Source organism: Raphanus sativus, chromosome 6 (assembly GCF_000801105.2).
Source record: "Raphanus sativus cultivar WK10039 chromosome 6, ASM80110v3, whole genome shotgun sequence".
NCBI classification, from domain to species: Eukaryota; Viridiplantae; Streptophyta; class Magnoliopsida; order Brassicales; family Brassicaceae; genus Raphanus; species Raphanus sativus.
In genome coordinates this window covers 18,316,421-18,385,333 of record NC_079516.1, presented here as the reverse complement: position 1 = coordinate 18,385,333, position 68,913 = coordinate 18,316,421, and the positions used below count along the sequence as shown (strand labels likewise).

The 68,913-nt window shown below is 32.5% G+C and overlaps 10 protein-coding genes, 2 long non-coding RNA genes and 1 other non-coding gene across 21 annotated transcripts in view; 9 read left to right on the top strand and 4 right to left on the bottom strand.

The window, feature by feature from the left end:
- The window catches only part of LOC108807222 (protein GAMETE CELL DEFECTIVE 1, mitochondrial), a 2,225-nt gene extending 190 nt beyond the window's left edge, over positions 1 to 2,035 (top strand). The window contains exons 1-3 of the mRNA XM_018579479.2: positions 1 to 398; positions 1,321 to 1,510; positions 1,594 to 2,035. The exon at positions 1 to 398 is cut by the window's left edge and continues 190 nt beyond it. Coding sequence (XP_018434981.1) covers positions 1 to 398; positions 1,321 to 1,510; positions 1,594 to 1,803 — 798 coding nt within the window. The 3' untranslated portion in view covers positions 1,804 to 2,035. The remainder of the gene's footprint in view (positions 399 to 1,320; positions 1,511 to 1,593) is intronic.
- A 338-nt stretch (positions 2,036 to 2,373) lies between these two features.
- LOC108806465 (probable hexosyltransferase MUCI70) lies at positions 2,374 to 5,098 on the bottom strand. 2 transcript variants are annotated; one of them, XM_018578592.2, is made up of 9 exons: positions 4,944 to 5,098; positions 4,459 to 4,687; positions 4,338 to 4,373; positions 4,155 to 4,253; positions 3,727 to 4,073; positions 3,444 to 3,655; positions 3,101 to 3,357; positions 2,844 to 3,022; positions 2,374 to 2,747 (listed from the first exon to the last, which is right to left on the bottom strand). In XM_018578592.2, the coding sequence occupies exons 2-9, from the start codon at positions 4,664 to 4,666 to the stop codon at positions 2,673 to 2,675; spliced, it is 1,413 nt and encodes a 470-aa protein (XP_018434094.2). In that variant the 5' UTR covers positions 4,667 to 4,687; positions 4,944 to 5,098; the 3' UTR covers positions 2,374 to 2,672. The 2 variants fall into 2 exon arrangements, with proteins under 2 accessions (XP_018434094.2, XP_018434095.2); XM_018578593.2 differs by lacking the exon at positions 4,944 to 5,098 and adding an exon at positions 4,807 to 4,935.
- Positions 5,099 to 5,170: 72 nt separating this feature from the next.
- LOC130497357 (U2 spliceosomal RNA) lies at positions 5,171 to 5,366 on the top strand. The gene has a single exon (XR_008936350.1). It is a non-coding gene; the product is annotated as a U2 spliceosomal RNA (small nuclear RNA).
- Positions 5,367 to 7,265: 1,899 nt separating this feature from the next.
- On the bottom strand, positions 7,266 to 8,868 carry LOC108807072 (protein PHYTOCHROME KINASE SUBSTRATE 1). The gene is made up of 2 exons (XM_018579313.2): positions 7,686 to 8,868; positions 7,266 to 7,604 (listed from the first exon to the last, which is right to left on the bottom strand). The coding sequence occupies exons 1-2, from the start codon at positions 8,694 to 8,696 to the stop codon at positions 7,386 to 7,388; spliced, it is 1,230 nt and encodes a 409-aa protein (XP_018434815.2). The 5' UTR covers positions 8,697 to 8,868; the 3' UTR covers positions 7,266 to 7,385.
- Positions 8,869 to 14,168: 5,300 nt separating this feature from the next.
- LOC108806758 (pentatricopeptide repeat-containing protein At2g02980, chloroplastic) lies at positions 14,169 to 16,251 on the top strand. Its single transcript, XM_018578946.2, has one exon. It carries the CDS (start codon positions 14,319 to 14,321, stop codon positions 16,140 to 16,142), a length of 1,824 nt encoding a protein of 607 aa, XP_018434448.2. The 5' UTR covers positions 14,169 to 14,318; the 3' UTR covers positions 16,143 to 16,251.
- Positions 16,252 to 17,718: 1,467 nt separating this feature from the next.
- LOC108813287 (serine carboxypeptidase-like 10) lies at positions 17,719 to 31,774 on the bottom strand. Of its 7 annotated transcripts, none has more exons than XM_056988819.1 (14): positions 31,554 to 31,765; positions 31,261 to 31,406; positions 31,108 to 31,184; positions 30,904 to 31,023; positions 23,732 to 23,834; positions 23,626 to 23,663; positions 23,409 to 23,510; positions 23,219 to 23,305; positions 23,051 to 23,134; positions 18,679 to 18,750; positions 18,478 to 18,596; positions 18,170 to 18,283; positions 18,001 to 18,058; positions 17,719 to 17,940 (listed from the first exon to the last, which is right to left on the bottom strand). In XM_056988819.1, exons 1-14 carry the CDS (start codon positions 31,682 to 31,684, stop codon positions 17,827 to 17,829), a joined length of 1,365 nt encoding a protein of 454 aa, XP_056844799.1. In that variant the 5' UTR covers positions 31,685 to 31,765; the 3' UTR covers positions 17,719 to 17,826. The 7 variants fall into 7 exon arrangements, 6 of the variants coding, with proteins under 6 accessions (XP_056844799.1, XP_056844794.1, XP_056844796.1 ...); XM_056988814.1 differs by having other exon boundaries at positions 17,719 to 17,926; positions 18,013 to 18,058; positions 31,554 to 31,760; XM_056988816.1 differs by lacking the exons at positions 18,478 to 18,596; positions 18,679 to 18,750 and having other exon boundaries at positions 17,719 to 17,926; positions 18,013 to 18,058; positions 23,051 to 23,094; positions 31,554 to 31,766.
- A 2,143-nt stretch (positions 31,775 to 33,917) lies between these two features.
- On the top strand, positions 33,918 to 35,158 carry LOC108808913 (uncharacterized). 2 transcript variants are annotated; one of them, XR_008935766.1, is made up of 2 exons: positions 33,918 to 34,496; positions 34,840 to 35,158. It is a non-coding gene; the product is annotated as an uncharacterized LOC108808913 (long non-coding RNA). The 2 variants fall into 2 exon arrangements; XR_001942749.2 differs by having other exon boundaries at positions 34,566 to 35,158.
- An 8,688-nt stretch (positions 35,159 to 43,846) lies between these two features.
- Positions 43,847 to 46,204, top strand: LOC108809028 (uncharacterized). Its single transcript, XR_008935427.1, has 4 exons — positions 43,847 to 44,833; positions 45,129 to 45,245; positions 45,343 to 45,434; positions 45,512 to 46,204. It is a non-coding gene; the product is annotated as an uncharacterized LOC108809028 (long non-coding RNA).
- Positions 46,205 to 49,273: 3,069 nt separating this feature from the next.
- On the top strand, positions 49,274 to 50,466 carry LOC108807984 (ribonuclease 1-like). The gene is made up of 3 exons (XM_056987040.1): positions 49,274 to 49,999; positions 50,076 to 50,383; positions 50,455 to 50,466. The coding sequence occupies exons 1-3, from the start codon at positions 49,822 to 49,824 to the stop codon at positions 50,464 to 50,466; spliced, it is 498 nt and encodes a 165-aa protein (XP_056843020.1). The 5' UTR covers positions 49,274 to 49,821.
- A 302-nt stretch (positions 50,467 to 50,768) lies between these two features.
- Positions 50,769 to 51,522, top strand: LOC108811011 (pentatricopeptide repeat-containing protein At2g02980, chloroplastic-like). Its single transcript, XM_018583074.2, has one exon. It carries the CDS (start codon positions 50,778 to 50,780, stop codon positions 51,393 to 51,395), a length of 618 nt encoding a protein of 205 aa, XP_018438576.1. The 5' UTR covers positions 50,769 to 50,777; the 3' UTR covers positions 51,396 to 51,522.
- Positions 51,523 to 55,338: 3,816 nt separating this feature from the next.
- LOC108809312 (ribonuclease 1) lies at positions 55,339 to 56,588 on the top strand. The gene is made up of 4 exons (XM_018581459.2): positions 55,339 to 55,605; positions 55,707 to 55,862; positions 55,965 to 56,163; positions 56,249 to 56,588. Exons 1-4 carry the CDS (start codon positions 55,495 to 55,497, stop codon positions 56,470 to 56,472), a joined length of 690 nt encoding a protein of 229 aa, XP_018436961.1. The 5' UTR covers positions 55,339 to 55,494; the 3' UTR covers positions 56,473 to 56,588.
- Positions 56,589 to 60,598: 4,010 nt separating this feature from the next.
- Positions 60,599 to 61,903, top strand: LOC108809378 (ribonuclease 1). Its single transcript, XM_018581525.2, has 4 exons — positions 60,599 to 60,934; positions 61,028 to 61,183; positions 61,269 to 61,467; positions 61,553 to 61,903. Exons 1-4 carry the CDS (start codon positions 60,824 to 60,826, stop codon positions 61,774 to 61,776), a joined length of 690 nt encoding a protein of 229 aa, XP_018437027.1. The 5' UTR covers positions 60,599 to 60,823; the 3' UTR covers positions 61,777 to 61,903.
- A 2,836-nt stretch (positions 61,904 to 64,739) lies between these two features.
- Positions 64,740 to 66,667, bottom strand: LOC108805832 (expansin-A15). Its single transcript, XM_018577791.2, has 4 exons — positions 66,533 to 66,667; positions 66,293 to 66,426; positions 65,900 to 66,212; positions 64,740 to 65,525 (listed from the first exon to the last, which is right to left on the bottom strand). The coding sequence occupies exons 1-4, from the start codon at positions 66,538 to 66,540 to the stop codon at positions 65,219 to 65,221; spliced, it is 762 nt and encodes a 253-aa protein (XP_018433293.1). The 5' UTR covers positions 66,541 to 66,667; the 3' UTR covers positions 64,740 to 65,218.
- Between the last annotated feature and the right edge of the window lie 2,246 nt (positions 66,668 to 68,913).

Sequence of the window (68,913 nt, the reverse complement as noted above, 5' to 3'; positions counted from 1 at the left end):
GACGACAAATGGAACGACGCGTGGGAATCGGCTTGGCTCCCGGACGATCTCACCGACAAGACGAGGGCGCCGTGGGAGACGGACGTGAACTTCCCTTCCGCGGAGGGAGAGGTGGAAGATGTGGAGGGGAAGGCGTTCGTGGAGGATATGAAGGAGCACTGGGACGAGAGGAGAGGGAAGAGCGGGAAGGAGAAGGAGAAGGAGAAGGAGAAAGAGAGGAGAGAGGAGGGAGAGTCGCTGTATAGCGTGGAGACGATGAAGAAGGATTACAGGTTGAAGAAGCAGAGAGTTCACGCGTCTCTGTGGGTTAAGGAGATTGAGAAGATGGAGGAAGCTAAGTTGGGTGATGATTCTGGTGGAGCTGATGATATCGATCGCCTTCTTGATAGCTGCTCTGAGTATGGATTCGATATTTTGAGCCCTAATGGTTTCTCTTATTTAGATATGATTTGATTGAGATTCAAAGATACAGAGATTGCTATCTGAGGATTGGAGTCGTGGTGATTTAGGTTTAGCTAAAGCCTTTAACGAGATTTGTGATTTGCTTGTGCACACTGTGAAGCATGTCCATCTAGTAGTATAACAGAGATTGGAATGAGGATTTGAATCCTGGTGGTTTAGGTTTAGCTAATAGCCCTGAACAAGATTGTGACTTGCTTTGTGCACAGTGTGAACTTGTGAAGCGTGTTCATTTAGTATAACTTAGATTTGCTTCAAGGAATCGAGTCCTGGTATTTTAGGTTTAGGTAAAGCTCTGTATGTTTGAATCTCAAAACAAAGCATGGTGTTGTTTCATGAATTAGCTAAATCACAGACTTAGTAAGTGCAGTGAAGAAGATAACGCAATACTATGATCTGTTATCTTGCATCATCTTCACTTACATAGACTGCTGTAAGGATTCGAGTCCTGGGGATTAAGGTTTAGCTCTGGACAAGATTTTGATTTGCTTGTGCACAAAATGGGAAGCATGTTTACCTGTAATACAGAGATTGCTCTGAGGAATAGAGCCCTGGTTAGGTTTAGCTAAAGCTCTGAAACAAGGTTGGGATTGCCTGTTCACATTGTGAAGCATGTTTATCTAGCATACATAGATTTCTTGGTCTTTGAAACACCAAAAAATCTTTGAACAAGATTGTGATTTGCTTGTGCACAATGTGAAGAGCATGGTCATCTCGTGCCATTGAGTTTAACCAAAAGAAACATTCTAGTGATTGTTATGTACATTTCTTGGTGTTTCAAATATCTTCTTCACATGCTTGTTATGTCTTTGAAGATGAGTGTGCTTCTTGGTGATGTTTTGATCTTTGAAAAATACTCAGGATTTTCGACTCGGTAGACCATGATTTCGACAAATTGGAAGTCTCGAGTGGGTCTGAATTGAAAAACAAGCCGGATGGTTGGGAATCAACAACAAAGGAACAAGATGGAAATCTCTGGCAAATGTCACAAAGAGAGGAAGACATTCTTCTCCAAGAATTCGATCGCCGCATCTCCTTCTGCAAATTTCAGGTACCAATTCCATGTTAATGGATATATACTTATCTTTGATGATACAAAGCTCAACACTTGAAAATTTTGATTGATGTGCGCAGATTGCTAGTTTTATAAAGCAACACATATTCAGCAGGAGGAGACCGATTGATGGGTGGAGATATATGATCGAAGTGATTGGTCCAAATGCTAGAAAAGGCAAAGGTAGTGTTTCTAGGCTCCCTGCTTTGTCCGATGTTTCCACTCAACCCTTTAAAGAAGAAAGTGCCAGTCTTAGTACCTTCAAGCGTCGGTCCAACAGAGATTTGTGAGGCTTGAGAGGATGAGTTCATGACAAAAATGGTTCTATAACTGTGAGATTGTTTAAAAGGATCTACAGATTATGTCACGTTAAAGACAATATACTCTCTAGATTCTTAGTTTACAGATATGAATTTAAGTTATGAACTCAAGAGTAAGTTTTATGTGTATGATCTATTTTTTTTTTTTTTTGAACATCTGAAAATGTATGAGCTTATAAGTAATCTGACGATGGTTTGGCCGCGGCGTAGGAACGGACAAGGCTGTTAAAAGAGAAAAAAAGTTTTGAGTAAATAATTGGAGATGCGGGCTATCGATCCCCGTACCTCTCGCATGCTAAGCGAGCGCTCTACCATCTGAGCTACATCCCCTTTTGACTTTTAAGGTAACAGATACCAATCAATAACTGGATGGATCCTTGTGCCGCTCCGCAAGCGCTCTACCATCTAACCTGTTTTATATTTATTTCATTTTAATACAAGAATAACATCTTTAAAAAGACTATAATAAGCTCATTTAGACCCGTACAAAATATTATATTTGATTCGATTTATCTAAGTTCCTAAAATTGTTTACATTAATGCACCTTAAAAGGAATGAAACTGATAAAATAGTCAACAAACAAATCATGTTTTAATCTCAAACACAGCCAAAAGGCAAAAAAAAAAAAGAACTTACAACGGCTAACTTATGGTTTTGTATATTTCTGAGTTGTTTTCAATCTAAGGGGCGATGCAAGCCTGATCTCTAATTTCTAAAGTTCATTCCTTTGGAAAGGAGACAAAATGAGGTTAAAAAAGTAGACAAAAATATTGGTACTTTTAATAGTTTTATGAACACAACACATATGTAGAAAAACTATCTTTTTACTTAAAAGCAATCAAGCAGGAGGCGAAGGAGGTGATGACTCTACGCGATGGTGGAATAGTTTAGTCAATGCTCGACGCTCACAATCCTGAAAATGAAAACCAAAGTTCAACAATCTCTTCAACCTTTACTTTGCTTCATGAAATGAAAACAGATGATCAAATCTCTCTATTTATGTTGTTACCTTGAACATGTTCAGGCGTAATGGTCTATCAGGATTGAGTCTCTGAAGCTTAAGGTACGTGTACGCAAAACTCAACTGATCTCGTGACGTAAACCGATCGACTTCATTGAACCAAAGACACGAGAAGAGGTTTGACATTGGCGTATGAGCCCTTACAATAAAAGAACCTTCAGGTACATCTAAAAACAAAACACACACACAAAAAGGGTTTAAAACGTGATTGGTAAGAAAGAGAAGCGAATTGATTGAATACTCACAGCTCGGAAGAGGAGAGTTAGGATCCGAAGGGTTAAACTTCTTGAGTCCATCTGATCTGTAGAACATAAACTGCTCATCAATAGCTGTATGGTTGTACTTGTTGAGCCGTTTGTTCTGTAACACCTCATCCCAAACACAGTGCCGGTCGTAATGGTTAGAGATGGCAAACTCTGACTTTGTTCTCCACAAGAAGAAGTCAATGATCAGGATAGGATCTGTGGTGAGTCTCATCTTACTGTCTATCCAAATCGAATACCTGAAAAGAAAAACAAAAGGGAATGGTAAATGAAGATTGGATCACTGATTCAATCCTTCTCAGTAGCTTTTGAGCACTAACCTCACCTAGAAGAAGGGAAAAGGCGGTGAGACAGAAACTTGGGAACTTTCCCTGTCTTCCTCATGTCAGTGTAAGGCAAATTGCTAACTACCACAAGTTTCCACAGACCAACAAAGCCTTGCTTGTCCGGAACATGACCTTCGCTAGCTAGTTTTGACAGTGTTTGCTCGTCAACGAACATCACAAAACAAACGTTTCGCTTCGAGAACTCACTGATCTGAAGAAGAAACAAAAATGAGAGCTAGTCTTTTAAGCAAAAGATAAGAGTAAACAAAAGTTGAGAGAAACCTTTTTGGTAGCAGGTCTTCTTAGAAAATCAGAGCTTCCGAAAATGCAAGAAGACACAGAGACAACACAGTTCTTCATGTAAGCTCTGTCCTTCTCGCTCAGATCAAATCCACTACTGCCTTGATGATGAAGTCCATTACTTCCTTTGACGAAACCACAGTGAATTGTCTGGTTTATGGCAGAGTAAGACCTCTCTCTTTCCTTGAGTGTTTGGTGTCCTCCAAATCTAGGTTTATCATATGTCTCTGTCTCTAGAAAGCCTAAAGAAAAGGGCTTGGAGTCTAGATACTCGTGAGGCTCAAGTATGTGATTAACAGATTCAGCAAGTGGAACTTCACAAGGCAAATCTGCAAAAAAACATATTTAGACAAATTTAGCTTTTAGTTTCAAGAAACAAAAAATAGAGAATCAAAAAAAGATGTATATACGTTTGTTTCTCTTCTTGCTTCCTGGTGGTTTTTGGATGTGGGATGAGTTTAATCCTATACCAAGCTCCGTTGACGTGAAGAGATGAGTTTTCAAGTGATCTAACATTTGATCAAAAAGTCCAGTTTTAACACAAATAGCTTTAGCACAAAATCCACAAGACGAGAAAAAAAGAGTTTGCTTACTGTTGCTTCTCTGAGAGTGTGGTAACAACTCAGAACCTAACACCAAATCCCAAATCAAGAAATTAAAAGAGTGTTTAATTAATTAATGAAATATTCTGTTCTCTTAGGTTTAAAGCTTTACCATGAAAGAGAAGTTTATGGCCAGAGAAGAGGCAAGAGAAGAAGAAAAGGGAGACGAAGAAGAAGAACAAGTGTGAGAGCTTCAACTTCCCTATCCTACCAAACTTCTTTCCTCTTCTAAGAAGTATAAACGAATTATCATTCTGACCAGAAGGGTTGTTCTGGTAAGAAGAAGAAGAAGCAACCGTGCTTCTTCTCTCCGGTAACATTATCACCAACACCACCAACACCTGAAGAAGATTCATACCAAATCAAGAATTTAAACATTCTAAATTAACAAACCAAATTCATTCCTAAAAACATGTGATTTCGCCGTTTGTGATTACTCAGACAAGAACAAGAATCTCACAGAACACAATGAGGCATAAATTTTCAGACAAGATCCAAGATTCAGATTTGTAAGAATCTCTATGGCACAAATCCTCGAGAAGCAAAGAACCGGAGCAAAGACCAGATTCGTAAGGGAGAAGAGGAAAAATTATTTACCTTGATTCGAAGATCTCTCTAGCTCACCGCCATGGAGAGGGTATTAATTGTTTTTTCTTTTATTGCAGTTAATCAGTTAATGTCCAATAAATAGATTAATTAACTCATTAAATTAAATTAATAATATCTCCGAAGATGTCTTCTTATTTGTCCCACATCGGTAGAGGATGAGTAGTTGCTTCTCAGAGCGTGTGTATATAAGAGAAGCTTGGCGGACCGAACAATTCATACCTTTCTCGGCCTTTTGGCTAAGATCAAGTGTAGTATCTGTTCTTATCAGTTTAATATCTGATATGTGGGCCATCGGTCCACACGATATTAACTTTATATTTTGAGGGAGAAAGCCCGTTAAGATAGCTTGCTATCTGGGCTTTCACGAGTCGCCCATGCGTTGCACTACTGCACGGGCCTGGCTTATCCCACCAAATCTCCAGTTTAATTTTTTGGTCCCTCAACATTTGTTATTTTAAACGTTGTCCTGATAATCAGATTTACGTTTTTCACATGTAGGAAATTGATCCTTCGAAATGGGCTAATTGGTAATATCATCTCATAGTGTTGAAGTTGGGCCTAAACGATGTTTAGCTTACTGGGCCTCTTTTTGGCTGAGATTATTATCTATTTTTATCAGTTCAATATCTGGGATCAATTTAAGAGTCTTCTATGCCTTGCACTTAAATTTTGAAAGTCAACCTTTCCTCTGATCATTAATTTAATCAAAATCTTAATTATCAAACTTCTTCTTAGACTCAATACAAAAACTGTAATCAAAATATTGACCGAGAGATGCCTTTATATCACCGATGTTTGTTCCGTGTCTAAAATCTAAATAGTCACAAATGTCGTTACTTTTAGCTTGGATTAGTCTAATTACTCTAAAGAAATGCACAAGTAACTCCCAAAACTAAAATAATCCTTTAGAGAAACATCCACAATATCATATTCCAGATTAAACCGATTAGTCAACGTTGCCATATCCAAATCATCGTATGTGTTGTTCATCCTTTAGTTCTTACAAGCATATATATGCACAAACCAACGAATCTACTCATGTAATTACATAGACTAGTACAGTTAGATAACGAGATACAAGTATTGTCAATCACACTAGTTAGCGAATACACAAGACTCTTCTCTCTTCATATAGATAACACACGTGAGTCTTTTACTTCTCATGTGTCTCTTTGGGAACAGCTTTCACCTCAAGAAAGTGAATGTTTTACCACAAACTCTGAAGGAAGTAATTAAGATAAGAACTTCTCTCAGACACTTCGTCAAAAAAAGAAAACTTCTCTCAGACATTCTCTGCCATGTGGGATCCGATTTTCCGTACCCACTTGCCGTATACAAGTCAGTGGGCGCTTTAAAGCATGGCCAACCAATAAATCAAAATGAGTAGTTTCTTTTTTTCTTCCTTTGTTAGCACCAAACGTCTTCTTGCTTTTGTTGTTCTTTTCTTCTCCACATATGGAGGCTGAGTAGTTAGATCATGATGTGATTCTAAAATAATTTACTTCAATATTTTATAGCCTCAATTATTTTCCTTGAGAAGGATGCAATACTTATCTTCATCAACATCTGCATATATATTTGGATCAAGCCCATAATGTATTAGCTTTGATGTTTTGTGTTAGTTTCATCCATGAAGTTTCTTGAAACTGTTGTGAATAAACGCAAATCAAGCACAAAAAGCAAGAATACATAGAGAGAAAATATGATTAAGGCAAATACTCATATATTAATTATTATCAATGAATAATTTACAATTTTCTAGACCAGTATTTTTAACAACCTCAAAACACCTTTTTTCTTTAGGAAAATCTGCTAAAAATAGTTTTTCCTAATCTTAAAAGTTATCAATTTTTTTACTGGTGCATTAAGATTTAAATCACTTCCAAAATCAACACTTTCAAGTTTCAATGGAGTGTGGATAAGATCACTTTGGGTTAATTTCAGTCACTCCCATAATGAGTTGGCTACAAAGACATACATCTTCTTTGCATTTATTCTCTTAGTAAGACCCTTTGGTTCTTAAGTTTCTCTCACATCACTTCATACCTATATTCAACGAAACAGTTAAGGTTCTTGTCTACTAAGCCTTTATCTCAGACACACATGGCCTTCATGACCAAGATCTTAGATATGTTAGGTCAAAATACACTATCATTATTTAAGTTTCCTCATTAATAGCTCCTCGTGACAAACTCTTAATACGTTTGATTTAACCCTTTGAAACTAATTGACAAAACTTTTATCTCTCTATAAAAATAACAAAACGTGGTGGAGCCAGTGTTTGATAATTGTCTAATCATTTTTGCTGCATTTCGGATCTGTGTTTTCTAAACTGATTAGAGTGCTGTTTTTGACTTTCTAACCAAATGACACTTTTTGAGTTTTCTTTTTGTGATCAAGAACACAACAAGACATTACATAAAGTTTTAATTACAGTTGTGCACTCACTGTGAGTTTTCTTCGTGTTTCCAAACTCTTAGGTTTAGTAGTCTCCATTGGGAACCTCGGAACATAACTTGGGGACGTCTTGTTTTTGTTCATGCTACGTCTTCTCTCTGAATCACCAGAAACCATAACAGATTTATAACTCTTACAGCTCAACAAGAAACCACCACCACTTCTGCTGCTGCTGCTATTCGTTTTCCGAATCTGCGGTGCATTTTTAGACGTTTTATGAATCTTGTTATTACTAGGGACCCGAGGAATATGAGAAGAGCGGTTTCTTCTTACAGGGCTTGTTGCACACTCCGACATAACAGAGAAACCTGCTGCACTTTCTGTCACTACGCTCCACTCTATGCTTACTTCGCTCGGAGCATAATCACTTACTTGCCTTGAAAGAAAAGGTTTTGGCTTACCTGTGAGATTGTCTATCTCGAACAGATCCGAGCTTGAGTCACTCCCTTCACTCTTTGTGTCTTCTTCCTTTCTTCTTGATTCCCATGGAGGCAATGTGATCAGTTTCTTCTCGATATTTACAGGAGATCCAAACACTTCAGGAGCCTTCCTTTGTACTAACTCTTCTTGCTTCTGAATCTTGATCAGTTCCGTGTTCAGATTCACTGAAGAACTCATCTGATTCTCGATCTTGATCCTAGCGGAAGCAGAGATATTAGGATCAGAGCTTCTCTTAACCGAGATCTTATCATCCACATCAGAACAGCATTTACACCTTAGATTTGAGAGAAAACTCATCTTATTGTTGTTGTTCACCTTTTGAATCTGACCACTATTGTTGTTCTTCTTCTTCTCTTGCAAGGAACCGTTGCAGCTACTCACCAGTTTGTTCTTAAGCAACATACTCTGACTATTCCAGCTTGATTCAGTACAGACACTCGGCGTTTCATTAGATTTCTTCTCACTCTGTTTCAGATCAACAACGAATCTCTCAACTTCGGGTTTTGTCAGAGACAGAACACTAGAACTCTGGTCTGAATCCATGTCTCCATTGAAGTACTTCTCAGCTCCAAACACACCAATCTCTGGCTCTTCAGGAGCTTTCTTCACCGTTTTCTTCTCATCTCCAACCTCATGATCATCTTTAGGATTGTTGTTTATGGTTAGGGTTTTGCAGGGTTCCATGAGCTGCTTGGTTGTGACAACAGCTTCTTCCTTGCTTCTCAAGTAAGAAGAAGAAGAAGGAGAAGAGACAGGAACATTGAGGCTGGAATAGTTGCTGTCCTTGGTGAAATCAAAAGATATCTTTGGTGTTGATGCAGATGATGATATTAAGGTCACCATATTTTTTTAGGGTTGCTTTGATTTTCTTCTTTTTCTCTTTGCTGGTGTGTGAATTAGATTAGGGTATAAATAAAGAAACATGACAAAGTGTTGAAAGCTGGTTTCTATGAAGCTTAAGTGTTATGATCACTGTGACTGGGTTCCACTTTGAGTCACTGGCCAGTTGTTTGTATGTGAACTGAATATAAAAGATATTTGTTCTTAGATAAATGTTTGTCAATTATATTAATGGCGAAAATACTATAAAGATAAATGTTACCCCGTGACCGCAAAATAAATGATAAATTAGGATAACAAAGGAATTAATTGGAAAATGACTTACAATATGACTTTTTATAAAACAAAAAACATCATTTCTAATGTTTATCCAGAAAATAAAATAAAATATTACATTATTATAAAATACTACACATTTACATTTTACCAAGAGTGACGCTCTATTTAACTATTCTTCCATGTCGACTAATAGTCTCCTGAGTAATTATCTAAAACAGATGCATGGTAACTCAGCAGACAGACATCTTTGACGAAGAAAATAACCCAGCCGACACAACATAATGGACGGCTATACTCCAATGCAGTTAACTATATATAACTATAATTAACGACTAAACCTGCCTGATAACCACGATATATTTTTATGCATCTTTCTAACTTTTTGTACATGTAAGTAAGCCTTTTACAGAATGTGATATGTATCCCCTAACTTAGTCCTACAAAGTTATGCTCTTTGGTCATAGATCAAAATTTTAAATCAATAAACATTCACCATAAAATATGGCATATATATGCAATTAGTCTCGCATAACTATACATAGTTTTATGGATGGATGAATCAGGACATGAACAATTTTTAGAGTGAAAAACAAAGAAAATTTTATGTTTTATTTGCATTCAGAACTGTAAGCGCTGATTTGGATAATGTACACATGAATTGTTAATGTTTTGAAACATATTGCAAGAATATTATATCGGTGATTTAGGATCCAAAATCATGGTCAGGTTTCTCCAAGGAGCTAGAGGAAGTAACATTGATTCAAAGAAGATTTTTGGACTTCAAGATTTTTCATATACCAAGAGAGTAGCCATACAGCATATTAACTGTTTAGCAAAGATATTTTGTAACTTTTATTACAATTTTATTTTTGATGGTTGTTTTATTTTGTTCTGGTTTCTTGGACTACTTGTAATTTGAATAATAAAATAGTCTTTTAATTTAAAAAAGCAACTATGCATATTTTTTCTTTGAACTTTTAACTATACATAAATGAAATTAAATAATATACTGCACAAACTAGTTAACTCATATCATACGTGCGATTAACATATGCCTCTCGTTTATATATTTTAAAATCGAAAATAAACTAACTCTTCTTACAAATATGGTGTATAAAGTATTCACATCGGAGTATATGTATAGTTTTCTGATATTTTTTTTTGTTCAACGTATAGTTTTCTGATAACTTGAAATAAAAGTATTGTTTCACATACTTATGGGCTGACAAGATTTCGGACACACATGTTAGAAGATCGAGCTGAAAAGTGAATCTTCATTAACTTGGATCTAATTTTTAGGTTTTCGTTTAACAAAACTAGAAGATAATAAATTAAAAAGAAACTGCTAGTGGTTGAAATTCACTTAAGTGGAACGAAAATACAAAAACAGAAAGCACGAGGGATGTGTGTATCTTGTTGCATGGGGAGATATTGACAAAGACCATCGAGTTGGGTTTCTTAAATTATAATTGTATTCAGATACACTCAATAATGTATATGTAATGTATATCAGAAAATCCATTTGGATCATATCTTGTAATATTCTAACTACCACTCTACCAGAGAAGTATAAATAAATGGATTTATGGATGACAGTGTTATCTTCTTCAGAACATAACGAGATCAGATTTTAACAAATTGCCAATCATGGAAATTGGTGTATGAAATTTATAAAATATGCTAATTATGTTTGTCATAGTCCAAATATGATTGGTAGCATTTTAAGCTTGACCCTACAGTTTACATGTTTGATTCTCGTCCTCAAACACAAGCTACTTCTCTTCATTCCGACAAAAAAATACTATTAATTATTGCACCTTCTTAAATAATTTTACCGTTGATAAAAAGAAAGGTTTTTTTCTTTTTTTTTTAATAAAAGGCTTCTGAAGTTTTCTTTTCTTTTTGACACACGAATTATATTAGTATATTCAAGGAAAAATACATAGTGAGATGCTTTTGTAACAAAAAAAAAAGAGATGCTTTTGTAACATACAAAGCCAACACGAAAACAATTTTTTTCCTGGCATGGCCAATCCGGAACATAAGACCACTTAGGACATTATGATTTAATGTTTAAGAAATAATTTTAATTGTATATAGGAAATTATAAACTTTTTACATGAGTGATAAGAACTCAAAGTTTTAAATAAGCATAAGACATTAAGAAAAAATGGTTAGACCGGTGTTTTCTGGATAAAAATCCCTAACAAATAGAGACAAACAACAACAAAGGAAACTGAATTACAACGAGATGAGAGCAGACAAAGTCCAGACAGCATAGCACACATCCACATCGACATAATCAATCAAACTCCACCCGAAACTTTTGACATAGAGAAACCAAATCAAAGCTGATAATCAAACTCACCTATAGTGAATAAGCTCTGCAAAATCAAGCATGAAGACCTTAGCTTCCTAACCGGCAAGATAAAACTAAACATCCCGGCGATGATAAAAGAAATTAAGTCCTAATCTTTTTTTTTTCTTTTCTTTTTTGCGCTTAAACTCATCTTAATGGATTTTCTGGTATATCATATGGATATCGAACTCGCACGTATGTAGTTTTTTTTTTTCTGAAACCTTTTTTTTTTAACCTGGTCAAAACTCAGGAGAGTCACAAGCCCGCGAATGGACTCCTTCTCCAGGACATTCAAATGGGTCCTAAAGCATGGACCCATATCCGCGTCAGATAAATATAACAATGTGACTTAATTTCGCATGTATGTAGTTTTAGTATTAGTATCTCATATCTTAACTATAAGTGCGAGATATATGTAATAGTCGTTAGACAATCAAATTAATATTTTTAAATCGAATTTAGAAATTTTAAAACATTCTCTTGACTGAGGCAGGGATTTTAAATGTCGTTAGACAAACTAAAAATTACATTAACCATATAATAAAAATTTACATTCTTTGTATTTATTATATTTTGAATTTTAAAATAACTATAAATTAATAAAACTATTACAAGTCTCACATTTAAAATTTTGTGATCAATAATTTAAAACTTTTCTTATAAAATATATAAATGATCACAAACCATATGAGTAAAAACTTCATTTAATAGATTTTCAAATTATATATATATATTATATATATAATATATATATATATATATATATATATATATTAATATCATTTAAATTAGATTATATAACATTTTAAAAATCAATAACTATTTTAGTTTCAAAATTTTGAAACAATATTATACTTGAATTGAATTGAATTGAATTTTACAATTAATCAAATCAGTGAAGTATATTTTAAATATCTTCTGTTGTTATTTTAAAATTATTTTAAAAACATATTTATTTAAAATACATTTTGTTGTTATTTTAAAAGCATTTTAAATAACATAGTAAAGGTATTTAGTGTGAAATTATTATCTTGATATATATAGAACAAAATAAAACCATATCGTAGTGGTCGAGTTTCCGTATTGATTCAAGTTACAATTCTCTTTTTAATACAAAATTATTAGCTCCACATGTAGCTAGCCAGATATAAACTCACTGTTCTACAGTTCATTTGAATCCTAAAATAGTCTATATGTGAACTATACCTTCCCTTGAAAATTACAATGGACCCTCCCATAGGCTTGGTATATCCAGGTTAATAGAAAAAAAAGAGTTGGTTACATAATAAGTCACTTTTGTATTTTGTTCACACTCTAAGACACATTCTACTTGTAGCATATTTTTTCTTGTCGTGTAGTATGTGATTGGACAACAATACCCATATTGAAAACTTTTGCAGAAACTGGTTTGGTCTAGTCATTGTATCTTAGAATGCATTAATGTGTAGGGTTTATTAATAAAAATGTTTTAGTGTTTACCGTTGGATGGCGCATACTTACAATCCAAAGGCCAAAATTAAAAGTGGGGGTGGGGAAACTGAGCATATATACGACATCAATTTTATGTCTTTTCCAAATGTATTTTGGTTTCTCTCAATATATTTTATTTGTTATTATTTTGTATTATGGTAACTAAATTTGATATATAATATATACAGTTAATTATATTTTTTTTTTTCTTCTATGTTTGAGATCCATATGTATATATTTATTTTGATACTTTAATTTTTTATAAAATTTAAAATTGGATTATGTGGACACAACATTGTGAACAATGTGTTGTGGACGGTGCAATTTAAAAAAATGTGTTGTGGACTATGCAATTTGAAAGAATAAGTTATGGATGGTGTGTATGTGGAAGTGTAAGTTGGTTCGTATAGGTGATAAACATGATCTACTAAAACATCTACTAAAACAACGAACCATTTATAACAATAACATTGAAAAGAAAGATATACTAATGTTGTTCCTTTAATGTGGACAGTTTTTTGTGTGGATATGCATACTTTTGTGGATATGCATATTTATATCTTATAGGATTCTGTGGACACCGTTTTATGGACATACATATTTCTATAGAGCATTTCGTCGAACATCTTGAGTGCATTCTTTTATGTTTCTCCATTTTGATATTTTTGTCCATATATAACATTCAAAACAATGAACAAAACAGTCGAAGGAACAAAAATAAATTTAATCTACAAAAGATGAAGACTTGTACATAAATAGAGAAACACAATTTTTTTTTTAAAAAAAATAAGAATTTCGAGTGAAGCACAGACCTCTCCAACGAAAGAAAAGTAACAATTAAGGTAACTATCATCCATCCACAAAAGAAAAACAACAATTCAGTTCTCAACGTTTTCAGCATTTTGATGTTTGTGACCACGAGATTGGTGATGATGATACAAATAATTATAGTGGTGATAAGGAGAGTAAGGAGGCGACCCATTCATCATCTGACGAGGTATCACCATCGGCAAAGGATATCTCATCCCCATCAGTGAGATGGTAGTCTTAAAAGAGAATAGAGATGTTTATGGTCTGTTTTTGAAATCAACTGAAACTAGAGGTGAAAGAGAGATCTGTGAAATTAAAATTCATAGATTTGGAAAAATAATTTTGAAATTTGTAATGGAGAGAGACGAAGCTTTTTGTTTATTTAGAGTAAAGAAAAATATCGAGAAGAGACGGAGATTTGGGTTTAGTTAGTTTATTCAAGAGGGTAAAAGTGACAAAGCACATAAAAAAAGTGTGTCAAAAGTAAAATGTGTCTCATAGTGTTATTACAAAATCATAATGTGTCCTGGAGCGTAAATTTTTCAAAAAAAAAATCATAACTTGAAAAACATTTGTATGCTACCGTATCGGGCCGGGTCGGGTCAACATATCGCTAATTAAGTTTACAACCGTCTCCTGATCACGAGTGAGGCTTATCGTTATCGTCTCCTTTATATCCCAACGAGAAGCTCACATTCAGAGCTCCAATGGCGATATCTTCACCTCCATTGATATCATCATCATTCCCTCACAGAGAAACGATCCCCAACCCTTTGAATCCACCGAACCCAATTCTTCTAATCTCCAAATGCAGTTCCCTAAGAGAGCTGATGCAGATACACGCTCACGCCATCAAATCTCATCTCCACGACCACAAAGACCCTTCCTTTATCACAAAGCTGATAAATTTCTGCACGGAGGCTCCCACGTCGTCCTCGATGTCTTACGCACGCCACCTGTTCGACGCAATGCCTGAACCAAACATCATGAGTTTCAACTCCATCGCTCGTGGGTACTCTCGTTACACGAATCCTATTGAGTCTTTCACTCTCTTCGTCGATGTCTTGGAACGTGGGATGTTGTTGTTGCCTGATCACTACACGTTCCCGTCTCTTCTCAAAGCCTGCGCAGCTGCCAAAGGGATTGAAGAAGGTAGGCAGCTGCATTGTCTGTCAATGAAGCTAGGGCTTGATGGTGATGTGTTTGTTTGCCCTACGCTTATCAGTATGTACACCGAGTGTGGAGATGTGGACGCTGCTAGACGCGTGTTTGATCGGATCTTTGAGCCGTGTTGTGTTGTTTCTTACAACGCGATGATAACAGGATACGCGAGGAGGAACAGACCGAACGAGGCTTTGTCATTGTTCCGTGAGATGCAAGGTAAGAGCTTGAAGGTTAATGAGATCACCCTTTTGAGTGTTCTGTCTTCTTGTTCGCTTTTGGGGTCGTTGGGTTTAGGGAAATGGATAAATGAGTACGCTGAGAAACACGGGTTCTGTAAGTATGTGAAAGTAAACACGGCTTTGATCGATATGTTTGCTAAGTGCGGTAGCTTGGAGGATGCTGTGTCTCTGTTTGAGAGGATGAGATGTAAGGATACACCAGCTTGGTCAGCGATGATTGTAGCTTACGCGAACCACGGGGAAGCAGAGAAGTCTATGTTGATGTTTGAGAGGATGAGATCTGAGAGTGTTCAGCCTGATGAGATCACGTTTCTTGGCTTATTAAACGCTTGCAGCCACAGGGGTCTAGTGGAAGAAGGGCGTGAGTACTTCTCAATGATGGTTAACGAGTTCAAGATTATTCCGAGTATTAAGCATTATGGTTCTATGGTGGATCTTCTCGGTAGAGCTGGACATTTGGACGATGCGTATAGGTTCATTGATACACTCCCTATTAGTCCAACACCAATGTTATGGAGGATTCTCTTGTCTTCTTGTAGCAGCCATAACGATTTAAACCTAGCTGAGAAGGTTAGCGAAAGGATCTTTGAGCTAGACGACTCACACGGTGGTGATTACGTGATATTATCAAACCTATACGCTAGAAACAAGAAATGGGAAGATGTAGATTCTTTAAGAAAGGTGATGAAGGATAGAAGAGCGGTGAAAGTCCCTGGGTGCAGCTCGATAGAGGTAAAGAACGTGGTTCATGAGTTTTTCTCAGGGGATGGTGTGAGGTCTAATACACACACAACAAAGCTTCACAGAGCGTTAGATGAAATGGTGGAAGAGCTGAAGCTTGCAGGGTATGTTCCTGATACATCAGTGGTGGTTCATGCGGATATGGATGATCAAGAGAAGGAGATTACGGTTAGGTATCACAGCGAAAAGCTTGCGATTGCGTTTGGAGTGTTGAATACTCCCCCAAGAACGACGATTAGGGTTGTGAAGAATCTGAGGGTGTGTAGAGATTGCCACAATGCAGCTAAGTTAATCTCTGTTGTGTTTGGTAGGAGAGTTGTTCTTAGAGATGTTCAGAGGTTTCATTATTTTGAAGATGGTAAATGTTCTTGTGGGGATTTTTGGTGACGCCAATCCACAGAAACAACAATATGATTTTTTTGTATGTAAAAAATATGTAACTGTATAGTTTTTATACAGTGGTTTTGAAGCCGACCTAACATGTTTATTCGATCTAGTGTTTAGTTAACACAAAACAACCAAGGCCACAGACGTATGAGAGATCTTGACCCTCCATGCATCACTCATGTTGATCTCATGCGTCGAATGTGGAAACTTATGTTCATTCATTTCCTGTGCCTCTCTATTTGTCTTCTCTTTAGTTATGTCAAGCGTGTATTTATACAAAGTGACAGTAGTGGAGACAGGCACATTTTTTCAGTGGGTTCATTTTCATTTCGACTTTGTTATAGTATTACATAAGCTAATTTTTTAGTGTTTTACCATATGTGTTTTCGAAATGCAAGCAAGATTATTATATATAATACTAGTATCACACAAAGCATTTGGATATAGGTGACCTGTAACAGTCATGGAACCACCAATTTTTCTGGGTTACTCTTCTTCAACAATTTTATGTTTTTCTTCATCTTGCTTCTGAGTGTGTGGAACATCTGCTTGATGTCTTCTTATGTCTCTCTTCTAAGACAATCCAAAGCCTATGCTTGTAGAAGGCATCATCAAAAGAGTCTTCTTTATGTTTCCTTATCACTCTTCTGGTGAATGCATCCATCTCCTTATCATTAGCATCTCTCCTTATATGTTTATGAACCTTATTCCTCTTTCTCTTTCTCTTTCTCTTTCCAATTGGGACCTGTCCCTCAGAAAACTGTTGATAGATTGATAGCCTCCATTTCATCATACTCTGGAGATCTGCAGAGCGTCGACCATAATTTTGCTGGTGTCAATCAATGCCAGTTGAAGGTGTTGATTTTGCTAAAGTGTCAGAAAGGTGTCGATCGATATCCATAGGGTTTTGATCGACACTTGCTAAGTGTGTTTAATTAGAAGGTGCATAAGCGTGTCGATCAATGTCTACATAGTGTCGGTCATGTAGGTGTTCATTGTATATAAATTAGAGCATAGACTTCACAAATTAAATAGGCAAGTAAATCAGTAATCTATCTTATAAATGTTTCATGAATTGACGAAAAAATGCGCATAACACCCAAAAAGGTTGTGGGCTCACGCCTTCTCGCGATTGGGAAATGCAACTGCATCAACTACAGACTTTCAGGGGCTCGAATCTTAACCGCAAACTTCTCCTTCTGGCTTGGCAAGGATCTATCTACACAATCTGGACTGAGAGAAATAACAGACTGCATAGAGACTCCTATGGATCGCCCTCCTCCATCACCTCTGAGATAGACCAAATCATCAGAAGAAGAGTTGCTTCTCTTCGGTTCTCTCAGCCATCTCAAGCCTCTGCCCTTCTGCAAATCTGGTTTTCCACTTCTCCACATCATCAATGATAACGATCGTTTGATCTTCCACTTTAGACTCTAGATTGAGATTGGGTTCTATAATCTTCTCTGTAAAATTTCTTGTATTGGGCCGCTTGGCCCATTGGAAATATCAAATAGCCTGTAACATTTGCCTTCTTATGATTTTAAATTGAAAATCTTTTATCAAAAAAAAAACAAAACACCAAAAAAGGTTATGGCCCATAGGTGTATATATGGAATAAAAAAATACAAAGTATCTGCATTGAGCGTTTTCAAAATGAGTCTTTCATAATGTAAAAAACCGCGCTTCAAAGCCATGAGTCTCTATTACAAAGGCTGATTACTGATCCACCTTTGAAACATAATAGATGTCTCATTTGGTTTATACTCTGCCGTGTGTCCACTTCCCTATAATCAAAACGCTTAAAAGATTAAAATTATAACGCAAATTATGCAACGATATTACAATAGTAAGTCGAAACAAGAAGACTTACCTTGATAGTAGAAAATGTCATCTTATTGGAATAAGTTCTTGTGTATCTGTTAAAAAAAAAGAAGGAACCAATGATTTAAAGTGAGTTTCATATAAGCTTCGATACGATGACAAATAAATGAAAAATATTTTTTTTAAAAACACTGTATGTACCGTACCCAGCAATTTGAGATTTTATCATCCAAGGCCTCCAGTCATCAATGATGGAGTAATTGAGGGATTTGATCCAGGCTTGAGTTGCTAGGGAAGGCATCGTCATGTCATGATCACCACTGTACACCATAAACACACACAAAATTACAATCTCTTAAATTGTAGGTAAGTTTGAACAATATAGTTTACGATATTGTTTCAGTTGATCTTAGATTTTATAGAAACTAAAACCAAATAAAAGTCATGTAATTAGTTAGGATTGATCTTGGGATAAGTTTCATTTTGGTTGTAAAGAAATGATGTAACTTCAAACCTATAAATAAGAGACCGGTATCCTCTGATGCTGTTATTCACATGATAAGGTACGCTGCTTATAATGTCGGAACTGTATGGAATAGTCCTGTTACATCGCTTCCAATGTCCTTTAGTCCCCTGTATTCACAGATGATAAAAAATTTAGACTCTAGATCTTTCTTTATATCATCAACGATCTTAATCCAAAGTTGGCAAATACCTTTTGAACATGGAGAGCTTCACGGACTCTTTCGTTGTTGGCCCAACTTTCAATGAGATAATGTAGATAATACTGCCAAGACAACCATGTTTCAATATTTGTATGAGCTAACATATATATATATATATATATATATATATTTTCGCTGAAAATTTATTAAACAAAGGCTGTATTTACAACAAATGGAAGATTTCGATTTTTTTTAATTTGAAAAACTCTATTTATGAAAAAGTTGGAGATATGGCAAATATCTAGGAAATCATGGAATAGTGTACCGGAAAAAGGAAATCATTATCCCTTGATAAACCTTAAACGCCCACACATCTCTCTCTCTCAATTCTCTTTGCTCCCCACTCAAAAACTTCCCTAAGAAAGAAAACTCTCTCTCTCTCTCTCTCTCTCTCTCTCTCTCTCTCTCTCTCTCTCTCTCTCTCTCTCTCTCTCTCTCTCTCTCTCTCTCTCTCTCTCTCTCAAGAAAGGATGACGAAGAGTGGAAAGCCTCCGCATCAACCAAGAAACAAGACGTCGCACCACCGCCACCACCGCCGATTTTTCTGGTTGATTACTCCGATGAGCACACGACACCACAAGGAAGTCAAACTTCTCAAACCAAGTCAGATGCATTCGCCACTGCAGATGAGAAGTTGAACACTGAATCAGATGTTAACTCAGATCCAATGGAATTCGAAGAGGAAGAAAAACAAGAGACGGAGGAAAAAATCCGATCTTGGAGACCAAACTCCTATTATGACTCCAGAAGAAGTCTACAAGGCTCGAGGGAAGGAAAAATAGGTGTCCTCTGCTTATGCCTCTGATGCATAAGGAGATTCAGAGAAACCATAGTCTAATGAAGTTCAGGAAGTCGACGTTGAGGATGTGGAACTCCTGATCGATATCAAGAAGAAAGCCAATGGGAAGAAGAGAAAGGCGACACCTTCAATACTGAGGAACAATCCTAAAAGGAAGACTTCAAGGAAATAAACCGTGCCAGGAGCAGTGACACAGATCCATACTGAATCAACTCCAGCAAGAGATTCATCTGGAAAGACTACATGGGAGACTGGTTTTATCTAGAGGCTGAAGACACCTGGGGTTATCTTGATATTATCAAGAAGGGTCATCTTGAAAGCACTGTCACAAGGTTAGTGGGTTACGTCCCAAAGATTTTGAAGGAATTATATGCCGCATTATCCGGTGAGACAACCAGAGCCTCCAGGGAACGAGTTGAGGTCACTATCAGAGGTCAGGAGTTTGAGTTCTCTCCAGCCAGGATCAACGAGTATCTCAATCTGGATCCATTGACGAAATATAAAATAGAAGCTGATGAGACGATTGATGCATTTTCAAACGAGGAGCTGATAGACTTTCTGACAGAAGGTACTCTCAGTCTCAAGAACCTAACTACTCGCCCCTAATATCCTTGCAAGGCTGCTCTTGTGATTCAATCAGCGTACAATTGGGTGCCTTCGTCTCACAAGAATGCAGTATCAGCTGACAGAGCTTGTCTCATCTACAAAATGTTTCATGGGATTCGAGTTGATGTGGGAGAGATGATCTACTCACAAGTTCTGAATCTTGGAGTTCTTCAGAAGGAAGGAGGCAAGAAAGACATGAGGTGGCTGATCTTTCCTCGAACTATCTATGGCGTCCTTCAGAGTCAACATCTGCTGTAGAGAAGGCTGAGGGAAAAACTTGTGTATGTGATCTCATACAAGAAGGATTCTCGTCTTAGTGAAGAGTATCACAAGAAGCAGGAGGAAGAAAGAGCAACTGAAGAGGAAGCTCAGCGAAAGGCTAAGAAGAAAGGGAAAGCTGCATAAATGCCAGGATCATCAAAACCAACAGCATCTCAGCCTGGTCCATCAGAGGCTCAACATGCATCAGGCTCCGCAGAACAACATTATGTACCACCACGACAGTCTTCACGATCAGCAGAAAAATTTCAGACCATTCATCTATGAATTATGGCGGCTCCAAAAGAAATGCTAAGGAAGCCCAAATTGCATTTGAAGAAGCCTACATCTTTCTTCGACAGCTCGGGGTAGCAATGCAAGCTCTCACCAGTGTGTTATCACAGATATCTCGAATGATGTATCCAAGTAAGTCTTCTGTCTAGTTCATATAAATTAACATCTTTGAAAGTTTTTAACTTTGTATGCACTCAAGCCGGGGGAGAAGGTGAGCAAAATCCGCAACAGTCAGCTGAACGTGATGACCAAGGGACTTAGTTTCTGGGAGAAAAAAACTTAGTCTACTTAGGTCTATGTTTATGGGGGGAGTGTACTTGGTTTTGTATTTCTCACTAACTCTTAGACCCGCATGTCTTGAACTATTTTGGTTTTTAATGCACACATTAGTCAGGAGTTATGTGTTGAGACATTTGTGCTTGTATGTGAGCGGAGTCTTGTAGGTATTTGAGAAGCATTCAAAGTTAAAAAGAGAGAGATCGAAGATGCAAAGATCAGGTGGACGTTCTGATTCAGACTTAAGTGCAGCAACAAATGGAGCAGATTCTACGACAATGAGTATGCATGCGGATGAACAAGACAAAGTGAAAATCGAGACTTGAAGAACGGATTGGCGATCAAGTTAGAATTAATGCGGAGACATTTTGGAGAGCAAGCATGAAGAGATTAATCTTGGAGAAGGGAGATCTCACGATGGGAAGTTCATAAATACTTAGTAGGACTTTTAAGAAACTTACCATATTTGGGGGATTTAGTAAATATCGGATATGTGGCCAGGTTAGCTAACTTGGTTGTATTGTATATATAGTCACATAAGACCTATGTATTAGGATTGTCACTGAGTTATATTCTTAGCATAAGAGTGGGTTTTATAAGCTTGTAAGCGAGTGAAAGTATTAAGGGCTAAAGGGAGAGGTTTTGTATTCGACTTAAGGACGTGTGAGACTAGGGAAACGAGTCAAGAGGGTCTTAATCTTTTTGGAATTCTGTTTCAAGAGATACTTGTAAGTTCTCTTTAAAAAATACCAATAAAGACACATATCTTTGTAATCTTTTCTTTAACTATGAAGAGTTCGCCCTAAAGCTCTCAGGCCCGACTATCGAGACTCGTTTGCAGCCGCCAACTCTCGACGCCGGAGAGGCCTCTGGCCGCCGACGTCGGGACCTCCGATCCAGCTCTTGTCGTCTACTCTGTTTCCATTTTGCTTCCACTGTCGTCTCTACTCACGCCAGCGTTTCTCTTCGAAGAAATCTGTTTGGTGTAAGTCGAAGCTCTTGTCCGTCTCCTTACAGATCTGGTTTCACTGAATCTGAAATTTTTTTTGGGGGGGTTCCCACCCCGTCGATTACAGTCGCCGCACTTCATCAACATCGGTTTGCTTCTACCCTTACCTCTCTTTCGATGAATATCCACCCCTTGTTGGGGTCGACGCCGTTCATCCATGCGGAGTTGCGCCTCACCTACCAGATCCATCGTCAGCTCCGTCGCGTAATCGTTCCGCATCACCAAATTTTCTCTGTCCTCAGCGATTTAAGAAAAGCTTTAGCTTTCTCCCTCCTCTGCGTCTCATCTCAATATCTGTTGTTTGGAGGCCTGAGCCGATAACCCGCCCCTCACCGGCTCTATCCTATCTACTCACCCGTCGCCATATTTCCTCTGCGGTACTTTCATCTTTCCGACGAGGTCACTTTCCTAATTTCCTACGCTTCTTTACCAAAGCGGGATTACATATAACGCCTGCTCTCTCTTATGCGAAGAGTTTATTGTTTAGTCAGTTACCGATGGGTTCATCGGGATCGCCTTCATCACCACTAGCATACTTCTGCTTGGAGAAGCGAACTGGTTCATCCACTATCTCCTTGATAAGGAGTGTTTCCCTTCCAAACATTAAATGGAAGTGTCCATCCATATCTATAACCGTTTTGATACCTTGTGTAGCGGCTCGTTCGGGCCTGGAGATACAACGGATTTCGTTTCGACGATATTCCGAGGTGCGGGTTGGGTGTTAACGTCACCTCTTTATGTGACTATTTCTCAGCTGTCCGATTTTTTCGTGAAAGCCTTATCGACGCATTTGAGTTTCGTCTTGAATTCACGGTCATCTTCTCATGAAGAACTATCTTGTTTATCTGCTTGTGTTATTGTATTTTATCTTTTGAATCAAAGAGGATGGTGCATTCCCTCTTTTTATTGTAACTGAAAGAGTTGAGTTTGAATGAAAGTAAGTTGTGTTTCAAAAAAAAATACACATATCTTTTTAAAATTATTTTCTGGTGTACTTTGTACTTTACATATGTGCTGTCGTTCTTGCATTTACATTATCAACATTAAATTGTTGATTCTCATATCTTTATGGGATTTGTAAGTTCGGTTTCACTAGATGAAGGAAAAAGGCATTACTTACATAGCAATCAGGAGATATATTTTCCGTTTCATCATCACTGCAATCTGGCAATAGTATATTATTTGGATTTATTTTGTCAGTGCACTGCAAGTAGTTAAAAAATAAATTAGAATTAATGTTGGTATAATTAGTACCTAGCAAAAAATGATTGAAGTTCAGAGTGTTTACCTTATGGTATTCTGCAACAAGTTCCAAACACTTTGTATTACGTGGATCCACATTTACATAAACTCCTTTGCAATTTCTGTTCAGTGACTGATAAAAAAAAGTTGTATATATTGTTGTATCATTTGAGGCTTCGTAAGTAGTAACCGTAGAAAATTAAAGGGAAATTTGATGGCATGTTGCACTTTCATACCTCGTATAGTTCATCAGAGATTAATGACATTCCATGAGAAAATGGAATACGATAGTTTAATTCAAATTCAGGATATGTTACTGGGTTTCCGAGCACATACCCCTGGTTTTGTACAAAGAAATATATTATAAATCTTTACACCAAAAAATAAAAATATATTATAGATCTCTTGATTTAAAAAAAATGTAATAATTAGAAGAAGTTAAGTATTAATGACCTGTAGATTGATGAGAGGTTTGCAACATATATAATTTCCTGCATCAATGATACCACTATTGTTAAAAAGAGAGAATATCAAAGCGATTGATTTGATAAAAACATACCTTTTGAGATTTTCTGAACGAGTGCCGGAACAATCTTACCGGAATAAGAATCTCCGATAACGTAAAATGGGTTGGAGAAAAACTGTGGATGCTTGCTTAGCCACTGCCAAAAAAGGAAAAAAACTCTACAGTTTGCTACTAAATCAAAGTTTCTTTCTAAAGTAGTTTTACAAATTTAATCTTTTCAAACAATGACAGACCTATTTTACAAAAGTGGCTTTTAATAAAAAAATATTTTCATTCAATCAAAAAAGATAACCTCTCGCGGAATACCACTAAGAACTTTAACCGATTTAATTAAAAACTAGATCTCGATCCGCACAACTGTGCGGATATTTATATATATATATATATATATATATATATTTTTATGATTACTTATATATTTAAATTTGTACATAATTTTTTTAATATAATAATTTTATATTTTTCATGCTATAAATTAATTAATTATTTCAAATCATCACAAACATATTTTGTTTTTATTATATATTTATCCTATTGAATTTACGTTTGATTAAAAAAAACATTTATGCACAAAAAAACATATTTACAAATTATTTTGTATTTAATTTGTTATAATCATGACCCGTAATTCAAAGTGTTAAAATTCTTTTAGCAATTTTTGTTATGTTTATTCATTTTAGATAATAAATGACTGTGTATATAAATTTTGAAGATGAATTAATTTTATATATGTATTATATAGTCTACTAATGTTAAACCATTCTAACAACATATTATATCATTAGCATAAATGTTTATATTTATGAAAATAAAATATATTAACTTATCAATTTAAAATAATTTTATCATATTAAGTTCAATATAATAATTTTCTTTTAAAATGGTAGATATTATTATAAATAGATAAAATAGAATATGATTTGTTTTTTTTTCATTTTGTAAAAAAATGATTTTGTATATATAAAATATAATAAATTTCATTACTAGTTACGAAATTAATGTAAATATTTAATTACAAATTTTGACAGTTAAGATCTTGTTATAATCTTTTTCAACAGATTTGTTAAAAATTTTAAATATAAATATTTATGTTTAAATTTAAAAGATATCAAAATATATTATGATTTAAGTAATTAGAAATATTATATTATATTAGTATTAACTATTAAGGTAATACATTTAATAAAATTTTCAAATAATGGTCCAAATAAAAATATCACTCGAAAGAAGTCATAACTTTTATTTTAATAGATAAGATTATTAGACAATATATTGTTAAGAATTTATGCTAAGATTTTTTTAAAATTTTTAATATATTACATGATTTACAAATTTAACTCGTTTTAACAATGAATAATATTTATTTATTTATTTAAATGAAAGAATTTTTGAAAAAGGTTACTTTACCAATATATATAATTTGGTATATTTATTTATATAGCATATCTAATTTAGTACTGTATAAACTATAATTAGTTTTATAAACATAGCATGTAATTTTATTGCAATTAAAATTAATTTATAATAAAATTATATTGCTAATCACGAAATTATTAATTTATTATTTTATAAAATATATTTAATTTTTTTTTAAGATCTTGCTAGATTTTCTCAACATATTTTCTATGAATATACAATGTTATAATAAATCATAATAATGATACGATTAGAAAATAAATGTAACATGATTTTCTAAAAATAAATCCAACTTAAAAAAATCACACATGGATCAAAGTTGTGACTTCTGTTTTAATATATAAGATGCTCCTTTTTTTATATTAGATAATGTGTTTTAGAGTGATGCACATAGATTAAAAAAAATTTATACTTTTTATACAAAAACATAGTGACGCACATAGATTAAAAAACATAATTATTTCTTAATACTTTTTATACACAAACAAAACTAAATATTCACTTAACCCTAAATGAACCATAACAAAATATATTTCATAATATAGTTGGTCAAATAACATAAAAATTATTCAATTTTATATTGATAATTGAAACATCCTCTAGTTTACAACAAAAAAAAATTCTAAAAGATGTCGAGTATATAAAAATATAAGAGTTTAATAATGGGCTAGGTTTAAATGTGATGGCTTACATCTCGCCAAGGTCGATAACTTTAGACAACGAGGGCCGAAGCCAAGAGTGTTTGCTAGGTTTGAGATGGATCTGGATAATCGAAATTTTATGGTATCCATATCCACCGGATCCATAGATTTAATATCTAAATTTGGATTCATGGCTTTTGGATATCCGAAATTTAGATACTTGGTTAAATATTATAATATCTATAGGTATTCGGATTGGATTTTGATCCGTAAACAAATAAATTTATTCTGTCCAAAGTAGTACAAAGGGATGATATCAAGTGGAGTCGAAGCTTATCTATGTTGAGGAATAATATCTAGCTCAATGTGTAATAATTTTGTTTGTGATTTATTTTATGATTTGTATGTGTATTATTGTAGTTGTGAATTATTTTGTTAACTTTAAAAGATGTTAATCAAAAGAATTTAGTAAATATGCTTATGTTTTGACAAAAGTACTTGATATTATTAAAGTTATTGATACAACATACCAAGAAATTGTTTTAACCATTCTATCCACTCATAAAAAAATACAACAACACAAAACTTAGTCAAATTTACTAAAACTAAGAGAGAAAACTTAGTCAAATTCACAAAATATCTTATGATCTAAAAGACACATTAAACCACATGACTTGATATTTTTAAAGTTATTTAACATTTTTGGAAGTTAAAAAACATAACTTGAAGTTACTTAACACTCTTGAAAATCTAACAAAAAAAAACAAAACTTGAAGTTAGAACACATTAGCAAACACATAAATCAACTTAATAAAATAAAATCATCAGAGAAGACTTCTCCATTTAGCTAGAAACATTATTAAGCATCAATGTTTGTAACTTCATAATTATCACCAATTAAGTTATGAATTCCACTCAGTAGTCCCAATATTGACTAATAAACATGAATTAACAAGAAAATATTAAAAATTCATTTTAATTTTGGAGAAACTTGAAGTTTAATAAGGATTTACGTAGAAGACTTCAAAAAAAGTCATCCATGGAAGACTTCTTTTGAAGTCTTCCAAGAGAAGTCTTCTTCTTAAGAAGTCTTCCATTTAGGTCATTTTTGCTATTGCAAATTTACGAAAGAAAACTTCTTAAGAAGTCTACTCTACAGAAGACATCTTGAGAAGTCTTCCTTTGTAAATATTTGCTTACTTTTGAATTTGAAATTTTTTCGAAAATGCTAGAGAAAACTTCCAAAGAAGTCTTCTCGGATAAACAGGTTAGTTTTGCAATTGACTGAAGCTTGTCAGAAATTTGACTTTTTAGAGAAGACTTCTAGAGAAGTCTTCTGTAAGTCTTCTATCGGTCTTCTCAATGTCACACGAAATCTCCTGAGTTACTTTTGTAATTGACTATATTTGACTTTCTCAGAAAGAGAGAAGTCTTTCGATGGAAGGCGTCTTTAGAAGTCTTCTTTTGCAGCCAAAAGTTTAACCAAAACCCGGAATAAAACTTGGGAAGACTTGTAAAGACGTCTTTAGAAATCTTCTCATTAATGTTAAATGTTTTACTATTATTTTTCAATTGCAAAAGTAAAACCCACACACACATCTTGCGACAGTGAGAAGACTTTGGAAAGACTTTCAGACGACTTCTTTAGAAGTTTTCTCCAAGAAGACTTCCCAAGAAGTCTTCTATAAAAAGTCAAATTTCTAACCAATTTCGGTTAATTGCAAAATTAACCTGTTTATTCGAAAAAAATTCTTGGGAAATCTTCTCTTGGAATTTCATTTTTTGTTAACAAAGGAAAGCCAGAAGACTTCTCTAGAAGTTTTCTATTAAAAACACACAAAAGGTCAATTGCAAAAGTAACCTATGCATTGATCAGAAGACTTCTTCGTCGAACTGATCTGAAAAATGAAATGTGGTTCTTGATTTCATACATTGAACCCGTGAGATGACTTGTGTGGCTTTTCCAATCACCCAGAACTTCACCACAACAGCTACCAACTCGTTAATAATGAGAATCGTGAGCTTCAGTGCCTATATGAACCTTACATAATTGGTAATCAAAATCTTCAGTTTTTTGGATGAATTTTGAGAGAAAGTGTAAGATATGTGGTTTGTGTGGATAAGAAGTGTGAAAGGATGAGAAAAAATCGAAACTTTAAGGCATTAACACCTTCAATTTGGTTGTTCATGGTGGTTGAGGTATTTGATGTTAATGGCAATATTGTAAATACTTGGTGAAGATGAGGATGATAAGATAAAATCATCATTTTCAAAAAAAATAAAAAAAATAATGACATTTTCGTGAATAAATAGAATCTCTAGGTTGAATAAGGCAAAACAAAGATTCAAAAAAAGCATATGTCATTTTTGTGTTTGACTCAAAGTTTTGAGCCATTTTTGAAAGAACTCCAAATATTTATTCTGCACAAGATGCATATCTTAACCTAAGTATATATTTCTTTAATAATTTTAAATCTTAAACATTTCTAAATCTCAGACAAAAAGAACAAAATGAAAATAAACTCCAAAAACAATATTTATATTAAGCAATAATCAAAATGAAAAAAAAACGACATAAAAAGAGAAAAAATATTGAAGATATATAGGATTGACACGTGAACGTAAACTTTTCATAACCATAATTAACTTTTAAATTGGTAAATCAGGATATAAAACCAAGTTGGCACAATTTCATTGTAACCAAATAGTAGGCCTAAGATTCTTCGGCCTAAACGTTAGGTTCTTATGCGATAAGTGATTTTTGACCTAAAATATTTTTTTAAAATGAGATCAGCTCATCATTAAACAAATTATGTAATTAAAAATTAATTTTTTTCAAGGCCAAAATATTCGATCAATAATATAAATTTTATTTTTTCATTTATTTTTTTATATAATTTTTATATAAATTCACTTTGCGCAAGGCGCAAGTATTACCCTAGTACAATATTAATAATCAAAGTCCTAAATAATATAAAACTTTAAATTATTAAAAAAGAGTTATGCAACATAACATTTATAGTATCTTTCTCATTAACAAGAGTAAATCAAACCTTTATATTTCTTTTCTGGAAATTCATCTAACAAATTATATATATATATATAATATATATATAGGTTTATCATGCTTTTTAATCAATAATATAGCCAAATCACTTAACTTTTTGATGTTTTTTTACGTCAATCAAATAAATATAAAAACCTAACAGCAAAAAAATTTAAACCAAACATCCATACTTTTTAGTTTTATTTTTCTTTGAGTCTTGTTTATTGAGATTTGATTAATTATATATTTTTATCCATTTCATATTTGAATAGTGAGATATTTAAGATCTTGTTTTGTTCTTTGTACTAAATAGTTCCACAAGTTTTATGCACTCGACATCAACAAGTTAACAAAAATGGAAAAAAGTTGGCAACAATGAAATATTGCTTCAAAAAGTTCAAAAATTATGGCCCCATATATATGTTTAGTAGTTAAGGGTGGCATGGATATTATCAATAAATTATGGGCCCATAAAAGTTAGCAACAACTGTGATTTGTTTTCTAGTTTAGGGATATTTGATTTTCCAATCTATCTTATTAAAACAGAAACATTCTATTGGACTTAACATTTATTTTGTAAGTTTTTAAATTAAGTACACCTTTATACTTTATAGTTAAATCTACATTAATCACTAATGTTCCTTTCTTTATACTACTATCCATGTTTCCAAACAATATACTTATTTCTTCATACTACTATTACTGTTTCCAAACAATATATTTTTTATATTACTATCAATGTTTCCAAACAATACAATAATTAATTTTAGTTATTTTATATCTATCATTTTCTCTTTAAAATTTTGTAGAAACGTCATAATTTCATAAATTGTAAAATAATGAACTTTAAAATTTGGATTATAAGATTACAAATTATGAAAATTATAATTTAAATCAAATTATATTACATATCGGTCATCCATCAGTTCAATCGGTTAGTCTCGGGTAATAATTTTTTTAATATGAATATTTTAAGAACCTAAATTGAATTGTCAGATCTCCAGATTAACCGGTGTAATCACAATCAGATTGAATTTAAAAACACTAATTTAAATGCAAAAATATTTTAAATACACACTCTTTAAAAATTACCAAAATATTTATTAAGTTATTAGTGAAATTTTTCATCGTAAAATATTCCGCGCTTCCAAAGCGCGGATCAAGATCTAGTTTATTTTATTTCAGAAAATACAGATATCCAATTTTTCGGATATCCAAAAATATTCTATATATTTAGAATACTTAAGTATATTTACGAATATCTTATCCATTTTATTTAGTATAAGCAATTCTAAAAACTTATAGGAGTTTGTTTTTTTTTTAAAATATATATTTTACATAATATAAAATTGAAAATTGAAAATTAGCTAAACTATATGTTCCATAATTTTTAGAAAACATAAAATTTTAAGGAAAATGTATTTTTATAAAGATTTTATATTCATTTATTAATTTAATACTTTTATAAGATCTTATAAATAAAACTATTAAAACTATATGTAACTACATTAATTTATTTTGGATAATTTTTATTATATTAATTTATAATTATTATCTAACTAATATAATTATCTAATCTAATAGATAAATCACAAATTTCTTTTAAATTATATAAAATAATTATATAATTATTAGTTAAGGGTAACAACAATTTTTACCGATCTAAATTTTAATGTGAGAAACCTCTCTTAAATGCAGTAAAACCTCTTTTCTATAAATTTATTTTTCTAATTTTCTTTTACATATTTCACCAATTTTATTTAAAATTAAATTTTGGATTGTGTCAAATTATCAATAACTGCTATAGAAAACTTATTTAAATATAGAAAAAAATTAAAAGCTTTTCAGTTTTTCATAAATTTTTTTTTCAATGATTTTGTTCTGTTAAAAGTTCACTATATATTTATTGATGCAATACAGTAAAGACAAGTATAAATATATAAACTATTGTGCTTTCCGGTTAGCTAAAGTTACAAATTTTAGCCTAAGTTCTTTTGTAGTTAATAAAATCTGACCTGTCATAATTGTTTCTGAATCTGCCACCGATTACAAGACATACAAGGGCTTTCAGAAGACACTCAAGTTTGCCATATTATTATTACCTTTTGAAGAAACTCATGGATCATCTTTACTTCATTTGTGTCACTAGTTTTATCAAGTGGAGTTCTTGAGTATGAGAAACCAGATCCAACAGGTTGATCCAAGAATATTATGTTAGCCACCTGAAAATGTGATGAAGATTATGAAAAGTATCAAATAGATCATTGGATTTATGATCGACATATGAACGTACTTTCCATCATTACCTGTGTCCATGAATATGAAGTAGAAATCAAAGAAGCGAGATTTCCATTGTAAACCTCGAACTTAAAAGCCAGAGGTCCTATTTTTGGTTTCACCACTTTAAGCAAAACCATTGAAAAATGATGGTTTAAATGAATATATTTTATAGATTTTACCATTCTCAAAAAGAAGCCCTCCGAGAGAAGAGCATCCAGGTCCACCATTTAGCCAAATAAGAAGAGGATCTTCCTTTGGATTCTTCTCAGATTGGATGAAGTAGTAGAACAATTGTATATCCTCTTCCTCACCAATACCGATGTACCTGTCGTTCACAAGAATAGCAAATTATTAATTCCAAACTCAAATGCACATATTTTTATTCTTTTGGTCAGAGTATATATTATTATTATTATTCTTTTTCACATATTATACATTGGTAAAAAAAGAAAAGAATAAACATTTCACACACCCGGTTTCAAGCTCAAAAGGAAGAGGGCCTTCAAAGCCGGGAAGAAACTTGACTATAGAGCCAGAATCAACTTGATGACTCAAGACAAAAAGAAGTAGAAGTAGAAGCAGAAGCTTTAGAGTCAAACTCATTCTTTTTAAAATTCTAAGTATTGAGTCTTTTTGTTCAAAAAATATTGAGTCTTTTACAGGATAAAGGAATCTATATAGGTAGCAACCATTCAGGGTCCGCTAATTAGGAGGGACAAACAGTATCGTCCCCGTAAATTAATAGTTAAGGGGATTAATTTTTTTTTGTAAGTCTATATTTATATACAGAAAAATGAAAAATAAAATAAATAAAATTGAAAAGGGCCCAAAAATATTTGATATGTATATAGTTTTATTTTCATCATGAAATATACAAAATATTACTGATTAAAATTTTTAGAATATTTTAAATATATTATGAATATAAATCTTAAAGGGTAAAAGACTAGAGCCAATAATATTGTTAAGCTGGTCCTGCAACCATTTATCACTGTGAATACTGACATAAATGAGCAACAGTTTTAAGTTCACGTGGTGAGTACAGCTAAGCCAATGATATTGTTAAGCTGGTCCTGCAACCATTTATCACTGTGAATACTGACATAAATGAGCAACAGTTTTAAGTTCACGTGATGAGTACAGCTGTTAGTAATTAATAATTCTCAAAACATTCTCTAAAAGAAAAATGACTATATGATATACTAACAATGATTGACATAGTTTGAAATTAATTGTGACGTGAAAATTTAAATTTAATATTAATTTTTAATTTTTTAGAATATGATAATAAATCATTTAGCATTATTAATATAACAATAAATAAGATAATAGTAGAAATAGAAATATAATAATATTATATATTTTTTGACAACATATTATATAATTTTCAAAATATTATTTATTTATATTTTTATAATTATATAATTTTTATTAACTATTAAAAAGATATGATTGGTACGTGAATGTAAATTTTTTATAATCATAATTAATTTTTAAATTGATAAATCATGATATAAAATCTAGGTGACATAGTTTCATTGTAACCAAATAATAGATATAAGATTATTCGGCCTAAACGTTAGATTCTCATGTGATAATTGATTTTTTTTTTAAGAAGAAGAAGAGGCATCTGTAACATAAACCATAATTTGAGTGTTGTAACATTAACTGACATGGAAAATAAGAGCTGATGATATGGAAATCGGTAAGTCAGCTACCAAATGAATACAAAACCCAGCCTACATAAATCAGTCTGTAACAACAAATGTAAGTCAACATAACGTGAATACTATTTTAGTAATTAATCTTTCGCTAATAAATCAGCTCCAAAGAAAATATTAAGTCAATCGTATCATCAAATAACCCAGCGTTAAATAGATGTTATTCTAGTAATTAATATTTCATTAATAGGTCAGCCGTAGTTAAGCTGTGTTTACTATTAATCCAGCTTATTACGACTGATTATAAGTAAATCAGCCGTAACTACCTTTCATATGTTAACCGTAAATTTAATAACTCAGCCAGTCAGTGAACGCTAAATCAAATGGAGAAACAAAACTCAACCATATCTTATCTAAAACTCAGCTAAGTTTCCGAGAAATCAGCATGTCGATGTATAAGTCAGCTGTAACTTATGTTTGTAAGTCAGCCATTATCTCATAACCCAATCTCATTTCTGTAAATCAACCATAATGTGCAGCTGATTTATTCACAGAAGTCAGTCAATTTCTCATAAGTCAATTGTGTTGTATGAATCAGCCGCAATGTAATCATAATTCAGTCATCAATACTGTCGAAATATTTTACGGCTGAATTCATTAATACACGTCAGCGATTTTTCTATGTGGTTTCCGATTTTTTCGATTTTGTAGTTACGTTTTTTGTCATAATGTAATGAAAAAGCATGCATGGTATTTAAAAATTGATAGTAATAAAAAAAAGTTACATGGTTATGGTCATTTCACCTAATTTATAGGCTAATTAAGTGAAATGTTGGTGTTATTGGACGGAGAGAAAGTTTTGTGAATGTACGGAAGCTTGAGACAGCCTGGAAATCACATGTATCATGTAAGAATGAAAGTGAGCACCGTTCAGTTATCACCGTCAATTATGGAGGTGAACTACACGCTCTGCCTTCATGCCATGTGGTAGGGAATTGTAATAATTAGTGAACCCAACTAAAGTTAACTGAAACTGATTAGAGACAAACAACAAACTGGAGAGTCAATTAACCCGCAGTAACGGGTTAGCATATTTTGTTTAAACCATTGCTCTATTATTTGATCATCATGATAAGAAAATAGATATGAAACACATATTTGTAATATGATTTTTTAACTTCTAGACACACTTTATCACTTTCATATTACAGTTTAAGTCACATTGCACTTGAGACACACTTCTTTGTGTGTTAAAGACATCAATACCCTCTGATCTAAACGACAACCAGTTTCCTCGTGACAACACCTATTCTAACTCAAACTCTGTCTTTCTTAATTCCACTTTAAATCCCAATTACCTGACTCTCATCTCAGACGCGACTAAGATTAAGAACCGTTTTCTCTCCGAAGGGAATCGACTTCTCGTTGTTTCTAATCGATTAAAGAGAAACACCTTTTATCCAATAACAGTCCAGATTCTGCGATTCAAGAGATTTTTACCCAATCACAATCCCAGTCACGATTCAAAAGATTTTTGATACATAGCTTTGGATGTATCTGTATATAAGTTTCTTTCTTTTATAACAGAAACTCGTTTTTCTCAATAGTGGAAGAAGACAAGCGATGATTCTTTGTTTCTTGGAGTTTAATTGCATAAATCTGAAGGGTCATCAAATCTCTTTTTCCTTTCTCTGTCTATAAGCCCAAAACTCATTTTCAGCTTCTTCTCGTTCTTGGTTTGAGATCACTACAAAGTGAGTTTTATTTCTTTTTTTTTTCATGTTCTAATTAATCAATGATCCTACTTTCTTTCTTTTTTAAAGGTGTTCTTTGGAGATGGTATTTTAAGAAAAGAAAATACATAGCAAGAGACAAAATCGATCTAAGAAGTTTGTTCTTTAGGTCTGTTTCAATTTTTTTTCTGGGTCATTCCTAAATTCAACAACTCAGGTAGATAAAGATTGCTCAGATGCAAAGTGGCTTGCTGTTTAATGGGTCAAAGTTTGAGTCTTCGTCAGAGAATTTTGGGTTTAGGATTAAAAGATTAAAACTTTGGTCTGGGCATTTTTTTCATTTTTTCTGGGTTTTTGTTTGGAGGTTGGAGCAGTGGAACAACTTTTCTGGGCTGAAGAGATCAGGGGCGGTTGTTACTGGTGGCCGGAGTTGTCTTGGTGTCTAGACAGACATGGCGCCTTTCATCCAAACCCTCAAGGCTCTGCTCTGTATCTTCAAATGCTTTGAAAGCACTCTCTAGGAATGGGGATATTGAAAAGTGAACTCCCAAAAACCATTTTAATAGCGACTCCATCAGGTTTATAGTTGGATTTTCTATTGCGTCCATAAATCAAACATCAATCAAACATCTATTTTTCCATCCACAAGTAAATGTATTTGTCCATGGAAAGGCTTCCACAAATTTTTTTTTGGATCAAACTCCTTGTACACAAAACATACTTCATACATATAAATAGTAAGGTTTGGAAAAAGCTAAAAAATATGGATTGATAAAACTTTTAAAATGTTAGATATGAACTCGTCCACTAAAAAAATATGAAATATTATTTTAAAATTTTAGATGAAAAATGAGTATGTTCTTTTCAAAACCCGTCCACAAAATGTCATCCACAGTAATTTTTTATATACTATTCATCTATCCGCAAATATTTTTTTTAATATCTATGTCCACAATTGTTATGTCCATAATTTATTTATATAATTCATTATATACTATCACCCAATTCAATTTCAATTTTTTTTAATTTTTAATATATCAAAACATATATAATATAGATCTGAAAATGTAGAAGAAAAGAAGTTATAATTCTTTATGTTCATTAGATGTTTATATTTATAAATTACAATATGAAATAATAACAATCATAACAAATTGTAAAAAAAAATTCAAAACAAATCATATTATTAGAGAGAGAGAGTGTCCCTAAGATTTGCCTTTACATTAACATAAATTAAACAGACAAGCTCTCAGGTCTCAACAAGGGTATCGTTGTCCTACAATATACTACAAGACAAAAAAAAAGTGTTCCTACTGTTAAATGTGTCCCTGAGTGTAAGCCAAACTCAGAATGTGATCCATAGTTTATAATATCAAAATAAGATTCAAAAATTTAACACTCGCAACAGTGGTTACCAAACAGGCTACGCTATGCAGTGATCGTTTGATTTTCTCAGTAAAAATAAAAGACTCGTATTGGATCGCTTGTCTTTTAAAAACTACTCGTATATAGTCTTTTTTTTTCCAAACTCTCTGGCAGCCCACTAAGGCTGTTCCTTTTTCAATCCTAAGTAAGTTGCTAAAAAAAAAGTCGTTTTTGGCTGTATCCATCAACAGTTCTCTTCGCCACTGATGTTTGAACTTAGAACCTTATTGATTATCATTTTTGGGTAGCCATACAATATGCTGGTTGAGCTACTAACACCAAACATCTTCTTTAATGTTACGTACAAGCAACTCAGTAAAAAGGTATTTGACATAAGTTTTTTTCTCATATATCATATAAAATTTGTTTGGAAATATTTTGACAAAGTAATTGCCCATTCAGATTAACAAAACTCTCACCTTTACCTTAAGAACATTTATACTTTCCATACTTTGGAGCATTAGCATATTGGAATTTTTTTTTTGAGATTTGTTATCAATTAAAAATAAAAAGAAGATAAACAAGAATCGTCTTTTCTCTGAAAAAACTCAAGTAAATTAATGAAAACATGGTTTTTCCATATACAATGTGCAGTAATAAAACTTTAAATTTAAATTATATTTTCAAATAAAACTTTATTATTATTTTAAATTTTACTATTTTAAATAATAAATTTTGATTTATTTGAACATAAAATTAAGATAATTAAGATACATTAAACAATTTTGTTTAGAATATATTTAAAATAGATATATATTAATATATATATATATATATATTAAAAATTATATTATTAGATAGATTTTTATATATTTATTTTGGATAAAATATATTAAATCAACTTGTATAAAATTAATTAAAAAGTTTGATATAAAGTTGTATACTTATCAAAAAATAAAACTAAATAATATTTCTAAAATTTGTAGATATATAAGAAAACTAATGATATTACGATTAAAATTATAATTTAAAAAAAAACTTAGGAAAATTTGAAAATATTTTTGGTAATAAAATTGTATAATTATGAAAATAGAATTAAATAATGTTTTTGAAATTTGTAAAATATTATTATATTTATATTCTCTAATGTCATATTTAATGATGATGTATAATTTATTTCCATATTTTTAAAAAATATCAAAATATAAATTAGACTAAATGTAATCATTTATGTCATATTTAACTTATACGCTATATAATCTTTTTAGTATACCATGTCATATTTAGTGTAAGTGACTGTAGAAAAAACATATGTCAAAAACATTATATAAATAATGTGACTATGTGGAAATCCCTTTGGTCCAATGGTTTGACTAATGATTCATTAATGCTTCTACATTCGGAGGTCGGAGTTCAATTTCCAAAAAATATCAAATTATATAGATTATGGAGAAACATATTACATGAGATCTTTACCTTGGTGTATGGCATACCATCGAACATGGATCTTATAGGACGGCTCAAAATGGTGCAGTCAGGCGTGTATTCTCACAAAATGTTAGAATTGTCGAATATAAAATCGTCTTTGTAATATTCTCATCGTTGTAATAGTATAATTAATTGATAATACTCGATATAGACGTTAAAAAATGATGTGAATATCAGAGAGCACTATATTGATTGTTAAACTACTTCGATCAATTAGTTTGAACTTCAAATGGCAAAACTAAAGGGAAAAAATCAATAATTTAGCGTGTTACGTTACGTCAAAGGGATAATCCCCTTACTATTATTTGAGGAGATCACTAATCAAAGTAATCTTTTGCTCATGTGTTTATTACATGTGTGCCATTTCCTATGTGGCATCTCCATATTTAACCTCACACCATTTTTTCAAAAGCCCATCCTTACCTAGAGTATTTACTTCTCATGCCATTTTAATGGACATATGTTATATTGAATAGGGAATAAATGTTATTAATACGTGTATTGCTTTATGTTATACTAGATTTTGGATCCGCGCGCCTGCGCGGGTGTATGTTTGGAAAGAGTAAATGGTAAATAAAAATTTAGCGGCTTTCATATTTGTTGAATTTTGATATTGGTGTATTTCGCTCGGTTTGTTGAGTGTCTGATTATAAAGTATGTTATATAAATATCTATTTTTTTAATATGAAAATATTATTGTGTGTTTTTTTAAATTCAAATTTATTATAACTTGTGTATGTAAGCTTAAATATTTTAAACTTTTAATTACATGATTTTAAAAAAATTAAAAAGTAATGGAAATGTACAAAAATAATTTGTTTTTTGAAAATTATATTATGAGAGCGCAAAATTTAAAAGAGGCCCAATTTACTAATATTTTGAAAGATGATAAAATATATATACTGGTGGTGAAAAATGGCGCACGTTAGGTTAAATGTCAATAAGTTCAATATTTTATTTTTGGTAGTTATAATTTAAAAACACAATCAAAGGCAAAAAAAACTTAAAAGTAATTAAATGTACATTTATTATTTATTATCTATTAGGGAAAAGAAATTTCAGTAGAGAAAAGGAGAAATTGGTGGTCAAGTTTTTTAAAAAGATTTTTGTATTGTGTTAGTTATTTGATTCGAGCTATTGATCAATTAATAGTTTATATTCTTTTCGCGTAAGATTAGGAAAATCTTTGAGTAGTTATATTCTGATGGCATAGAATTAGGAAAATCTTTGAGTGCATATCAATTAAAAATCGCTTTAAATGTCATTAATGTACGTTAATTAAAAAATTTCGTAAATTTAAGACTGGTTTAGGAATGCTTCGTGGAGTGGAAGGAGAACAGTTTAATTAGTTAGATATTATTAGCAAACCAAATTTTTATTCGTTTTGGGTTTATATTGCAAACCAATTTTTTTTGGTCACGAACAAACCAAAATATAAACCATCTAAAACAAATCCAAAAGTTCATCATAAGCAAAACAATTTAAAATGTTTCTTCACTGTGAAAATAATTTCCACCATAAGCAATAGAATATGTTAATATACTTATGTAGATATGTTTTAATATGAATAATAATTTACACTAATTGCTTTTGGGTGTTTAATTTAGATATTTTCATTGATTGGTTTAGTAGTGTAGATATTTCCATCGATTGGTTTAGAAGTCTGGACCATGTGAGTCAAAAAGAAATTCCAAACAAAATAATAATGGGTAATTAACAGTAAATGCCACTTTTTTTTGTTAAAACTAAATGATTAAACTACTGTGTGTTTTGATGGTAGTGGCATGAAGTGGTAATATTTGTGGAAAACTAAGGAGACATAGATAAATGTACTTCAGTATTAATATTTTAGATTATTTATGATCATGCGGTGGTTATAATACGTGTATTGCTTTACGTGATGTGCTTTACGTTTACTTCTCATGGCCATTTTGGTGATTAAAATGACACTTTTATACGCCTGTTTTATAGTTTATGTTTACACAGACAATAGCATTATGTATACTTCTTTTATATTTTGGTGATATTTTGGTGATGTATTCTTTCTCAACTGAAGTTATAATACTCATACTAACATAAAAAAAATATATATATTTTTGTTGCAACAAAAGAACATATATATATTTTTGTTCCAAGAACATATATATATTGTTAATATAATGCTCATACTTATAATAGTGGTAGTTGTCATATTTTATACTTTATTTATATTTATTCATCGTTTCGTGAAAACATATATTTATATATTTATTTTTATACTTAATGTTTATCGTAATTTTTTTATTTTTTTTATTTTTATGATACAACCATAATCCTATTCCAAAAATGCCATTATTGATTATTTAAACGATTCTAAATATTGATTACTCTACGATTAAATCGGACCAGTCTTCCATATTCAGAGTATTTTTGGTTATCATAATTTATTGAAACTTTATCAATTACGGCAATACACATAAACTCAGGGTCAATGTATTATATTTTTTTAATTATGTTAAAATTTGATTCCTTTATTCCAATTATAGGAAGGCGTATTATTTTGTTGCCTTTTTTGTGTAATGATATTGATGCGTGATTACTAATCCACATTAACTAATATATGGCCTCCGTAACATAATACATTATTGTCACATTCGGTATCACCAATCTCGGATTCTTGATTGATATTTGACGCATATTCTTAGTTTGTAGTTACCATAATTATAAAAACTCTTTGTCACATCCTCTATATATTATTTTAGAAGCACTAAAAAAAATAACCTTCACTTCGTGTGCTATTTACACAATGCAATTTCCTAGGTGGCATGTTCACATTTACTCTCACAACCATCTTGAAAAAACCCTTACATTAATAGAAAAATTACATGTATATGCCATTAATAAATCAGTCCAAAGTTTAGTATTATTAAGAGTATACACATAATCAATCCCTTACTTATTATTTCAATCAATCATTATTATTTCAATCAATCATGATCGTAATTTTTTTTCCATATATAACATACCGATATAGTTTCCATAGTTAACATTTTCGTACAATATATAGTTAAGACCAAATTTTATTAAATATTCATTGAACTGCGGTTTTCATTCGGTAATAAAGAAAATAAAATCACAAATATAGGTTGATGAAACTTTATAGGTAAAGGAACTATTAGTTACCCGTTCTCACCTGGCAACACTTTATATGGTATTTTAGTAATACAAAATTTCTTTATAATGAATAAAAGGTTCTGAAAAATGATTTTAAATAAAGAAAAGAAAAGAAAAGGTTTAATAATTTTTTCAAAAATTATTAATGAATATAAAATGTTGTGTCTTCTTTACTTTAGCGTTTTTTCTGTATGATTGAAAATACATTATAAACATTATTATGTATACCGTGAATGAATTACGTTTCCATATTCATTAGCATCCATAATTATCGTTTTCATTTTATTTCCATAATGAACCTTCCGATAAATTTTACATACTTAACATTTCAATTGCGTTATACATTTTGTTAATGAATAACCCGTTTTGATAACAACCATTTCATATCTCATTATCAAATTCTGATACAATGAATAATGATCATAACTCATATATATTTGTTAACAATGTCTATAAAACTAATATAGACCAAATAATTAAGTAAAATGTCTTTTCAAATCAGCCTAATTAAGTTCATGTTTTTTTGTTAGGCCAATATATTGTATAAACATATGTCTAAACATATATAATATTAACATTAGTTGGGTTTTTGGCCAAGATAATATTGTATATATATATTTGTCTAAACATATATATACTTAAGTTTTACGTTAGTTGGCTTATAAGTTATAACTGATTGTACAATACTTTCAAAAAGAAGTCCATAAATTTCATGCAATCACTTAAATTAAGCACATTGACTTTTTAATTAAGGAATCAACATAACTGTTGACACTTCAAAATAATATTGAATGGAGTGAAAGTATCATTAAATAATATCCTATATTTTATTCCCTTTCATATAATACTTTCCAAAATCATATATTAATTAATTTTGTCTCCATAAATATTCGATCAGGTTAACTATATAGTCAAATATAATAGTCAATGTTTTCTAAATTTTTTCCCTTGCATATAATACCTTCCAAAATAATAAATTATATAAACTAAACTTTATGAATTTTTGGGGTTGTATTTTCGCGAATATTCGTTTGACACAAAACTTTATGAATTTTTGGGGTTGACACTAAACTTTATCCCTATGTGACTATATCTATCATACTAAACTAATGTCTTTTGTTATTTTTCTTAATAGCATTCTGAGCACACTATGTTTATATATATATTTATATATTTTTTAATAGCATTATGAAGACACTATGTTTATATAATAGCATTCTGAAGACACTATGTTTATATATACATATATATAATGAACATTTCGATAAATTTTGGAATTAATAGTTTGAATTTATTGTTACAGAAAATATACATATGTTAATAAAATCATATGATAATAAATATTTATATTGAAATATACTATATATCTATGTCAATTTCATTGAAATTTAATTATATACCATATAAAATAATATAATAATTATTTTGATTTATTTACCATAAAAATATTGTAATAAACAAGAAGTATTGTTTGATTTATGTGATTACTCTAATCCTATAAATATATTAATTGAAAAACAATTGATTACTCTAGCATGTGTGATTTATTAATTAGTATTTTTAAAAAATTTTAAAAGAGATGGATACGTTGAATATATATTTAGAAGCTATTAAATCATCTAGCGAGAATATGGAACGAGAATATGGATTGCAGAAAAATACTTTTTTCCTAATTCCAATCCATGTTTCTTCGTCACAACACCGATTGAGGGTAATTTGAACTTTAAAGTGCCGATTTTGATAATCTGAAATTGCAACGTTTTTATTTCAGCACACTGGTTTTCTTAAATGAGCGTAGAACATTTTTTAATATTTAACCAAATGGGCTACATACATAGTATAATGTGTTTGGTTTAAAAATTGTTGCATACGCAAAATCAATGCAAACCATCATCACTTTAGATTAAATTTTTGTTACAATAAAAATATAGGATTGGGCAAAAAATCTGAATCCAAAATACTGAACCAAATGCAATCCAAAGAATTAGTACTTAACTTTAACTAAAATTGGTTAGATTAAAATTTTGGTATCTGGAGAATCAAACCAAATTCGATTCGAACCAAAAAATTTCGGATATCGTGTATATTCGAAGCATATTTATATACTTAAACATATTATTTATTTTTAAATTTAATATCTAGAAGAATATACAAAATTTATAAGATATTTTTAAGTTGTCCAAAATTCTTAGAAATATATAAAATTAGTTAAAAATACATATTTTAAAATAGCTAAACGGTACTCAAGACATCAAAAGTATTTAAAATATCTATTGATTTCCTATTCAAATATTTAAGCTAAACCAATTTTATGTTAATATTATGTATTTGGCATACATTATCGATATTTATATGTTATATATTATTTTATTTTTATATTTTGAAACATTTAAAGTATGTATGAACTTTAATATTTTTTAAATGATTTTAATGGGTTATCCGAACCAAATCCAAACCGAATCGACAAAGATTTCAACCGAACAGAACAAAACCGAAGTAAATGGTACCCGAATGTCCATCTCTAATCAAATGTAAAAATGGTTATTGATAATAAAATATGTGTTATTTATAATATTTAAATACAACATGTTTGAGAAAACTCATCCCACGCAGGGCGCGGTTTATCATCTAGTACCATACTATAAGTATACCCTACTAATCATCTAGTAACTTCATTATGCACGAAAGTCATACATGATTTGATAACTATCTTCTTTTTTGGTAATGTATTTTAAAATCAAAAGAAATCAGGAGCACTTTGGATTTGCCAAATATAGACAATAATTATGATTCCGATCCATCATCATGACATGTAATCTTATTGCCTTACTAAATCATACCTGTAACGTGGATTAAAAATGTTAATACCAGTCTTGTCGTGACAACTGTTGACATTGTGAAACTGAAATCTTTTCTACAGCTCTCTATTATCCTACTAATATGATATGGTTTACTTTTGACCTAATAAGTATGTTCTTGATTGATTTTTCCAAAAGACTACAAATTAGAGTTAAATTTATCTTTATATATTAGATATTTTTTTGTTAAAATTTCCGATATAAGATTTTGCTTGATATTTCACATTTTCTCTTTCAAACTAAAAACCACACTAACTTTGTGTGTTTCTTTGAGAATGTTTTCTCGTAACATCACATGTTCTATGATTTTTTGATTTAATCTCTTTTACATATCTTTCATTCTTTATTCGAAGGATACTATTCATATCTCAAAAGATATTTTGGTATTCTTTACTAATTGTTGAAAATGTAAAATTTTATGCCAACATTCTACCATTTGATTAGTATGATATTGTCTACTTTATACATAATAGGCAAATATGTATGGATTTGCTTTTAATACTAATTAAAATTAGTTTTTTTTATATAGCATGAAATTTGTCACTGGACCTACATCAACATTCAACGTATCGAGCATCGAAGGGGCAAGGGAAATTATGTCATCTCATTTTCAAGACTACTAATTGGATGGAATGGTTGGTAGAGCATTGAAGGGGCAAGGGCAATTATGTATCGTGAAATTTATCACTGGACCTACATCAGCATTCAACACAAGACTACTGATTACTGGGAAGTGACACTGACCATTGCCGTGTTTGTGGGTGCATATGAATGTTTTGAAGTTTGGTCATGGCTGAAAGAGATTAGAGTTAAAAGGATTTTGGAGTTGATCTGTAATCTAATTCGTGCTGGTTATTCTGAATATTCATGCTCTCTAAGGACAAATTCAATTCTCAATTAAGTACAGTCTCTAGGGGATAATTTAATGGGTTGTAATTTAATTCACATTCTCGGTAGTCTATTTAACCAAAACATACATACTCCTTACTTGCTTAGGTTTATTAAACACTATTTTCTTTCTTTATGTAGAGACCAAGATACATGCGTATACTTGTATCACTAATTTAACAACTATATGTTACTTTACAAAATTACAACTATCCGGTTTCTTAATATATGTAAAAAGATAATCAATCACTTCCTGAAAGAGTAAAACATAGTGAAAATATAAACACTAAAGAGTAGAAGAGACCAAGACCATAAGCGCCAACACGGTATGAATCGCCAATGAGGTACCACAAGAGAGCAGCCCGAGACGGAGCTGAATAACTTCAACCATTGACAACAGAAGGAACACACAGTCCAAGATGGACCACCCACCTTCTGCACCAACCACACCGAGACGAAGAAGATCACTGTTGATATTTGCTTTACAAACCTCGTACGTTTCTTTGCTGCTCAACAAGTTGATGGTTAGCTTCAGCCCTTGAGCCACGAGGGAGGAGAAGAGGAAGAATGCAAATGAGATCACTTCGAACATAACAAGGTCTCGAAGTGAGTAGACTCCTTTGATTGTGTTTTCACTTTTGTATCTTCATTGGGATTTGTGAGTAGACTCAACATGATTTATTTGATCTCTGCTTTTTTTTATTGTTGTTCAATGCCTGTAGTAACATCATATCTCGGATATGCATATATGAGTAAATCCCTTAAGTAATCCTTCAAGAACCTCTTGTCGAAACTCTAGATTCTAAAACCTAATTATCATTCTGTGGTGGATCCGAGATCCATCCGTCTCCTCTGCTTTCAATATCTCCGGTTCATTCTAATAGTTGAATCATACTAAAAGGTCACAGATTCATGTCGCTCGTCCTCCTCCAGAAGGTCGCTGGCAAGACCTAAATGCTTCCACGTTATTGGCCTAGGATTACTGATCAGGAGCTGCAACAAGTATAGTATCTCATTTGTATGTTAACAACATTGTCTTTCTAGTTTCCTTTTCTATGTTTTTGAAATATCGCTCTATACTAAGAAGTCCGTAACTGTTTATCCTCCAAGCTCAGATTCCAAAATTATAGCACTGTTTGAGAAATTTCTTAGTGCAAGAGATGTTGGTTGTATCTGTCGACTGGTTCTTCCCAAAGCATGTGCAGAGGTAACTTGTTTCTCTGTATGCTGATGTTCCTTAAGTGCTTAATATCAGTTAGTAACTTTTTTATATTGGTAATTTAGGCATACTTCCCCAGAATCTCTCAACCCCCGTTAAAGATACAAGACATAAAAGAGAACGAATGGGTGTTCTAGTTCAGGTTTTAGCCGAATACAATGGAATGAAGAATGCAAAAAGCATTCTTTGATTAATATGAAATAAAACGTGATTCTTTACAAATGATGGTTGCCTAAATATATAGGCTACCAAAACAAAGATTCTAAAGTTATCTCCTAACTAATCTGTATTTTATCTAGAACTAGGGTCGGTCCGCCCTACGGGCGGAAAATTATAGAAAAACTATTTTATATGAATTTAAATTAATTTTATGAAGCATTTTTTTAAATTATAGAGTGAAAATGATATTATAAACAAACAAAAAAATAGAATTCAAAAATTATGTTGTTATTTTTAATAAATATTTTTGGACTTAATAAAATGATAGTAACCTTCGCGATAGGAACAATCTAATATAGTAGGATTAATGATGTCCTTCATGTACATATAATTATGCAATGATCATGCCGGAGAAATATGTTAAGTAAAAACTTATATCATCTAAGCCAAAACAATCTTTTGTTAGTGTGACCTTTTGTTAGCTTCGTCTATGTATGTTTTAATTAAAATGTGATAGTTTTCTCCTAATGAAAGTCATACTTCAACCTCCCTGCCACTTTTTAAACTGAAAACGGTATTTCATTATTAACTGGTTTTGTTCAAACTACATGCAGGAAACAACAGATAGAAATATTAGTGAACTTTACTTGATCTGTACAGAATTTGGAATCAATATGGCGTAGGTAAACAACATTCCCCTAGTTCCACTTTTTTTTATAACGTCTATCTTCTCCGGTTTATGCTAGCTACATTGTTGTACTCTCATATATGTGGTTTCTTATTTCTATCTCTAAGAAGTCAAAGCATCATTAACATATGGTCTACCTTCTGCCACTTTCCATTATTTATAAGAGTTTGTTATTGATTAGTTTCTCATTTTCTTTTACACTTGTAACAATTAGAGCTCATAATTATCTATATCTATTTTTAACTTTGGTTTTGCACCATCAAATCTCTAGTGCGATATTATTTTCTATTTCTCTCTACTACTATCACACCGCCTACAGGCTCCATCGTTTCTTTCTATCTCTCCATCGTCATCTAGCATCTGAAGAATTTCTTATTTAGATTTGCTTAGCTTAGGGCTTCCCTGTTTTTAACAAATCCCTACAACTTCTTGACATTTTTCTCAAGTTGTCACCTTTCATTTCAAATAATATTTTATAAGTATCTTCACCATTTTTACCCAACCTTGCAAACTATCCTTTATTATCTGTGTATTAATTTCTACTCTATTGATCTTTGAAACTCTTCCCCAGCAGCTTGCTTACTCATTATCCATCCTGTTTCTGAACATCCAACCTCAGCATACCATCAATATAATTTATAAGTATGTAGGATACAGAAGAAAGAAACACACAGCACTACTGATCTATAAGTATGAAGCAACAGAGAGAAGACTTAACATGCAAACTCTTATCAGTTAAGATCTCATGAGATTACAGAATTGAAGATCATTTTCATTCCTTGGTATACAAAAGGCTGATAAAACTTCTGATATTTAGCTTCTAGAGCTACCTTCTGATAAAACTTCTGATATTTAACTCTTTATTACGTTGAATTGTTAACTAAAGAGTTAATAAATTTCTTTGCCTTTCTTTGTTTCTTTTGTTTGATATTTTTGTTACATATACTAAATCTAGTCAAGTGATCGTTAATGAGCTACAAATTAATGACCGGAAGAAATTTATCTAGCTAGATTGTTATGTAGAAAATTGGTTTACATGATTTTACTTTAACCGATAATATAAAAGTTTTATTTTCCAGACTAAACCAAACTATTTTATGATAGAGAATAAGCCATGTCAAAATTGACCAAAACAATTGTCCTCCAAACAAATTTATGAGAAGCCATTACAAATCTATCTTTTTTTGATATCTCTGGTGTCTGGGCAGCCACTTTCCCAAATATCCCCCGAAGGGGTCCAGCGCCCCAGCAGTAAGGATGTTAAATCGCTGTGGCCGGGTTTCGAAGCTGGGTGGCGGGCACCTCAGCCGAGGTTCCATTACAAATCTATCTTATTAAAACAGAAACATTACAACTTCTTCTAAGTGGATTTTAAAGTTGGACCTTATATAATTAATGCTATATTAATCTACTTATTATTAGACATGTCTTTTTATAAATAATTAATATCAACCATTACCATAGTTTTTCACTTCTTACCTTATTATTATATCCACTACGCATGTTTCCTTATATTGCATATATTTTACTATAAGTTAGATACATCCACTAGCATATTATATTATAAGATAGATTATTAATAATACATTTACTAACATATAATATTATACGACAAATTACTAATAATACAATATATTATCTGTATTCATTAACTTGCATCTATCAATATTAGCAATACTATGAAGACGACTAACTCTATACTTTGAACCTATAAACCATGATATACTAATTTGTAACAAAAATGATATTACTGTTACAAATTAGTTTATATAAAAATTATTTATAGCAACAATTTGTTATATAAGATAAATTTAATCAAGACCCAAATCTTTTTTTTCCTGTTCAGAAAAAAAGAAACCTATGAATATATACTATTAAGTTAGCCAAAAATCTTCCGAATAAATAGTAAATTTCACCAACCTAAAAAAATGAATTAAAAATATAACAAAAGGTATTATGTTTGAAATTTAGCTCACTGGATCGGGTATAAATCTGTTCATTTCAGGTATGAGTTCTTCGAATTCTCAATATTTGGATCTAAATATGTATTTGATTTTTTTGTCCGGGTCGATTTTTTTAATTCCGGATCATTCTAACTTTTTTATATTATAAATCTTAAATAATATACAACATGTATATAAAATATGTGAATCAAAAGATAAATCCGCGCATGTGTACGGGTTTCATGATCTAGTGAAAAGTTAAAAGGAAACCAAACTAAATGACAAACTCGAAAGCAAACTACCACCCAAAAGGCCAAAATTTTATATTTAATCAAATATTTAATCAAATAAATGAAATGAAAAGAGACGAATCTCAAACTCATGATGAACCTCTTGTCTCTCTCTCTTGTCTACGGCATCTCAAGTTTACCTTGTCATACCCACAATATACATAATCATCTAGGTCAAGGGATCTTTATAAAGGTCTTTCTTTTTTTTATTCCAATTGATACAGAATTATTTCTATAAAAAATAATCTCCGTCTGTCCATCCTGCGGCAAAACAAAGTTATTCAAGACGTATCACTCTTATTCTGAAATTAGCTGCAAGCTGGAGTATGTGAGTTGGTTACCTATAATTTTACTCCATTCCTCCAGATGTTCCAACCTTCAAACAGACCTCTACATTTCAATACCCAAAAAATGACAGAACAAAAAGGAAACCCTGAAGAACCCTATCACTGCACAACCTGCTAGACAAACCCATCGCAAAACCAAAACTCTTAAAACTTCAAATTATGTTTGTTTGCAAAGTACACATGATATGGAAATCACCATTAATTGAGAAACTCAGCTTCTGGTAGATTCTATCGCTCTATTCATGCCAACCATGAGATAACCGAAGTATCGAGGAGAAAAGGCTTGTCGTCAGTAGTTGTTTATGGCCTACCTTCTTCAATCCACTTTCTCCTCTTTGTCTCTATAAGCAAAGCAATAGCACACATTACACAATCAATCACTCATCTTCCTATATCTTATTACAAAACCAAAGCAAGTAGCTTTCTTGTAATATAACATTATTGTTACGGGCGTTTAAGAACATATTCACCTTTGCATCCAGCAAGAGTGTACCATCCCACATGAGCTCCCCACCGCGTTTGACATTCCTAGCTTGCCAGAATCGGACCAACCTAACCTCAACTGTGGAGGAACATCGACCATACTTCTAATCAGAAATAAGAACAGAGGAATTAGCTTAAAAATAAGTTTTTTGACTTAGTTTCGTACATAGATTGTGAGAATGGCTTTCAAGAGAAGAAGGCTACTTTTATAGTCGCAGACTCGCAGATAAACTGACCTGCAGAAGAGAAACTTGCACTGAAGGCTAGATCGTGGTTGATGAAATCTATAAGTCGGAAACGTTCTGATTGAGATGTAAGGAATGTTAAAAGACGTGATTTATGCACTACAGAGATTCTTCACTTCGATTTGAGCATATCAATCTTTCAGAACTCCATTGGAGTCAGATATCGAAGAAAACTAAACCCTAAAATCCGAGAAGAGGCGAAGAAGAAGATAATGGAGTGATGAAGCGGAGCTGGCCTACACTAGCTTGTCCAAGCGGTTCAGGCGAGGTGTTTTGGGAACACCAATGGGAGAAGCATGGTACTTGTTCCGAATCGGTTATCAACCAACATGAATATTTTCAAACCTCACTTAAACTTAAACAACAAACCAATCTTCTCGGAGCTCTAACCAAAGCCGGTACGATTTTATCTACTTCTATCTTTTGGATCGTTTCATCCCGGTACGATTTGATTACTGGTTTTATTACGTATAGGGATTAACCCGGATGGAAACTCGTACAGTTTAGAGAGCATAAGAGACTCTATCAAAGAGTCAACGGGTTTCACTCCTTGGATTGAGTGTAACAGAGATGGGTCAGGAAATAGCCAATTGTACCAAGTCTATCTATGTGTTGACCGGTCTGCTTCCGGTTTAATTGAATGTCCGGTTTTCCCTCGTGGAAAATGTGGAAACGAGATTGAGTTCCCTTCTTTTAATATCTGTCTTCTAATCTCTTTATCTGTTGAATCAAATCGATCTTTTGTTCATGGAGATGGGTTTCGTTTAAATATAATTTATGGTGTAAATTTTTTTAATGCAAGTAATTAATTTTCATTTTGTTCTACATTTATTATTTACTGACTAATTTGCAGTTTATCTATTGATATTGGTAATTTAGAAATACTAAACGCATGATTTAGATTGAAAAAATGAAATTCGAACCCAAACAAAAGTTAATTTAATATACAATCGCATCAGAATACCGTGACTCTCAAGCAATCTATGCTGGCATTGTCTTCCTCTCAGAGCTAAAACGTTTTGAGCTAAAATAAACCAGAGAGTGTATCATATGAGTTCATGATTGTTCCGAGTATTAAGCATTATGGATGGTTCTATGGTGGATCTTCTCGGTAGAGCTGGACATTTAGATGATGCGTATTGATTCATTGATACACTCCCTATTAGTCCAACACCAATGTTATGGAGGATTCTCTTGTCTTCTTGTAGCAGCCATAACGATTTGGAGCTAGCTGAGAAGGTTAGCGAGAGGATCTTTGAGCTAGATGACTCACACGGTGGTGATTACGTGATCTTATCAAACCTATATGCTAGAAACAAGAAATGGGAAGATGTAGATTCTTTAAGAAAGGTGATGAAGGATAGAAGAGCGGTGAAAGTCCCCGGGTGCAGCTCGATAGAGGTAAAGAACGTGGTTCATGAGTTTTTCTCAGGGGATGGTGTGAGGTCTAATACACACACAAAGCTTCACAGAGCGTTAGATGAAATGTTGAAAGAGCTGAAGCTTGCAGGGTATGTTCCTGATACATCAGTGGTGGTTCATGCGGATATGGATGATCATGAGAAGGAGGTTACGGTTAGGTATCACAGCGAAAAGCTTGCGATTGCGTTTGGAGTGTTGAATACTCCTCCAGGGACGACGATTAGGGTTGTGAAGAATCTGAGGGTGTGTAGAGATTGCCACAATGCAGCTAAGCTAATATCTGTTGTGTTTGGTAGGAGAGTTGTTCTTAGAGATGTTCAGAGGTTTCATCATTTTGAAGATGGTAAATGTTCTTGTGGTGATTTTTGGTGATTTCATCCGCAGAAACAACAATGTAGTTTTTTGTATGTAAAAATTATGTAACTGTGTAGTTTTTATACAGTGGTTTTAAAGCCGACCTAACATGTTTATTCGATCTAGTGTTTAGTTAACACAAACAACGAAGACCGCAGACGTATGAGAGATCTTGACCCTTGATGTAGCGCAAGCTACGATAACACAATGAATCCTATTTAGTCTGAGAATACCTAGGATCAATGTCTTCTTAAATTCGTTGAGATCACCAATGATCTATCGAAAACAAGGAACAACAAAGAGAGAACTCTCAATTTTATTAATCAAATCATAAACTGAATACAAGATTAAGCCAAGACGGTTATATATATAAAACCATAAAACCCTAAAATATTAAAGATAATTATCTAAAATAATTAATAAAAACAATAATAAGATATTTGGAATATTTCCAAATATCTATCTACATCATTCTCTCCGGGTTGGAGAAGATTCGTCCTCGAATCTTGTTCGTAGTCTTTGAATCCATCTTGTTTTCCAAGAAAAACTCTTCCTCGAATCTTCAATAGCATGTTTTGCATGACTTTTGCACGGATCTGTTTATAACATGAATATTCACAAATCCGTTTTTGCACAAACTTTGCACGCAGTAGATCATGCACGAAATCTTCATCAACACAATTTCGCCCTATTTTTGCACGGCTCTGATTTTCAAAAGATCCCTCTTTGAAGACAAACTCAATAACTTGAACATCATCTTCATACACGTCGTAGATCGGATCACCATAAATCTCTCGATAGATCTCATGGTTCTCTTCTCTCTCAACAAAAGGACTTTCGCCCCGGATAGGATAGATGCTAATACTCACCATGACATCCAGAATCGTTCTTCGATTGAGAAACCAAAGAAACGCGGCTCTGATACCAACTGACGGAGCGGAAGTATCCGTAGTAACTGATAGTGCAAAAGATATCGTTGAATTCTGAGAATGCCCGCTATCTTAGCCTTCTTAAATCTGTTGAATTCTTAGAGAATGCCCAGAAATAAGGATTCAAGAGATTTGTGTTCTTAAAACCAAAACCCTAAATTTATATTAATCAATAGTTTAAAAAGTTGTGACTGATGTAGATAGATATTTGGAAATATTCCAAATATCTTATTATTGTTTTTATTAATTATTTTAGATAATTATCTTTAATATTTTAGGGTTTTATGGTTTTATATATATAGCCGTCTTGGTTTATGGTTGTATTCAGTTTTGATTTGATTAATAAAAGTTAAGAGTTTTCTCTTTGTTGTTCCTTGTTTTCGGTAGATCATTGGTGATCTCAACGAATTTAAGAAGACTTTGATCCTAGGTATTCTCAGACTAAATAGGATTCATTGTGTTATCGTAGCTTGCGCTGCATCAGTTTGGTATCAGAGCTGGTGTTTTGGTTTCTTAATCAAAACTCGATCTGGAATCATGACGAATTTGTTCGTGGATAGTGAAATAATTGTTTACAAAACAATTATTGGAAGTCCAATCTTCGATCTTTATGATGATGACGGTTGGATTCAATACGACGACAAGGAATTGCGTGGTCAAGAGGTTGACAAGTTGAGCGAAGAAGTTACTCGTCAGAATATTTTCATTCTCGTGGACGGCAGCAATTTGAAGCAGGGCAACTCACGTTTTGGAAGTTGTGGAGCCAACTGGGCTTTTGTTAAAGGTGATCTAATACGAGCTTTCAATCGTAGCGAGGAGATGGAATCATTAACTTCCATGTTGATTATCTTGCTGAAGGTGGAACAAAATATTATTTTCTTATTTGGAAAATATTATCAATGGAAAAAGAAGAAAAAGAAGAGAAACGAGATAAAGGCAATGAACAAGATTCGAGGACGAATCTTCTCCAACCCGGAGAGAATGATGTAGATAGATATTTGGAAATATTCTAAATGTCTTATTATTAATTTTATTAATTATTTAGATAATTATCTTTAATGTTTTAGGGTTTTACGGTTTTATTATATATAGCCGTCTAGGCTTATGGTTGTATTCAGATTATTGATATTGATATTTTATAAAGAGAGGTTTGAAACCCTTTTATTTCCTTGTTACGGCTAGAACTCGAGAGTTCTCAACGAATCAAGAAGACTTTGATCCTAGGTATTCTCAGACTAAATAGGATTCATTGTGTTATCGTAGCTTGCGCTGCATCAACCCTCCATGCATCACTCATGTTGATCTCATGCGTCGAATGTGGAAACTTATGTTCATTCATTTCTTGTGCCTCTCTATTTGTCTTCTCTTTAGTTATGTCAAGCGTGTCTTTATACAAAGTGACAGTAGAGGAGACGGCCACATTTTTCTTTTTTCAGTGGGTTCAATTTCATTTCAACTTTGTGTTATAGATTTACATAAGCTATTTTTTTAGTATTTTGCCATATTTGTTTTCGAAATGCAAGTAAGATTTTATATATACATATATAAGAATTCATAGGAATCAAAGGATCCCCTTCCATAAAGGTGGCTTTGCCACTGGTAAGAGGGTTCCGAATTGTATCAAAAAAGCCTTCTTCAACCTCTGTGGTTGTTAATTGTTATCAATCATCATCTTTCTTTTAGACTCCAATAAAATATCTTGTCGTCTTCTTGTGTGTGTGTGAATAGATGCTATCATTTTCATTTTTTGTAGAAGTATTGAAAGATAAAACAATTCGTTGACTTATTAGAGTCATCGACTTAACACATCACATCAATGATAACAAGGAACCGTACAGTTTAATCGTCTACTTTTAAAACGCTTGTTACATAGGAGGAGCTAGATAAATGTCGGTAACAACCCGGGGCCTATAGTATACCGTGTCTGAAGCGAATTTGTATTATTTTTCTTTTCTTTCAAACTTAATTCTTTCTTTTTTTTTTGTAACTTTTAATTCTTTCTTTTTCTCTATAGAAAACTATGCTAAATCAGTTTAAAATTTTAGGTAAGTACATAGCGATTTTCTCATTTTAAGTACTTAATAATTCATGTTCATAACCGTTAATTAACATGAAATCAAGCGTACGATTCTTGTTGAATGTTCTTTTTTCTAAGTCAATTAACAGTTTTGTAGGTGGATAGATATACCAAAGTTTAACACATTGAATGACAATATAGAGTTTGCTTGTTCATATGATGAAAATGACAATTTATTTGATAAATTGGATGCTTTTACCAAACAAAATAACACCAAGCCCTTTTTCAAAAAAAAAAACAAAAAAAAAATAACATCTACCAAATAATAATGCGTTGACAATATTAAAATCATAAGAATACATTTATCAAAAACTTGATTCAACCCATAAATGTTTCCTTCCTTGTTTTTTTCCTCTCTATTATCATCGCATGTAACTCTTCTTATAATTTTTTTTTTATACAGAAGCATAACATCATGTTCAAAATACTAAATTATTAGATTAGATAAGATATAAATGTAAATAATTGGGTTTTAAAAAGATGATTGGACAGTTACGAGGATACAAATTGAACGTTCCATCTAACCAACAAGTGGGAACGATACGACTTCAAATTTAAAAACCACACATCATGTCCACACGCAAGCTCATGTCCTTCTTTTTTTTTTTTTTTTTTTTTGTTTAACCTGGGGGTATCCCAGGCCCAGAAGGCCCAGACTAATCCCCAAGGGGAAGGAATGCCCACGGATAGACGCCCCTCCCAGTTTTTCAAATGGGCCGAAAGCATGGCCCATATCCGTGTGGGTGACAAGAGCGTTGCAAGGTAGTTTCCTCCGGCGTGGATCGAACCCCCTACCTGGGTGCAGGCGGGGACCCGTCCTTCTTTCGAACACTAATCTTATGTCTTTGTTCAAAGTTCAAAATAAAATCTCGTAAATATACGTATACAGATGCACTTCATATAAAAAGGAATATACCATAAAACTCCCAGATTCGTTTGATGTATGTGCCATTAAACTATTACACGAAATGTGAAAGGGAAATCTCTGTTCACATCTCTCTGATCTTGTTTCCCTATATATATAAACACAATCACCATCTCAATCCTATAACTTCAAAGCTACACAACTACAATCTTCTTAAAAAAAAACAATCTGTTCTTTCATCTGAAGATGAAGCTTCTTCACGCATCAGTCTGTTTGATCAGTCTTCTCTTAGTCCTACCTTCGATCTTTGCTGCTTCTTCCTCTAAAGATTTTGATTTCTTCTACTTTGTCCAACAAGTAACTAAACCGTTTATCATCCTCTACTAATGCTTATTATTTATGCTCATTTTTAATACATTATTATTCTAATATATTGTTTTTATGTATGGATTTTAAAGTGGCCAGGATCATATTGTGATACACAGAAGAGTTGTTGTTATCCAACTTCAGGCAAACCAGCTGCTGATTTTGGTATTCATGGTCTTTGGCCTAACTACAAAGATGGAACTTATCCATCTAACTGTGACGCCTCTAAACCGTTCGATTCATCAACGGTAATTACATGCATTTTTCTGTTATCGAAACACAACTGTTTTAAATTCTCAAAATATAAGTTCTTAAAACACAAAGGGTTGTTTTGGTTTTGTTTGGTACAGATATCTGATCTGATCAGCTCGATGAAGCGGAGCTGGCCTACACTAGCTTGTCCGAGCGGTTCAGGCGAGGCGTTTTGGGAACACGAATGGGAGAAGCACGGTACTTGCTCCGAATCGGTTATCAACCAACATGAGTATTTCCAAACCTCTCTTAAACTTAAACAACAAACCAATCTTCTTGGAGCTTTAACCAAAGCCGGTACAATTTTATATACTTCTCTCTTTTGAATTGGTTCATTCCGGTTTGATATCTAATGATTTGATTACTGGTTTATTACGTATAGGGATTAATCCTGATGGAAACTCGTACAGTTTAGAGAGCATAAGAGACTCTATCAAAGAGTCAACAGGTTTCACTCCTTGGATTGAGTGTAACAGAGATGGGTCAGGAAATAGCCAACTGTACCAAGTTTATCTATGTGTTGACCGGTCTGCTTCAGGTTTAATCGAATGTCCGATTTTCCCTCGTGGAAAATGTGGAACCGAGATTGAGTTCCCTTCTTTTTAATATCTGTTTTCTAATTTCTTTATCTATTGAATCAAATCGATCTTTTGTTCATGGAGATCGGTTTCGTTTAAATATATTGTATGGTGTACTAAATTTCTATGGAAGAATTTTAATTAGTTATGTTCTACATTTATTTATTGATTTGTGGTTTATTCACTGCACGTAAAAAGTAAAATCAAACATACTCAAAGCATGATTTAGATTAGAAATATTGAAACTCGAACACAGATAAAAGTATTGAAGATTTTGATGAAATAATTAAGTTCCATATTTGGTGTTAAAAAAAAAAATTTAAGTTCCATATTTATTTATTTGTGATTTATAGAATACCGTGTTCCTCAAACAATATATGCGTTGGTGTTATCTTCCTCTTAAGCCAGAAGTGAAGTACTGAGGAAAACGTTTTAGCTCCTTCACTTCTTGACGCTTCTCCTGAAAACGCTAATCCTTCTTCAAGGTACTCAACTCTGGTGATTAGGGTTCGGTCGACATACGATGGCAGTAAAACCGTGTCTCATAAATCGTCTCGCTTCCAACAAGTCTCGACGGAGAAGCCGGAGGACATAGGAGCCGCACCTTGTGATCCACGTTAAGGTCCTGGAGATGGATATCTCTGAATATAATCTCAGTTTCTCGGCGATAAACGATGGATTAAGGGTAATAAATGACGTCGTTGCAATGCATTAATATTCTTTTCACTTCTCTGTCTCTCTATCTGCCTCTGGTTTGGATTGTACGCTTCCAAGTTTTATTTCTTCTTCTTCTTCTCGAAAGAGAGGTGAGAGGTCCTTTATATAAGATCTCCCTCATTGTTAGTATCCGGTTGGCGTTTGAGTTTGCTTCTTTGGGTTCCCATTTCATCTCTCTTTTCCTTTTACTTTACCAACAAGTTAACGATTAGGGTTTTCAAGAATGCTCTAAAAAATCACGTTTTTATTTGAAACCTAAAGTGATGTAACTGGAATGAAATCATCATGATCTGGTTGTGTGATAGGTTGATAAACTCGCTCTCCTTCCCTTCCTACAAACCTATAGCTGCCAATTTTTTAATTTCATTCATTCTTTCATTGTAAACCAAAACAAACGATGTTTATTAATTGTATTAGTCTTAAACATTAGAAAAAACATTTAAATATAAATGTAGATGTGCTTCCAAAGAAGTTCAATGCTGAGAATGCTGCAAGATGGTCCCTTTTTGTTTTGTTTTAATGGATTCTGTTTTTTTTTTTCTGTCATCAATGGATTCTGTTAGAGTCCTAGCCTACAGAGGTTCATGTCTTTTGAGTGTTTTTAGGTTTCTGGAACACAAATTATGGGAAGATCAGCTGGCATCTCCCCATCGGGTGCTAACGTTGATACCACATTCTCCTCAAGTGATGACGGGTATGCTTGATGCCCCTTCAACAGCAGCAAAGTTCAAAATTAATGTAGTTGCCTCAACATCAGCAGCAGCTACTTGCACAACAATTCAATAACAACAACAACAACAACTCAGGTAATCTTCTTTGCAAGGCTTGTTGTTATAACGTACCAATATGGGCCTGGCCCATTCTCAACCTCAAAGAACGTATATTGTTGTTGATACCGACAGAGAACGTATATTGTTGTTCTTAGAGATGTTCAGACGTTTCATCATTTTTGAAGATGGTAAATGTTCTTGTGGGGATTTTTGGTGACGCCAATCCACAGAAACAACAATGTACATTTTTGTATGTAAAAAAGATGTAACTGTATAGCTTTTGTACAGTGGTTTTAAAGCCGACCTAACAAGTTTATTCGATCTAGTGTTTAGTTAACACAAAACAACTAAGGCCACAGACGTATGAGAGATCTTGACCCTCCATGCATCACTCATGTTGATCTCATGCGTCGAATGTGGAAACTTATGTTCATTCATTTCCTGTGCCTCTCTATTTGTCTTCTCTTTAGTTATGTCAAGCGTGTCTTTATACAAAGTGACAGTAGTGGAGACGGCCACATTTTTCAGTGGGTTCAATTTCATTTCGACTTTGTGTTACAGTATTTACATAAGCTAATTTTTTAGTATTTTACCATATTTGTTTTCGAAATGCAAGTAAGGTTTTATATATACATATATAAGAATCAGGGCCGTCTCAAACTTTTCACGGACCCGGTTCAAAAAAAAAAACTTCTTTTAATAATCTGAAAAAATTTGATTTTTTTTATAAAATAATATTATAATATAAAATAAATACATTAATTTAATTATTTATAATCTAAATAACACCAATTTTTTTTGTTATTAATGCAAAATCATTGATCAAATCATTAAACTTGATTATTTAGTATTTTTCAATGCAAAATCATCGATCAAATCATCAGATTTACATTTTCTAATTTTTTCAGTTTTTTACGTTTATTATATCCACAATCAGAAATCATAATCTATAAATATAATAGAGTAACAAAATCCGGATAGTAAGCTTATACTCTTGATTAGACAAGTCAATCTTTTTTCTTGTAAAAAAAAGTTGTATGCTAGCTTTATTTTTTTCGTGTTTGCTATTTTTAATTAAAAATGGTGAAAAATATATTTTGTTCTACGTATTTATAATCACTAATTGATAATTGTTTCCTCAACATAAACAATTAGAATATTAACTTTTTATACTACCATTGAATATTATAACAAACATCAACAACTATTTATTACTTTCCAAAATATATAATTGATATAAATACTAGGTATTTCCTAATTTATTGTCTTTTAGTTGGTTATATAAACAAAATAAAAAATTGTAATTTACATTTATTGGTTATGAATACGAGAACTAAATTAAAATATAGTCATTCTGATTTTTTTATAAAAATATGATTTTAAATTTATAACTATTAGTAAAACAAAAAAAAATTATGGACCCTCTAAAATTTTGGACCCTGTTCGACCGCTCCACTTGCACGTGCTAAAAGACGGCCCTGATAAGAATTCATAGAAATCAAAGGATCCACTTCCATAAAGGTGGCTTTGCCACTGGTAAGAGGGTTCCGAATTGTATCAAAAAAGCCTTCTTCAACCTCTGTGGTTGTTATCAATCATCATTTTCTTTTAGACTCAAATAAGATATCTTGTCGTCTTCTTGTGTGTGTGTGTGAATAGATGCTATCATTTTCATTTTTGTAGAAGTATTGAAAGATAAAACAAATAGTTGACTTAGTGATCTACGGAGTCATCGACTTAACACATCACATCAATGATAACAAGGAACCGTGTAGTTTAATCGTCTACTTTTAAAACACTTGTTACATAGGAGGAGCTAGATAAATGTCGGTAACAACCCGGGGCCGTAGTATACCGTGTCTGAAGCGAACTTGTATTAATTTTTCTTTTCTTTCAAACTTAATTCTTTCTTTTTTCTTTTTTTTTGTAACATTTAATTCTTTCTTTTTTTCTATAGAAAACTATGCTAAATCAGTTTAAAATTTTAGGCAAGTACATAGCGATTTTCTCATTGTAAGTACTTAATAATTATGTTCATAACCCTTAATTAACATGAAATCAAGCGTACGATTCTTGTTGATTGATCTTTTTTCTAAGTCATTTAACAGTTTTGTAGGTGGATAGATATACCAAAGTTTAACACATTAAATGACAATATAGAGTTTGCTTGTTCATATGATGAAAATGACAATTTATTTGATAAATTGGAAGCTTTTACCAAACAAAATAACATCTAGCCATTTTTCAAAAAAAAACAAAACAAAAATAACATCTACCAAATAATATGCGTTGACAATATTAAAATCATAAGAATACAATAATCGAAAACTTGATTCAACTATAAATGTTGGTTCCTTGTTTTCCTCTCTATAATCATCGCATGTAACTCTTCTTATAATTTTTTTTATACAGAAGCATAACATCATGTTCAAAATACTAAATTATTAGATTAGATAAGATATAAATGTAAATAATTGGGTTTTAAAAAGATAATTGGACAGTTACGAGGATACAAATTGAACGTTCCATCTAACCAACAAGTGGGAACGATGCGACTTCAAATTTAAAAACCACACATCATGTCCACACGCAAGCTCATTTCCTTTTTTGAACATTAATCTTATGTCTTTGTTCAGAGTTCAAAATAAAATCTCGTAAATATACATATACAGATACACTTCATATAAAAGGTATATACCATAAAACTCCCAGATTCGTTTGATGTATCTGCCATTAAACTATTACACGAAATGTGAAAGAGAAATCTCTGTTCACATCTCTCTGATCTTGTTTCCCTATATATGTAAACACAATCACCAAATCCTATAACTTGAAAGATACACAACTACAATCTTCTTTAAAGAAAGAAACAATCTGTTATTTCATTTGAAGATGAAGCTTCTTCACGCATCAGTCTGTTTGATCAGTCTTCTCCTAGTCCTACCTTCTATCTTTGCTGCTTCTTCCTCTAAAGATTTTGATTTCTTCTACTTTGTCCAACAAGTAACTAAACCGTTTATTATCCTCTAACAATGCTTATCTCATTTGTAATGCATTATTATTCTAATATATTGTTTTATTGTATGGACGTTAAAGTGGCCAGGATCATATTGTGACACACAGAAGAGTTGTTGTTATCCAACTTCAGGCAAACCAGCTGCTGATTTTGGTATTCATGGTCTTTGGCCTAACTACAAAGATGGAACTTATCCATCTAACTGTGACGCCACTAAACCATTCGATTCATCAACGGTAATTACATGCAATTTTCTGTTTGAAATTCTCAAAATAAAAGTTCTTAAAACACAACCGGTTGTTTTGGTTTTGTTTGGTACAGATATCGGATCTGATCAGCTCGATGAAGCGGAGCTGGCCTACACTAGCTTGTCCGAGCGGTTCAGGCGAGGCGTTTTGGGAACACGAGTGGGAGAAGCATGGTACTTGCTCCGAATCGGTTATCAACCAACATGAATATTTCCAAACTTCTCTTAAACTTAAACAAGAAACCAATCTTCTTGGAGCTCTAACCAAAGCCGGTACAATTTTATCCATTTCTCTCTTTTGAATTGGTTAATCCCGGTTTGATATCTAATGATTTGATTACTGGTTTATTACGTATAGGGATTAATCCGGATGGAAACTCGTACAGTATAGAGAGCATAAGAGACTCTATCAAAGAGTCAACAGGTTTCACTCCTTGGATTGAGTGTAACAGAGATGGGTCAGGAAATAGCCAACTGTACCAAGTCTATCTATGTGTTGACCGGTCTGCTTCCGGTTTAATCGAATGTCCGGTTTTCCCTCGTGGAAAATGTGGAACCGAGATTGAGTTTCCTTCTTTTTAATATCTGTTTTCTAGTTTCTTTATCTATTGAATCAAATCGATCTTTTGTTCATGGAGATCGGTTTCGTTTAAATATACTGAATGTTGTAATTAATTTTTATGGAAGAATTTAATTTTATTATGTTCTATATTTATTGATTGATTTGTAGCTTATTTACTGTCTGCATGTCAAAAAAAAAAGTCAAACATACTCAAAGCATGATTTAGATTAGAAATATTGAAATTCGAACCCAGATAAACGATGGATTAACGGTAACAAGGGAATAAACGACGTCGTTGCAATGCATTATCTTTCTTCTTCTTCTCTGTCTCTCTATCTGCCGCTGGTTTGGATTGTACGCTTCCAAGTTTTCTTTCTTCTTCTTCTCGAAAGAGAGGTCATTTATAAGATCTCCCTCATGAAATCATCATGATCTAGTCGTGTGATAGGTTTCGTGTTTTAACAAGATTGGAAGGGTAAACTGAATATAAAGAAGTTAGATAACACAAACGATTTTTCTGGTATATTGAAACCACACAATACGTTTAGTGTCGTCAAAGTAACGCCATGACAGCCAAAGATGATGATAAACTCGCTCTCCTTCCCTTCCTACAAACCTATAGCTGCATTTTTTTTTAGTTATATTCGTTATTTCATTGTAAACCAAAACAAACTATATTTCTTAATTGTATTAGTCTTAAACATAAAAAAAAACATTTATATATCAATGTAGTCCTTCAAAATGCGTAAGTTGTGATGCTTCCAAAATAGTTCAGTGCCGAGAATGTTTAATGCCCCTTTTAAAACAGCTTCAACAGCAGCAAAGTTCAAAATTAATGTAGTTGCCTCAGCCTCAACAGCAGCTACTTGCACAACAATTCAATAACAACAACAACAGCTCAGGTAATCTTCTATGCAAGGCTTGTGGTTATAACGTACCAATATGGGCCTGGCCCATTGTCAACTTCAAAGAACGTACATTGTTGTTGATACATCCGTCAAATTTTCTTTTTGTTCTCTACTTCGCTGCTTTGTAACTCTGTTCTCTTACAACGTGAGTCCTGAAACGCGAAGCTGAGATCAGACGGTGAAGAATTGATATAGTTATGACAGACTCTCTTCTGTCCGACACGTATTAACGACGTGGACATCTTGAAGCCGTTGATGGGCACAAGACAAAACGTAGACGCGTTTCTATTATACACGGGACTCGAGACAGCGACGTGTCCATCAGGTTTACATGTTTCTTAACTTTAAACAGAGGAGCTCAAAAACTTGAATTTTCTGACAGTTTTTTTTTCTTTGACAACAATTTTCTGACAGTTTGTTAAGTTTTTTGATTTTTCCAACTATTCCAATTTTATTTAATTTAATCTCTCTGTTTCATATTATAATTTTTTAAGAAAAATTTGTTGGTTTAAGCAGTTTTTCAATACTTTATGTAACTTTTAGTACTTTTATTGGTACAGTATAACTAATTAATTAATATAAATTTATTTATAATTGGTTTAACTATACCAAATTTACATATCAAATGCTATTTTAAAAATAAATAATAGTTTTCTTAATTATTGTGCATTCAACTAAAACTACTTATATAAAAAAACCGAAGGAGTATTGTTTAGTACTATTTCATTTTATCCTAATATTCGAAATTAATATATTTGAAGAGCAAAAAAAAAAAGTTGAAGAGCAAAGATTCAGTCACTTTGCTGTGATTTTGAATTTTCAATCACAGTTATTTAGTGTGATGAGTATGGTAGAAGTTTAAATAATGTAGGTACTATTAAATCTTCTCAACAATTGTAGTGATGGGCATATGATGAGAACGAGATTGGCCAAACTATTATATGCCAACATTAAAGAAACACAAAGAAAGTCTCGGTGAAGATTTCTGACAAATAGAGACGTGCAGATTCTCTTGTCTCTCTTCTCTGTAATACTATTGTCATGATGTAAATGCAACACAAAGAAGAAAAAGCTTGGAGATGAAACCGGACAGATAGAGAAAGGAGACAGAGCAAAAGCTATGAGATGTCTCTGTAGCTTCAAATGTTTAAAACTCGAATATGGAATACAGCTTTGCAGCAACCTGCACCTATCATTTCATTCATAACAAGACACATAACAGTGGCGGACTTACGTACACCAATAGGGTGTCACCTGCAACCCCTTAAATGTGAATAAATATGATTTTGTTCATAGAAACGATAAAAACATAGTAGCTCTCCTGGTATAGTTCAGCTTCTGACCCCCCTACTCTAAACCATGGTTCAAATCTTTTTGGTGACATATTTTACTTGTTTTTTCTTTTTATGTACATAGTTTGACCCATGTTAAATTTAATCCTCGGTCCGCCACTGGACACATTCATAGTAGAAAATTATTGAACAACCTTTTCTTTACGTTTGTATATAAACATACTAAAACATGGTTTTAGGTTTTTTTTTATGTCTATCAAATTTTTGGGGTCACCTTTTTGAAATTTTTGATATTTCTGTTCATATTAACACATACATATTAACACAAACTAAACTGTAATGGTTTAAAACACATTATCCAATGTTGTATGACCGACTAAATGGATAAAAACTACACAAGTTTATGTTGTAGGAGTTTTTTAGAATCGTTGCTTAAAATGTTTACAAACCCACATGTGCGTTTAATTTCATTATCTTTGCTTTTCGATTCACATTTGATTCTCTTATTTTTCTTGAGTCTCTGTTCAGCTTAGCTTTCGAACCCTTATTAAATTTGGCTTTAGTTTTGAATAAGTTTAGGGAATTTCTAGTTTTTTCTACCAGCTTTTGTAACCAAACTTTTATTTCACCTTTGAACTAATATTATCAGATGGAAGAAAAAAAATTGATTCGCTCAGCTATTATTTTTCTACATTGGTCATACTTTATAGAGTCCAATAGATTCAAGAGTTTAGTGTTCTTCAATGGAAAACCATACACAATAGAATCTACGAAACACATAAAAGTTCAAACTCGGTCAACATAACACTTATCAAGCTGATCATACACAGCCTTTTCATTACAACTTCATGACATAAACGACTCAAAAAAGAAAGAAAAAAAACACACTTGGCGGGTGGTGAAATACCATCTCTGCCCTACACACTTCTGCTTTTTAACCGGTTTAAACCAAAAGACAGAAGCTTAAAAAAAAGACAATAAAAAGTGATAAAACAAAGGAAACCATTGGTGAAACATAGAGGACCCTTTGCTAAAAGATGCACACACCACTCCACTCAATTGTCACTTACTAAAACCCTAATTTTCGAAATGACTAAAAAGCCCTTAAAATTAGACCTTTTCTCCATTTTACCCTCAGAGATGAAAGAAGTTTAATGGCTCTCAAAATAAAACCCTAAAAAGCCATATAACCTCTTTTCTTTCTCTCCTCCACCTGACACTACCACAAACCCTAAACTATATAAACCAAAGCTGACACACATTCAACGGAACTGACGGCCGGTGAAAGTTTGTCCGAAGGACCAACTAGCAGGAGCGACGTTGTTGGAGACGACGATTCGACCATCACTAGCAGTAACCTTAAAGGACAATGCTTGACCATTTAGGAGATTGTTGCTTTGCCAGTTTTGACCCCAGTTCCTTGACATTTGCTGCCACCTTGTCCTTGAACCTTTAACCGCAACAGAGTGAACATCTCCTGCGCCTCCAACATTGGTGACCAAGACAAGGTTAAAGTAAGAGTGGCCGTTGATTGTGAATCTTATGCCTCCCCTTCTCTTACACGGAACCCTATATATAAAAAAAAGAAAACAAAACTAAAGTTAAACTTCCATAACAAGCAAGAGAAATAACATGATGTATTAAATTCTATAAAGTTTGATACTTTCTAACAAAAATAGAGTAACACAGTAAAAAGATGATGACTAATTACAAGAAATTGTGTCAAATTTTTTATAATATTTATAAATTAATAAAGTTTGATACTTTCAAGTAGAAACAGAGTAACACGGTAAAATTAGGAAGACCCATTACAAGAAAATAGTGTCAAATTTTGTAAATTATATAAAATTTAATACTTTCTAACAGAAACAGAGTAACACAATTAAATTATCAAGACCCATTACAAAAAAAAAACAGAGTAAGCATAAGAAAGTGTGTGTTACCTTCGGTAAGAAACAGGGACAACACCAGCTTTGTAATGAGCAATGCGCTGGAAAATAGGCTGAGAGAGATCGAAATGGTGAAGCGGAGGGTTACACCAGCCACCTGCGTTGTTAGGCAGAGCGTTGTTGGGAGGACAGAAGTTTGTGGCTGTAACCACAATAGCACCAGGTAAACACCACGCGCCGTCGCTCTGGCAACGGATCTCGAAACACGCGCCGCAGCTAAGACCGTTGTTGAACAGCGCAGTACTTAGTGCAGCCGTGTTGGTCCCGTATCCTTGGCTATAGAGGTTACCGTACCCACAAGCTCCACCTGGTGACAACAGAGACATTTCTTTAAGAAACCATTGAGATGATTTCTCTGGAGAGAATGTAACTTTGTTGAACACTTACCCATTGTTCCTGAAGCATCGCTTCCACCATAGAAAGTGGCATGAGCATTGACCCATCCTGCATCATATCCGTGAACAGAGGACGCCATTGCAGCAAAACCCAACAGGAAAATCCCCAAAAGACCCATTCTTCCGCTGCGGTTAGACAATTATGAAACAAAATTAGTACTCAAGACAATACTAGCATGTGGTAAGAAAACAGTTGGAGTTGAAGACAGTTAGATGAGAGAGAGATGATTACATGTACATTCTGTTAGAGAAAATGCAGAGCTTTTTGGAGAAGTGAGAAAATGGAATGTGGAGGAGAGAGATAGCTGCTTTGATGGGAGTGAAGAAGAAGGTTGATGGTTGGAGTTGAATTTATAGAATAGTTGACCCTTCATTTACTGCTTTAACTACCTTCTATCTTTTTACCGGTAATACTTTAACCTTATTCACTGTGACCTTCTCCCTAGGTTCTTCTTTTTATTTATGGGAATTTAGACCATATAACCCAAAAAACTATAATTTTACAAATAAGCCCTTTAATTATCTAAATATGCAAAAAAAAAAGAAATGCTGCAAAAATATATAAAGGTTATTATTTAAATATTGTAAGAGTAATATTACAATATTAAATTTTACACCTACGTTCCACTACTACACTAAATTTTTGAGTTTCTTTAGCGATATTTCAATTGGCAACATTTTGGAGTCTTTTTTTTGTTATCCAACTTAGAATTAGAAATTTATGGTTATTCCACAAATTAGCCCAATCAAAATTTACATTACAGCTTTATAAATTTAAACATTGCTTTAAAACAAAAGTTTTACAAACGTGTGACTCCTCCACCCAAAGCTACAAGAAAAAAGGCAGGATTCTTTTCTTTCTTGTGATGATTTCTATAGAGGTGTTTTTTCTAAAAATATATATATATGTTTAGAGAAGGTGCAAGCTTTTGAAATAGAATCACGAGACTCACATAAATTAATTTTGGAGGAATAGAAAGCACATGGGTGGGAGACTTGCAGGCGGTTTTGGTGGTTAGAACTTTGGACGCGTGTGGCTCTTCTTCTGCACCTTTCTTCCTTTAGTATCTTTATGGGCCATCTCTACTGTTGTTCTCTCCCTCTTTAACAAGACATATTATCATTTTATTTTAGGTGAAAACAATAATGTATTAAGGTTCTTTATGTCAATTATCTGTCAAGAAACACACATAGTTTTCACTTAACGAAATAAAAAGTTGTATATGTTCTCTGATTTGTGAGAGTAGGATGCATCTTTAGAGGTATCAAATAAATTGGGTTTCTTCAATAATTTGAATCCCTTATCCTTCCAAGTCAAAAAGGGAAAAAACTGTTTATTAAAATCTCTTGTTTTGCTCATCTTTGTTTGAATGCATCATTGTTTGAATGCATGTGTAATGCTTTTTCCACTTTTAAAAATAAAAGAAGAGAACAAATTTTTACCCGTGCCAAAATTTTGTTTAGCTTCTTGTAATTTTTCCTTCTTAATTATTTTTTACTCTAGACATTGACCACTACAATAGTAATACCCACGAATTATCGTGTAAACTTCCAATATATATACTATTCCTCCATTTCTAAATAATTGTTATGTTGATTTTTTCACACATATTAAGAATTTAAATAAAATATAATTAAGTTTTTATTCATTATACATATTCGACGAATAGAACTCAAAATAAATAAATTATTTTGAAATTAATGCACTTTGTAATTAATTTTAAATTGAAAATAAGTAAAATTTATTGTAATTCTAAAACGATATTTTTATTGTGTAACAATAAAAATGTTAAAGTGATATTTGATATAAAACAGTAAAATAGTATATATAAGTTTTATATAGAGAACTTACGTATATAATACAATACTAGTCAAACCAAAGTTATTATTCTATCCATTTTATTTTAATTGTATTTTTAGGTTTATGCGTGTATATATATATATGTATATATATATTAATAAAAACAATTAATTTTGTACATTTTATAAATAAAATATCATTATATATGCACATATCTATATTTTAACAATAAATAAATCGGAAAATATTATTAATAAATTTTGCACTGATATTCTAAAAAATACATTTATTTTGAAATCAAAATTTCACTCTATAAAGACAATTAAACCGAAACGTAGTCAATAATATGTATTGATAAGAGAACTTATTACAAAGTTGTAGGCTTGGGTAACTGTTAGTACAGGAGTAGATTGGTAGTATCATTCAGCACCATATTATCAGATTAGTATTCGTACATTCGAAAAACCAGCACGGTTGGGTCTTCAAATTCGAGAATAATTGACACCTATTGCGTAAAAGCATGCACATCATTAGAAAAATATTATCAATCGTATCTTTTCATATTTTCCAATGCTGCGTTGCGATTAACGATACCTACTATGATTTGCTGTCTGGAGCATAGTCATTAACACCGTGATCTTTTGTTATAATATTCTATTTCCAATGGAAATATTTTTCAGTACGAAGTTAAGAACCATAATCACCATTTCCAACGTGGTCAAAACATCTTTATAACGAAAATATATAATCTCATTCATACTTCCCTCATCAAACAAATGTTCAAAATTGGCTTCCCCAAAAAGCTGATAAAC

What these genes read in the sequence shown, in the direction of transcription:
- LOC108806465 (XM_018578592.2), bottom strand. Translation starts at nt 4,666, where the DNA reads ATGTTACCGGAGAGAAGAAGCACGGTTGCTTCTTCTTCTTCTTACCAG. An exon ending in ACACTCTCAGAGAAGCAACA is followed by an intron (nt 4,254 to 4,337) that starts GTAAGCAAACTC and finishes ATCAAATGTTAG; the next exon opens with ATCACTTGAAAACTCATCTC. An exon ending in TACGCCTGAACATGTTCAAG is followed by an intron (nt 2,748 to 2,843) that starts GTAACAACATAA and finishes TTTCATTTTCAG; the next exon opens with GATTGTGAGCGTCGAGCATT.
- LOC108807984 (XM_056987040.1), top strand. Translation starts at nt 49,822, where the DNA reads ATGAAGCGGAGCTGGCCTACACTAGCTTGTCCAAGCGGTTCAGGCGAG. An exon ending in CGGAGCTCTAACCAAAGCCG is followed by an intron (nt 50,000 to 50,075) that starts GTACGATTTTAT and finishes TATTACGTATAG; the next exon opens with GGATTAACCCGGATGGAAAC.
- LOC108811011 (XM_018583074.2), top strand. Translation starts at nt 50,778, where the DNA reads ATGTTATGGAGGATTCTCTTGTCTTCTTGTAGCAGCCATAACGATTTG.
- LOC108809378 (XM_018581525.2), top strand. Translation starts at nt 60,824, where the DNA reads ATGAAGCTTCTTCACGCATCAGTCTGTTTGATCAGTCTTCTCCTAGTC. An exon ending in AACCATTCGATTCATCAACG is followed by an intron (nt 61,184 to 61,268) that starts GTAATTACATGC and finishes TGTTTGGTACAG; the next exon opens with ATATCGGATCTGATCAGCTC. An exon ending in TGGAGCTCTAACCAAAGCCG is followed by an intron (nt 61,468 to 61,552) that starts GTACAATTTTAT and finishes TATTACGTATAG; the next exon opens with GGATTAATCCGGATGGAAAC.
- LOC108805832 (XM_018577791.2), bottom strand. An exon ending in CGATGCTTCAGGAACAATGG is followed by an intron (nt 66,213 to 66,292) that starts GTAAGTGTTCAA and finishes TGTTGTCACCAG; the next exon opens with GTGGAGCTTGTGGGTACGGT. An exon ending in GTCCCTGTTTCTTACCGAAG is followed by an intron (nt 65,526 to 65,899) that starts GTAACACACACT and finishes TTTTATATATAG; the next exon opens with GGTTCCGTGTAAGAGAAGGG.
- LOC108806758 (XM_018578946.2), top strand. Translation starts at nt 14,319, where the DNA reads ATGGCGATATCTTCACCTCCATTGATATCATCATCATTCCCTCACAGA.
- LOC108809312 (XM_018581459.2), top strand. Translation starts at nt 55,495, where the DNA reads ATGAAGCTTCTTCACGCATCAGTCTGTTTGATCAGTCTTCTCTTAGTC. An exon ending in AACCGTTCGATTCATCAACG is followed by an intron (nt 55,863 to 55,964) that starts GTAATTACATGC and finishes TGTTTGGTACAG; the next exon opens with ATATCTGATCTGATCAGCTC. An exon ending in TGGAGCTTTAACCAAAGCCG is followed by an intron (nt 56,164 to 56,248) that starts GTACAATTTTAT and finishes TATTACGTATAG; the next exon opens with GGATTAATCCTGATGGAAAC.
- LOC108813287 (XM_056988819.1), bottom strand. Translation starts at nt 31,684, where the DNA reads ATGAGTTTGACTCTAAAGCTTCTGCTTCTACTTCTACTTCTTTTTGTC. An exon ending in TCTCTGATGAACTATACGAG is followed by an intron (nt 23,306 to 23,408) that starts GTATGAAAGTGC and finishes TTTTTTTATCAG; the next exon opens with TCACTGAACAGAAATTGCAA. An exon ending in TTGTTGCAGAATACCATAAG is followed by an intron (nt 23,135 to 23,218) that starts GTAAACACTCTG and finishes AACTACTTGCAG; the next exon opens with TGCACTGACAAAATAAATCC.
- LOC108807072 (XM_018579313.2), bottom strand. Translation starts at nt 8,696, where the DNA reads ATGGTGACCTTAATATCATCATCTGCATCAACACCAAAGATATCTTTT. An exon ending in CGGAGTGTGCAACAAGCCCT is followed by an intron (nt 7,605 to 7,685) that starts GTAAGAAGAAAC and finishes AATGCACCGCAG; the next exon opens with ATTCGGAAAACGAATAGCAG.